The 72,089-nt window shown below is 27.7% G+C and overlaps 1 protein-coding gene across 3 annotated transcripts; it reads right to left on the bottom strand.

Moving 5' to 3' along the window:
- Positions 1-31,350: 31,350 nt before the first annotated feature.
- LOC127248601 (bifunctional purple acid phosphatase 26-like) lies at positions 31,351-71,438 on the bottom strand. 3 transcript variants are annotated; one of them, XM_051271036.1, is made up of 10 exons: positions 71,302-71,438; positions 70,938-71,142; positions 69,867-70,070; positions 35,753-35,864; positions 34,795-35,024; positions 33,378-33,516; positions 32,792-33,012; positions 31,911-32,017; positions 31,672-31,833; positions 31,351-31,591 (listed from the first exon to the last, which is right to left on the bottom strand). In XM_051271036.1, exons 2-10 carry the CDS (start codon positions 71,121-71,123, stop codon positions 31,549-31,551), a joined length of 1,404 nt encoding a protein of 467 aa, XP_051126993.1. In that variant the 5' UTR covers positions 71,124-71,142; positions 71,302-71,438; the 3' UTR covers positions 31,351-31,548. The 3 variants fall into 3 exon arrangements, with proteins under 3 accessions (XP_051126993.1, XP_051126994.1, XP_051126995.1); XM_051271037.1 differs by lacking the exons at positions 69,867-70,070; positions 70,938-71,142; positions 71,302-71,438 and adding exons at positions 36,448-36,651; positions 36,941-37,157; positions 37,316-37,461; XM_051271038.1 differs by lacking the exons at positions 31,351-31,591; positions 31,672-31,833; positions 31,911-32,017; ... (2 more) ...; positions 34,795-35,024; positions 35,753-35,864 and adding exons at positions 64,926-65,149; positions 65,242-65,403; positions 65,486-65,586; ... (2 more) ...; positions 68,833-69,062; positions 69,173-69,284.
- Positions 71,439-72,089: the final 651 nt, after the last annotated feature.

Here is a 72,089-nt window from a genome sequence, read left to right as displayed (position 1 = left end):
ATGAATTGACACATGAAAGACACAAGTGTTCTAAGGAACACTTTGTAAGTAAATGTAGCACAAGCAACAAGCAAACAAAGTCTACAAACTGAATCAACACAACTATATGAAGATGTATATCCCTCAACATCATGTAGCAGCTTTTTCTAGAATATTTGTACACCAAAAATTAAGAGAACACCAATGATAAAGTAACACAATTAGTCAAGTAACATGTGTGAAATAAATATAGTAGAATAGACCAATAAAATGGGATAGTGAGTAAAGATAGTATCTAGAGTGAAAGAACTCTAATTCGGAGACCGGATAATGACAGTGGCATAGAGGAGTGAAGCACTCGGAATAATCGTGTGCAAGTAGTGCGCAAGTGAGCATATTGTGTATGGAATATAAGTGCAAATCAAAGATGAGAAGTGCTTTGTGTGTGAAGGAAGGTGTGTGAACAATGGTAAAGATATCGGCGATGATTCTTGCACCATGACGAACAATCGGCGAGATAAGCTAGAACTCCCGAGAGAAAGACAGAATGAGATTGATATACAAACAATACATAAATATATATATATATGGGCTAGGCCTATTTTTTTTTTTTTAGTTATAAAAAACAAAAAAATACAAAATACATTAAACTCGTGCCAAAAGTAAATAAATATATATTTTTACGAAAGAAGTTTATGCTGTATATATATAGTATTATACATTTACCGAAAATTGTCACAACATAAAAATATGATTGGGTGACCAAATAAATACGAAATGTGATATCTCTTTAAGAAATATAGTAATAATAATTTTTTTTTAAAAAAAAAAAAAAACTGATAAACAAACTATCATGATCGACAATGAAGAATACACTATATTAACATTAAGTTTTAGAAAATTGAGGACACAAGTCTTTAAAAGTAGAGCCGTCAAAATGAGTTGAGCTCGTCGGGTTGGCCCGCCCCGCCTTACTTTTAAGAAGTGTTGGATTGTGATATTTTAAGCTTGTTAAAATGCGGGCCTAAATGGGCTAATCCACATGAGGCGCGGGTTGAGGGTGGGTTAGCCCGCGGGCCAAATAAATATAATAATTAGTATTCATACGTCTAACTAAATTTATTTTTTTATAATTTCTTACGATCACATTAAAAATTATAATAAAACTAATTAAATATTAATATCAGAATATATTTTAATTTTATATAAATTATAAATATGTCATTATAAATACAATTAATTTATAAATAACGTACAAAGAGTAAAAAATATCAAAATCACCTTGTACACTTTATTTAATAAATAACATATGATTCTTTTTAATCTACTTCTGAAAAGAAATATTTTAAGTTAAGACGAATAAAATAAAATTTATATTATCATTAGCTTAAATAAATTATAATATTGTCTACAACTTGTTTTTCTTCTCTAACTCCATTATCCATGTCAGTGTTATTTGTTTCGTTTTTTCATCATTTGTTTTGTTCGTCTTCTATTTTATTATTTTATAATTTTATAAATTTATAAAATTAATTATGATTTATTTTTAAAATCGAGTATTTCTTCTTATTATTATTTTTTAAATACACCAACTAATAATATTTAAAATTGAGAATTTTTATGTTATGTTATTTATTTTAAAATATTTATTATTTAAAATCTACAATAAAACTATGTTTAACTATTTTTAAATATTAATTACGAAAAACTTTAAAATATTAATATTCTTTTAATATTTTTAAAAAGCCCGTGGGCTAGCTCGCTTAGTTCGCCACCTGCCGATGGGTTGAGTTGGGTTGATGAAATTTTGATTCGCCCCGCCGCAGGTTGGCCCGCAAACAACCCGCTTATTTGTAGGTTAAGGTGAATTGTGGGTCAATCCACCCCACTAACCCGTTTTGTCAGGTCTACTTAAAAGGTTGCTAATTATTATCTTCATTATCGATATTATTATTAATTAATTGAATAATTCTTATAAACTCAAGTGTAAAAGAAAACGTTTACTTTACTTACAAGCAATAATTTAGGGTGTGTTTGTTTGAGGGTTTGGATTTTGAGTTGGGATTTGAACAGTAAAAATTTTGAATTTGCATAGTTGTATGATGTGATATAAATAGGTGTTGATGTAATGTTTTGAATATAAATTGATTTTTAGTATAATATAAAAAAATGAAAATAGGTGTTTGATTTGATGTTTTTTTGGGGAAAAAAATAGGATGAATAGTAAAAATACAGACAAATCCCTCAAACAAACACACCCTTAGAGTATTTTCAATTGAAATATTTAAATAGATATATTTCCTATATTAATTTTTAATCTTTTTGGACTGAATCATATACTCCCTCCGTTTTAAAAGATTTGTCTTTTTTTTTTTCATTTTCGTCCATTTCAAAACAATTGTCTTGTTTTTTTATTTAGTAGTCGTGGTCCTCACTTTATAACATAATTATTCCTACTTTTTCATACTACCCATAATTATTACTCTAACATACTCTTTAAAATCCTTCAAAAAGCAAGGGCATTTTAGTCATTTACATTATACTTTATATCCACTTTCAATTAAATACTATTATCTCTTAATTCCCGTACCAACTCTCAATAAGACACTTCTTTTGGGATTAAGTGAGTATAAAATTCAGTTAGAACCATATGTCAACTATTGGGTTGACAACAAAATTAATAGTTGAATTGATTTATATATATATATTTAAAAAATCATTTAAACCAATTTATTATTGAATAATACATATGTCCCATTTTTTAAAAAAAATAATAAAATCATTTGATTAATTTTTATTTAATTTATTCTATTTACTTCAACAAACATTATCAGTGGTGTATATTTTTGTATAAAGTTTAATGTATATATATATATCTATATATTTGGTTAGATTAATCATACCATTCCTTATTAATAAATATATGGGTAAACTGTTTTTTTAGTCCCGTAACTGGACCCCTTTATCATTTTAGTCCCGTAAGTGGAGTCTGTCGTAAACTAGTTCCATAAGTGAAAATTTTTCGCTATTTTAGTCCTCCGGCGTCGGAGACCGCGTGGCTCGCCGGAGGTGACGTGTCCGTCAGGTGTCCCGCCAGGTCAGCGACACCTAGCGGACACCTGGATTTATTTATTTTTTTAATTTTTTAATTAGACAAAATAAAAAAATACAAAAAAAAAAATTAAAATAAATTAAAAATAAGCTTTAAAAAAATGAAAAAAAAATTAAAAAAATCCACGTGTCCACGCAGACATCTCCGGCGCCGGAGGACTAAAACAGCGAAAATCTTTCACTTATGCCACTAGTTTGCGACATGCTCCACTCACAGGAGTATAGTGATAAGGGGTCCAGTTACGGGACTAACAAAAACAGTTTACCCTAAATATATTTATGCAACTTCACAGCACGTTTTAATTCTTAAATAAATATATATATATTTATATATACATACAGATGTCATATATAAGATTAATTCCAAGTGGGATGATTTGATATATGGTCCATACCACGTGAAGTTCACGTGGACAATGGGCTCGAATTGGACCCATTAACCATTTAATATATGTGGGCCCAGCCCGAACAATATCATAAATCTTTTTAATTATTGTTTCCCCATCAGTGCTTTGAACGCGGAAAGACTGAGATATTAAATAAATAAAATAAAATAAGTGAATATTCTAAAAAAAATTATTTATCCAAAAATGTGTGTCTGGATTGTGTTTTATAGGTTATTGTTTATATTATTTTTAAAATTAAATAATATGAATGTAATATTTTATATGGAAAACGAATAAAAAAGGAATAAAAAAAACTTGTGCAGTAAAAAGGAATAAAAAAAAAAAAAACAAATAAAAGGAATAAAAGTTTGTATTTGTTTGATAATAAAAGGGTGTGTTTCTTTTTACCTTTTGAATATCGATTGATAGTATCATATGTGATGTACTTAAAATTATTTATTTCTATAATTTTTTTAATAAATATATATTTTTTCTATTTCTATATTTATCGCAACATGTTATATCCTTGGAGTTGGACCGGTGCTTGGCCAACTCTCGTGTGTAGCTAAGCTGGTACTAGACCATTCAAGATTGAATAAAGATTAGATAGATTGAATAGACTACTCATGTCAATAATGTACATATTTCTTTTCGAGAGTCCACTAGAGAGAACTTTAAAGTTAAATACGACGAGTTTGGGTGTCACATAGTAACTATATTGCTAATGTGATTTCAGCCATGGCCGATAGATTATGATTTTGTGAATCAAAGAATACTCTCCATCTATATGTAGTGTTTTGGCACCCGAAAGACATGCCAAATACCCTTCTTTCTATTTCTATCTTCATCTCTACTAGGGTCTTTTGAGGCAACACTCCGTTCGTATAATTAAAATAATTTTATATTTTATAAATTATAAAATTTCAATTTGATTAAAGTGTATAATATTATTTCTTAAAAAATAAACAAAGTGAAATGAATAAAAATAAAAATAATAGACAAAAAATATGGGACAAGAGAGTAGCATTTTATTGATAAATTTTGACATTTTTGTCTTTTAACTCTTTAAACTTTATGCATAAACTTCTGCTTTGTGTCTTCATTTTTTTTTTTTTTTTTCCTTTTTTGATTCATTTATGTCTTTAGTCTTTTTTTTCTTATCCCTTAAATTTCTTCCTTTTGTTCCCAAAAATAAAAATTGACTATCATTAATTTTTTTATTATATGATTTCAATATAATAAATTGGGCGGCGGTTAAAACCAAATCAGCACCTTATTAATTTGACCAAATTAGCACATTTATTTGAAATAATTAGTCTTTTATCACAAGACAAATAGCATATGGTGTTATATAAATATGTTGTGTGAGTTAGTATTATGTTATACTGTATATTTTGATTATTGTGACGAGAACACAATATATTGTACTACATAAAATTATATAATATGCTCTATTATATATTGTAATAATATTTATTATGTGAGTTATATATTATAGTTGATGTATAATTTTCTTATTGTGCTGAAATAAGATTATATTATGTTATATGTAATTATATAATGTGTTGTAAAATATGTGCTATAAATTATTTTCAATGTATTATCAAAGATGTCCTATATATATTTTGTTTAAACACATGGTAATTTGATCAAATTATTATGATTCCGATTTGACTAAAACAACAAGTACGAAAGCGAATAAATTGATTCTAATTTTAGTTAAAAACAAAAAAGTATTTTATTATAATGATTTTCTTTTGGGGAATAATGGAGAACTAGACAATGAGACAGGAATATCTAGCAAAGGTCCAATATGTTTTGTGGGACAAAATCCAAAATAAATCAAATGGACCACTCTATATTTGTATAATTACTAAATCACTACAAGAAAAAATCATTTTTGTAACAAAACTTTTTTGTCTCTAAATCTATTTTTTCCGTTACTAATAACATTAGAGACGGAATTAGGAACGAAATTACGTTAGCTACGTGAACTTTAGGGACGGAATTCCGTTACAAATGTATTATTTTTTTTGTAGTGAATACAGTTGAGTCAATAATAATAATAATAATAATAATAATAATAATAATAATAATAATAATAAAGTGATAGAATTTAATTATGATATTAATTGAGAATAATTCTATATTAATTTAGTGATTATATAATAAAGTTTGATATATATTTTGATTTAGTAGATATTGAATAATAAATTATATAATAATATATGTTTGAGTGAATATTGGATAATAAATTAGTAATATTTGTGTTTATCCATTATATATATTGTAATAGTTTTGTAGTGAAAAAATATTGAAAAATAAAGTCTATTTTTCTCTTCTATTACTCCATATTTTGTTAGTTTTCTATCAGTGGTATCAGAGCCAAAGCCATGAACGACTGGATCCCTTTATTCGTGCCGGTTCTCTATGGAAAAATTTTAATCGATGTACCGTCCAAATGAGGGTGCTTTTCGATTTTCATGAATTACTGAATATTGTTGAAAAGGGTGTTCCAGCATTGCCGGAGGGTGCAACTGCTGCATAACAAACAACCAATCGAGAAAATAAGAAAAAAAAAAAAGCTCTATATCTTATTTATTAAGGTGTTATCGATGAAGTGTTCGAGAAAATTGCTGGAGCCACCACATCAAAGCAAGTATGGGATACATTGATGACGACATATAGAGGTGATGTGAAGATTACGAAAGTGCGGTTGCAAACATTGATACGACAATATGAGCTTCTGGAAATGGGACCATCGGAGTCGGTGGCGGAGTATGTAAGTCGTTTTTTGACTTTAACAAATCAAATGAAGACATGTGGAGATAATTTTAGTGAACAAGACAAGGTGGAGAAAATATTGCGAACTTTAACGGAAAAGTTCGAGCATATTGTCGTAGCTATTGAAGAGGCTCAGGATTTATCCACAATGACCGTTGACGAAGTATCGGGCAAATTACAAGCCCATGAGCAGCGTATGAATGAGAAAAAAATGGAGAAGCCAATTGAGCAAGCCTTCCAAGGTTCGGTGTCGCGTAATACCAAACATAGCGATGAAGCTACAAGTCGTGGCAATTCATGTGGAAGAGGACATGGCCGTGGTGGTCGCCATAACATACAATATCGACACAAAAAAGTTGGGGCAGGATGGAATAATTTTGATCATTCCAATCAAAGCCATCAAAGAGGTCAAAATTACAGAGATCGTGGTCGAGGGCGTGGTTGGAACAAATGAAGGTTTGACAAGTTACATGTTGAGTGTTATACTTGTCATAAATTCGGTCATTATTCTAATGAATGCAGATACAAAGGAATTGACCGAAAGGAGCATTATACGCAAGATTATAACGATCAAGATGATCATGGCCATGCTCTTTTGATGGTTACTTCCACCAATGAAGTGTCAAACTCTCATACATAGTTTCTAAATACCGGGTGTACAAATCACATGTGCGGTAGGTGCGAGCTTTTTGTTGAACTTGACGAATCAGTCCGATCCCAAGTAAAGTTTGCCGACGATAGCACAATACCGGTTATAGGGAAATGATGCATCCTTATTAAGCTAAGGAATGAAGATCACAGTTTCATATCGGAGGTCCTCTATGTGCCTTCTATGAAAAGTAATCTCCTAAGTACGGGCCAATTGTTGGAGAAAGGATATGAAATGCATTCTAAAGGGCGTGATTTGTCGATTCTCGACATAAAAGGTACACTTATTTTAAAGACCACTTTAACAAAGAATCGTATGTTTCATGTTGATATTCCTGGAGATGTGTATACATGTCTTAATGCAATAGTGAAAGATGAGTCTTAGTTATGGCATCTTCGCTTTGGCCATTTGAATTTTCAAAGCTTGAAAATACTTGCTCAAAGGAATTTGGTGAAAGGATTGCCAAAGATCGATCACCCTAATCAAGTGTGTGAAGCATGCATTTCAGGAAAGCAAGTAGGCAACCATTGAAGGCTGAAAATAATTGGCGGGCGAGTCACTTATTGGGTTTTGTTCACTCCGATGTTTGTGGCCCGATGAGTGTTGAATCTCATGGCAACAACAAGTACTTCTTGACATTTATTGACCATTTTTCTCGAAAGATTTGAGTTTATTTGCTACCTAAGAAATCTGCAGTGTTCACAAGCTTTATGAAATTTAAAGCTCATGTAGAAAAACAAAGTGGTTTTTCTATAAAAAGGTTGCGAACGGATGGTGGTGGTGAATATATATCTTCCGAGTTCTAGCGTTTCCTAGAGAATCATGGAATCGAGCTTTAGATAACTCCACTTTACACTCCTCAGCATAATGGAGTTGCGGAGTGGAAGAATAGAATCATCTTGGATATGTCAAGAAGCATGTTGAAAGCCAAAGGGTTGCCGAATTTCTTTTGGGGAGAAGTTGTCGCTTGTTCGGTGTATTTGTTGAATCGGTCTCCAACAAAAGCTATTTGTGACTTGACGCCGGTAGAAGCATGGTGCGGAATCAAACCTAAAGTTCAAAATTTGAGAGTATTTGGTTCCGTGGTCTACGTGCACATTCCGGAGGCCACTCGAACAAAGCTTGATGATCATGGAGAAAAGGTCATATGTGTGGGTTATGCGCATAGTGGATACAAAGTTTCTAACCCAACAACAAATAAAGTCATCATCAGTAGAAATGTCATTTTTTTCTTTTTTAGGATGAAACATAGAGTTGGAGTTTGCCTCAAACCACTCAAAGCCAACCTGTTGAATTATTTGAAGGCGCTTCGCTTCTCAAGGTGAAATTTACAGTATGACTGAAGAAACTACACAAGCCAATACTTCCAATGAAAGGCCGACACAAGCCAATACTTTCGACGAAAGGCCAAGGCGTCAGCGACAACTTCCAGTCACACTACGTGACTATGAAGTAACCTCTGATGATGTCATTTCTAATGATGGAGAAATTGTGCATATGGCTATGTATGCAGATTGCGAACACGCCTCGGTTGATGATGCAATGAAAAATACAAAATGGGTGAAAGTTATGGAGGAGGAATTGAGTTCCATCGAAAAAAATGATACTTGGGAGTTTGTGGATGCTCCATATGGTTGTAAACCCTTGAAAATGTGACAACCGGGTTGAATAGTTCCTTCCCCGAGTTAGACAATCAAATCAAATTGCTCCTCTTACATAGTAATTTTTTTGAATTGGATTTTTCTAGATTAGAATGCGATAGGCAATATTTCTTATGGGCGCACCTAGATTTATTTGCTTAATTAAAGGTAGTTAACGGTCGTACCTTAATTACCCACACTGTAAGAAAAAATTGGTTGTCAGAACTTGTTGATAACTATAACCAATTTATTGATACTTTAATAAGAACTAACTTTATTGAATTAATGATAAAAACACAAGTGTCATAACTGCATCATCCCTTGAGCCAGACATCCCCTTAATAGCTAGTTCTCCATTAATTTAATTGTTTTGTTATTTTATCTTCATTAGTTAATAAAATAAAATTCTCCCATTTTATTTACTGCAATAGAACACGAAAGAGTGAATCACACAATTCTTGTGGAGACGATCCCTTCCCCTGTATTATATTAAATTGTGATCACGAAATAGGTGAAATATTTGGTTGACCGTGTGATAGGTCACACATTAATATCAGATCAAAGCGGTCATCACTGCATTTATCGCAATGAGACCGATCAGTGGTCACAATATTAATATAACTTAAGATTCAATCAAGTGCGGATCCACAATATGGAAACGTCATGTAATGTGATCTGAACATCCCTATTTCCAACTTTTTCACCTTAACTTTAATTCAAAATAACTGAATATTTAATACTTAATACTAAAACTGAACACTTAACGTTACTAATCATCTCCCACTAAACCAAAATATCAATACATGATTTCACTCTCATACGGGCAACATGCTCACTATAGAATTTATATTGAAACCCTTTAGTAATTAAGCGGATCTCCAATTATGAAAGCTATACGAATATGTTCAATTGTTAATTCATGATGTGAAGCCACACAATTAAGAAAATGGTGATTATTATCATTAAAAAAGTACAAGTTCCAACCGATTTTGAATTTTGGAAGAGACAACTCTATATCTGAATGAACAATAATTACCGAATTTGTCCAAAACATAAATTAAAATTAAATTTATTCTAAAAGATAATACCACAAAAGGTCTCGTCCAAATCTAAATAATAACTAGTACTTAATAATAATCTAAAATTATTAATGACTTCAATTTTAACTTTTTTGTCGTCACCCATATAGATGAATATTTCAACATCAATTGATTTGTAAGTATATAAATAATCTTGGATAGACACACCAATGTGAGTTGTTTCACCAAAATACACCTCCGGGTGTGTCAGTACAAACCAAATTTAGGGGTTGTATTCATTTGAGATTTCATTGGATTTTTTTGGATTTTAAAAAGTCTATGGATTTATGTGGATTTAGAAAGTCGAGTTGGATAGATTTTATTAATTGATTTAGATGGATTCTTATAGATTTGATTGGATTTATTTATGGATTTATATGAATTTTGTAGAATTATAAAATAATTTTTTATTAATTTATATATTTATATAAAATTATGTAAACACAAATTTTACAAATATAATATATTTATTATATCTTATTATATTTTATAAAATATAGGTAATATTAATAAATAATATATAATTATTAATGATATATTAATATTGTAACATATATAATACTACTATTTGAATATTATATTTTAAATTTTATAATTTTGATTATATTATCATTCAATATATCAATTTATTTTTATAATTTATACTAGTTATTATTATTCTTATGTATATAAATTTTGTAAAAATATAAATATATAGATTAAAAAATGAATATATCACACACATTGATTATTTTTGTATTATATGCATAATTTCTTATATCTTAAAAAAATATCCATTCAAAATATTTCACAAAACAATCACACAAAAAATAAAAAACTACATTTACAATTTTGTATAAGAAATAAAATTAAAAAGTAAAAAGTAAATAAATATAACTAACGGTTCAACGAAGAAAATATATATATATTTAGTTAACTTTACCGACAATACAATGTATTCGATAATTATAAAAAAATAGTAATACATATTTATTATGATAATAGTAATTTTCAAATATTACATTTATAATATAATAATACATATTTTCAGAAAAAGTTGATAATAATTTATTAATATGATTTATTTTTAAATTATTAATTTTTATTAATTATTTAAAATAATATTAATAAATATTATCATATTTTTATCACTTATATATTATCAACAACAACCGGAAGAAGAAGAATAATAATAGCAATAATAATAATAATTTTAAAAATCCATCAAAATCTCTTGTTATCATGAGATTTTCTCATGTACAAATTTTTTATAATTGTCCATTAAAATCCAATGAAATTGACATACTTTAAAAGTCTATGGATTGTTGAATACCTCAAAAGACTTTTAAAAGTCTGCATTGAATACGTCAAGATTTTAAAGGACTTTTAAAAGTCTTGATTGAATACCTCCAGATTTTAAAAAACTTTTAAAGCTTGATTGAATACACCCAAATTTTAAAAGTCCAACAAAATTCTATAAAGTTGTGATTGAATACACCCCCCTTAATTTTAATGGAAGTGTATTAATTATCATTTTCACTTCCACTCTTTGGCATTCAAACTTTTAGGCATAATATCCCAAAAGATTTTTGGAATTCTTTTCTTAATGATCATTATACTTAGGTGTTGAACCCATCTCACTTCTCAAGCAACTGTTTTTTATGCAACCCAAATGAATCGGTATTGATTCTTTCCAATGTTTACATTTGTTCACATACCATGTTGGAACCAAAAAATATATATATATATTTATGAATAAGCATAACGAAGCTCAAGAATAATACATTTTCATATCAATGATCAATTTTTGGATCAATAACATTAATTACTAGCAGTCATCTTATTGCAATAATCATATACTGATAATAAGTATGTCAAACAGTAAATCACTATTTGGACTGATTCACTATTCACATAAGATAAAACCATACAATTATCTCATACATATTGTCGTAGATGTATATTTTATTCAGTCACTTACCAACTACCTTTGGGATGAAAAATAATCACATGAATCAAACTATACATAAACACTTACGTTATCAAGTAAAAATCTCATATAAAAGAGGTTACTTTTGCAACTTCAAATACTTGATTTTCATCGTCATAACGCAACAAACACTATTAGTGAATTTTCAATTTCCTTAAACCAAATTAGAATCGCATGCAATGCATATGAGTTTGATTATATAAAAAAATAAAGAATGTCTATAAACAACTGAATGAACATGTTTATAAGAAATTGAATGCTCTGTATGTGAATTTATAAAACAAACTAGCATCTCAAGTTATCGAACAACATCAACAATTGTCTTTTGAACAAATTACCGACTCGCCAGTGATAAACTTGTTTTAACAATTGAATATTGACAATAAAGTTGTGTGTCAAACAATACTCGTCTTTGGACAAATCTATTATTTACACACAAAATAACCAAATTATCATCATCATAGAGAAAACGTTTTAATATATAAACTAAACTGATCTACACAGCAGAGACTGCGTTAGAAACATAACTATTTCAACCAATTCATAAAATATATTATATTAATTTTTGCTAATTAAATTCATTTTAAAGAAACAAATATATATATATATAACAACAACAATTAATTTATGGACTCATTAGAATAATCTAAGTAATCGAAAAAAAATACTAAATGCAGCAAAATTACATATATAAAAATATGTCACCTAAAGATACTATAAATTTGATACAATAAATAATTATAGTCGAATATAAACAAATGATGGTAAAAAAAACACATGTTGTATCCCAAATTTAATTAAACTAGCAAACAAATCATAACGAATATTCGATTATTCAAATAATCAATCAATCATAAATAAATAAATATGGCATAACAAATTACCAATTAATTGAGCCTGATCCAATTTGACTCCATAAACAATTCAATAAAATAGATACATAAATGAATGAACAAATACATGCTGCACAAAAAATATCATATTGCAGTGCAGAACTATAGTATTCTATTGAATTCTATAGTTGAATCACATATTTCAATGCTATTAAACATCAATCGAAATATTTATCTAACTGTCACATATATTATTACAAATATATATGTTTATATATATATATATATATACATATTGTAACTGACCAAAAAAATTACAATATCTTAATTAATGTGGGGTTACATAAATGCATGCACATAGTTCAATTTGTATAATAATTGCATGAACTAAACAATTTAATGAATAATTCATCAAACATATAACGCATAATCATGCCTTTAGTTGGAACATTAGATTGAGAATGAATATTCCATTAAATCAAAAGCAAAATATTAAATCTAATTGCAGATACATTTTAACATACGCATATTAATTAACCAATTTTGCAATCATGAAATCGGATGCATATAAATTAGACTTCAATCAACAAAAATTTAATATGTATGCATAGACAATTCTAATTATAAATCGGCAATAAAAATAAATGCACTTGCAGGTGTGTACTCGCATGCATCTGATCTCAATGTACCAACATGTAAATTAATTGAGTTAGAGAAATAAATCCATGCATGTCTGACTAGAGAAGAACAAATGATAGAATCTTGTTCCATTTTATCCATCCAAATAATAATAATAAATAAATAAATAAATAAACTAATGCAACATGATCGATCCTTCTAATTCAAAATCAATTAGCTGTTTTCCATTAATGAATCACTTGACCTATTTAGGAATTAAAGTCGGTGTAAGCAAGAAACAATTTAGATCCATTGACGAATCAATATATATATATGTCGCCCCTTCTTGATTCGGACTAAGTCCAACGTATTAATTCATCTAACAAAATATCTCAAGAATTTAACACGGAAAAATTCTGATACCAATTATTGGAATTTATCCGAAATTATATTATAAACAGATGATCTATCATGTTGAAATAAGTACGATAAAAAATAAAGTTAATAATATAACATAATTCCGGTAGCGCAGTCGAATTTAGATCTACGGATTGATTAATGGAGCATTTTATGTTCTTCAAGCCTATGGGCTTTCACGAACAAAGCTCGCCCACTTTGGCGCACCGGCACTGTCGAACATACTCCTTTCTTAAGGAGCACTCCACCCTGGAATGTCCAGCCCCGCTTAGATATGTTCTTCCTTGTCGTGCCACTCTCAGCATGCTCCTCCCTGAAGAACTGCTCACCCGTCTGCTTCGTTCGTCACCACCGTCAAGGTCAGCTCTGATACCATTTGTTACGTGCCGAAAGCTGATACGTCCGGCACCCAGACCCAAACCCTTCTTGAGAAGCGCCCAAGCCCAAACCCTTCTTGAGAAAATCGCTAGGGTTTAGGGTTTCTGTCTACTTCACTATGATACGAAAAGTAATAGATATTACGCCTAAACTTGGGATCATAACTCTAATATATATCACTTAATTAATAAGTTACCTGTTAAGAAGTGGATATCAACTCGCGATGGGCCTAACAGGTTCTTGGGCTTGGCCTAACAGGTTCTTGGGCTCAAGCCCACTCTCTTCTCTTGGGCATTGCCCATATATATACATACAGATATACATATATAGATATATAAATAATCTGGTGCCCTAGGCAGAGGATCATCATCACCATCACTTCTTCCACACACTTCCAATTACACACACAATACACTCTCCGCCACCATCTCTCTCTCATACACTTTCATACACACACTTCTCACGATGCTTCTCACGATTACTCGAATCGCTACATTCCACTTTATCTCCTTCATGCCTTAATCGAACTCCGAATCGATATTCTTTCTACTTCATTTTACTGTCATCTTTTTTTTTTCTTCTACTCTATTTTCTCCGTTCTACATCATTTACACAGATGTGCTGCAGCTGATATTGAGATCTAATAGCTCATTCACTAATCATGGTGTAAAAGATTAAAGAAAGTACAGATGGTGGTTGTTCGTTACTTTAATCACCACAAATGGTTGTATAGTTGCTGTTTCCTTACTACTTGTTACTTGCTTGAGATTGTTATTGGTTAATAAGTATTCCTTTGTGAATACAGTGCTTTCCTTGGTTGATTAATGTGTTGTAGTTGATTTCAGATCCTTTGTGATCTCAGACGAGTTTCCTATTGTTCGTCTTTCTTGTACGCCAGTAATATTGAATAAATACTTGAATCGAGTGTAGCTATTGCTCACTCGAAACTATTTTTTGTTGTGCATTTGGAGTTCCTTCAAATTTTATCATGGTATCAGAGCTATACTAACACCTCTGTTTTTATTTCTCAGGTGTTGATCTCCGGTCCTCCTTTGTCTCTGTGGTAAGTAGAAGTACGAGAGTAAATCTCTACTTTCTTGAGTTTACTTGTGTTCTCCTTGTTCATAATGACTGAACTCACCAACAGTGGTTCTGGTATGTCCTCTAATCCTTTCCTTATTAGCTCAAACTACCTTGATCCTCTATATCTGCATCCATCAGATTCATCAAACACATCTCTAATCTCATGTGTGCTTACTGGATGTGAGAATTATGTTATATGGAATAAAGGTATGACGATTGCTTTGAAAGGAAAAAACAAACTCAATTTTGTAGAAGGTAGAGTTCCTGTACCTAATGATCCTGAGCTTGCTGAAAAATGGACTATGTGCGATGCTGTTCTTATGTCTTGGTTGCTTAATTATGTTGATAAGTCAATATATACTTCTCTTGTCTTTTGTACCAAAGCCTCGGATATATGGAGGCAACTTAAAAACACTTATGAAAAGAGCAGTAGCACCAACATATATGGAGTGTTAAAAGAAATAGCAAATTGTAAGCAAGGAAATGATAATGTGGACACCTACTGTACAAAGCTTAAACGATTATGGGATCATGCAGCTACCATTAAGGCAGTTGATCCTTGTGTCTGCACTGCTAAACCTTCTCTAGATAGATATGAGCAGACACAGCGTTTAGTTCAATTTCTCATGGGCTTAAGTGATAGATTTATGGTTGTTAGGAGCACTATACTTGCTATGAATCCACCTCCAACAGTTATGGAAGCTTTTAACACAGTAAGTCAGGAAGAATCTCACAAACAATTATGTGGTGAGACATCTACATCAAAAAATACATCAGTCTTTGTTACAAAACGAGTGATAAGGTCTAATGCTAAAAATCCTACTCTTAAGTGTTCACATTGTGGTCGTACCGGCCACTTGATTGAAAGGTGTTACCAGCTGATAGGTTATCCAGATAAAAAACAGACTTTCAAAGTTAATAAATCTATCACTACTGTTGCTAATGCCTCTTCAGATGAAAGTATGAACTCTGAACCTGTTAGGACCTCTTCAAAATTGTCTCTAACTTATGATGTTTGTGATGATTTGATCAAGTTGTTGGAAGAAAAGAAAGGATTGGTCTCATCTCAGTTTAATATGGCAAGTATGTCGGCTGCTCACTTATCTGGTTCTATTCCTGCTGGTGATTGGATCATAGATTCAGGGGCTACAGATCATATGGTAACAAATAAAAGTTTACTGTTTGATGTTAGACCTGTAAAAAATCGGCCAATACGTGTTACTCTTCCCACAGGAAAATATGCTACAGTAGTTGAGTCTGGAAAGATGTGTCTGAACAATAAAATCATGCTAGAAGATGTTTTAGTTGTTCCTGAGTTTACTTTAAACTTGCTGTCTGTTGGAAAACTTGTTGCTTTAGGTGCTGTGAGTGTAATTTTTTTAAAAGAGGCTTGTGTTATTCAAAGTACTATAGATGGAAGTGTTCTAAGCACTGCAAAGTACTATGGAGGCTTGTACAAACATCACAGTTCCCAAGCCTCTTTCATGACATCTTTTAGCTCCAACGCTGGAATAGCTAATTTTTTCACTTTGTGGCATCTTCACCTTGGACACCCCTCTTTGGAGGTGTCTGATATGCTCAAGCCAGATCTTGGCTTTCCTAACACTCAAGAACTAGTTTGTGACATTTGCCATATGGCAAAACAAACTAGAACTCCATTTCTCTTAAGCTCACATAAATCAAAAGGTCTGTTTGATGTTGTTCATGGAGATGTTTGGGGGCCATATCATATTGAAACCAGAGATGGTTTCAAATACCTTTTAACGCTTGTAGTGATTTTTCTCGTGCTACTTGGATCTTTCTCATGAAGAGTAAGTCTGACACCTTTATGTGCTTACAACAATTCCTTACACTGATAAAAAATCAGTTTGATAAAAATGTCAAGATCTTTAGGTCTGACAATGGAACTGAGTTTGTGAATTCTCACTTTGCTGATTTGTAGTAGTTCTGGCATAGTTCATCAAACTTCATGTACCTATAGCCCCCCAAAAAATGGTGTTGTTGAGCGTAAACATAGATATATTTTGAATGTTGCTAGAGCTCTCATGTTTCAAAGTCGGTGTCCTCCCAATTTCTGGGGAGATTGTGTCTTTGCTGCTGTTCATATGATAAATAAATTAGCTACTCCCACTCTTGATAAGTTGAGTCCCTTTCAGGTTGTCTATGGGCATAAGCCAGATTTGAAAAACTTTAAGGTGTTTAGATGTCTTTGCTATGTGACTAATCTGTGCTCTTCAGATAAGTTTCATCCAAGGGCGACTCGTTGTTGTTTTATTGGCTATGCTATAAATAAAAAAGGTTATAAAGTCCTTGATCTTCAAACATTCACAGTTTATGCCTCATGTGATGTTATCTTCCATGAATATGTGTTTCCTTTTCATTCTGTTGACTCCGCAGTTGGTTCAGATATATCCTTGTCTAAGTCTGGTCCCATCAATGTAGCCTATGATGATTTTTTTGATATCTGTGAAGGCAATCATTTGGAAACACCTTTGGATGAAGTTCAAGAACCCTACTTGAACCAACAACCAGGTGCTACAAATGATAGCAACACAAATGAAGTCTGTGAATTTGAACACATCACAGACACAACTCCTATGATATCTGAGGCACGCCTTAACAGACGTCAGTTCATCAGAAAGCGTTGTCCACCTACCTATTTACATGACTATCAAGTCTCAATAGGTAGTGCCTATGTTACATACCCTTTAAGTGTTGTATGTTGTCCCCCTCATATTCTGTCTTGTGAAAACCTTTGTCTGATGGGTAACCTAGACAAATTGGTTGAGCCTCAAACTGTCAAGGAAACCATTCTTGATCCCAAGTGGAAAGAGGCTATGGACCTTGAAATGAAAGCCCTTGTTGATAATAAAATTTGGGTCCTCACTGATCTGCCTCTCGATAGAAAGCCAATAGGTTGTAAGTGAGTGTTTAAAATTAAATATAACTCCAATGGAACAGTTGAGCGATACAAGGCTAGACTTGTTGCAAAAGGGTTCAGTCAAAAAGAAGGCATCGATTTTCATGAAACATTTTCTCCCATTGTTAAAATGCTTATTGTTCGTTGTGTACTCTCTGTTGCTATTAGTCAGGGTTGGGAAATTTTTCAATTAGATGTCAATAATGCTTTCTTGCATGGTGACCTCTATGAAACTATCTATATGGTTCCCCTTGAGGGATATTCAGAAATGTTCAAGGTAAATGTTGTCTCTTAAAAAAGTCTTTATATGGGCTGAAGCAAGCCCCAAGACAATGGAATGAGAAGTTGAAATCAGCCATGGCTGAATTCGGCTTCAAAGAATCACTCCATGATTACTCTCTGTTTGTCAAAATGGAAGACAATCTGATTGTTATAGCATTAGTGTATGTTGATGATATTCTTGTAATTGGAAATAATGTTGACAAAATTGTTAAATTCAAAAGGTTTCTGAATGATAAATTCAGAATTAAAGATCTAGGTACTGTCAACTATTTTTTGGGGATAGAAGCTTTCAGGTGTAATGAGGGAATTGTTTTTTCTCAACAAAAATATGCTCTTGAACTAATTTCTGAGTTTGGTTTGCTAGCTTGCAAGCCCTTATTAGTTCCCATGGAACAACATTTGAAGCTCGATGATTTAGTGAGTGAACATGATCATTTGCTGTCCGAACCTGTTATATACCAACAACTGGTTGGGAAGCTGATTTATCTCACTTTAACTAGGCCTGATATTGCTTTTTCTGTCCAAGTTTTGAGTCAATTTATGCACAGGCCTAAGGAGTCGCATATGCGTGCAGCCCTCAAAGTTTTGAAATATTTGAAAAGTTGTCCTGGGCAGGGATTGTTGTTCTCAAAGAATAACAAGTTACTTCTTAAGGCCTACTGTGACTCAGATTGGGCATCCTGTCCAATCTCAAGAAAATCAGTGACGGGGTTTTGTGTGTTTCTCGGAGACTCTTTAGTCTTTTTCAAGAGTAAAAAACAATCAACTATGTCACGCTCTTCAGCTGAGGCTGAATACAGGGCGATGGCACAAACCTGTACTGAAATAGCATGGATTATTGGCATCCTTCGAGACTTGTATATACCTCATGATTGTGCTTTAGAATTATTCTGTGATAACACTGCTGCTTTACAAATTGCTGCTAACCCAGTCTTTCCTAAGAGAACTAAGCATATCGAGATTGACTGTCACATGGTGAGGGATTACATCTCCAAAGGGATCATCTCAACACATTTTGTCTCATCCAATGACCAACGTGCTGATTTACTCACAAAAAGCCTGGACAGTAAGTCTATCTCTCATCTTTGTAAACTTAATAATCTGTTCAATTTGTTTCAGGTTGCTAATGACTGTCCTTCGCGTGAGGGGGGGGTGTTAAGAAGTGGATATCAACTCGCGATGGGCCTAACAGGTTCTTGGGCTCAAGCCCACTCTCTTCTCTTGGGCATTGCCTATATATATATACATACAGATATGCATATATAGATATATAAATAGTCTGGTGCCCTAGGCAGAGGATCATCACCACCATCACTTCTTCCACACACTTCCAATTACACACACAGTACACTCTCCGCCACCATCTCTCTCTCATACACTTTCATACACACACTTCTCACGATGCTTCTCGCGATTACTCGAATCGCTACATTCCACTTCATCTCCTTCATGCCTTAATCGATCTCTGAATCGATATTCTTTCTACTTCATTTTACTGTTATCTTTTCTTTTTTTCTTCTACTCTATTTTCTCCGTTCTACATCATTTACACAGATGTGCTGCAGCTGATATTGAGATCTAATAGCTCATTCACTACTCATGGTGTACAAGATTAAAGAAAGTACAGATGGTGGTTGTTCGTTACTTTAATCACCACAAATGGTTGTATAGTTGCTGTTTTCTTACTACATGTTACTTGCTTGAGATTGTTATTGGTTAATAAGTATTCCTTTGTGAATACAGTGCTTTCCTTGGTTGATTAATGTGTTGTAGTTGATTTCAGATCCTTTGTGATCTCAGACGAGTTTCCTATTGTTCGTCTTTCTTGTACGCCAGTAATATTGAATAAATACTTCAATCGAGTGTAGCCATTGCTCACTCGAAACTATTTTTTGTTGTGCATTTGGAGTTCCTTCAAATTTTATCATTACCGGGTTTCTGTATATAGAAGACCCACATTTATTAAATATATTTAAACCCAATAAATTTATAGATCACTTAATACAGACCTAATTTGACCGATAGCTCAAATATAATTACATTTAACCCACAATTTGATTTTTAATCCAACACTACATTAGCCGGAAAAGTTACTTATTACAATTAATTGAACTTCTTCATGTCTCGTGCATATTCATTGCACGATTCTCTATTATTGTTTATTATATATATATATAAGAGATCGTTGTGGGTTCATTTCACCAAATCTTTTTTATCAATTTTTTAAATATAAATAAATTTATTATGAATAAAATTAATTATGACGTTTATGATTGAAGGTTACTGAATATTAAAGACGTCGATTACGATTAATTAACTTCAGCATTAATGACGAATTTGATGACAACTCTCATTTGAAATGAGAGTGAACAGATGATCTTTTATAGACATTCAAATGAGAGTTGTCATCAAATTTTTCATTAATGCTGAAGTTAATTAATCGTAATCGACATCTTTAATATTCAGTAACCTTCAATCATAAATGTCAGAATTAATTTTATTCATAATGAATTTACTATGTATATAAAATATAAACAAAAAATTTACGATGTATTTATAGTTATATAAACATATAAAAAATCAAAAAATCAAAACTATAAGTTGAAAAAATTAATTATAAATTTAGTATATATTGTTCAATAATTATCTAACAATTTTTAATATAATTATTATAAAAAATATATGACATAATTAAATTATTTATACAAATTAGAACAAATACTAAAGTAAAATAGAAAATTTGTTTTAAAAACTAACATTTAATTTTTTTTAAAAAAATTAGAGATAATTATTTATCTTAATTTCTTATTACAAATTTAATAAATAAGCAAAAAGTAATATAATTCAATAATTTATTTTGGTATTGTTTTGTACTTTGTATAAATAATTTAATATACTCCGTTCCATAATTAAGTATCCGTTTGCTTTTTGCACGTAATTTTAGAAATATTAGTATTATATTGAGATATAGTAGAAATAAAGTAGAAATGACTAAAATAATCTTATTAGTATTGTGTGATATAAAAGTAATGACATTAGTGTAATATATTGTAAATTGTAAGGGTATTTCTAATGTTAGTAGACAGTACAGTTAGTAAAAAATAAAATGAATACTTTGTTATGGAACAGACTAAAATAGAAAAATAGATAGTTTATTATGAGACGGAGGGAGTAACTTTCTTTTGTATTATAAATATTTTCCGGTTATTTATTTTTCAAATAATTTCTATTTAATAATACCATTAAAATAAAATTGATTTTTTTTTTATAATATATATTATATTATTCATATTTTTATATTTATATTAAATTTTTTGATTTATTTTAAATAAAAACATAAATATTGATGATTTAATGAAATTTTTATAATTTTATTCAAAAATATTTGTGCATATATAAGTTTTCAATAAATCTATACTATTTTATTTTATTTTTCTTTATTTTTGATACTATTATTAAAATAAATTTATACTAAATATCCATAATTAATACACCATAATGAACATATTTAACAAAACTATAACTAACACAATCAATAAATAATTTTATATATAAAAGTTGATAAAAATTATTAAGAATATGATATCATAATGTATATATAGAATACTTATTATTCATTTTAAAATTAAATAATAGATTTTAATTTTAAAAATAAATTCATTATTATACATATATATTAATTACATAACTACTTGCTACATAAATTTTAATTTTTAATGTTTATGAGAAAATTATAGATGTGTTCTTTTAATAAAAATTTAACCGGAGGCATAAAAGAAAATTATAAAAATATTTGATGAATAAAAAGATAAAATATAAAAAGGTCATGCACGATTTCCCGCTAGTCTATATATTATGTATTTGAGATCAGTCTTTAATTCCTCAATTATGACATTTTTGAGATTTTTTTCATTTTTTTATTTCTTTTTGTTTTACATTTTTTATCATGATAGTAGGGTATTTAAAATCTATATACACTTTTTAAATTTTATAAAGTTTATTTTTAATTTTTTTTTTGTTGAAACTCGTGTTCTCATTTCTTTTGCATATTTTTCAACAAATTTTACTTTTATATTTATTTTGATTTAAGAAAAAGATGAAGATACAGAAGGATTAAAGATCATTAATTCTATAGATTATATTTTATAATTATTTTATTTGATCGGTATTGATTTTAGTGTCAATTCCGAAAGCATTCAATCTCATATTGTATTTATATTGTATAAATAATTTAATATGATATTTATTTATATTTTGCAAGATCTTATTTATTTTACAGTTATTTTTTTTCTTGGTAAACTTAATAATATTTGTAATTGATAATTTCTAAATTATTTAAATCTTATTTTCTATTCCTATATTAGTTTTTTTTCCATGAATTTTTTATCTTATCGTGTTTAAAAAGATATTGAATTTGATAAGTATTAAAATATACTCCCTCCCTCCGTCCCGACAAAGATGCAACATTTTGTTTGGACATGATGATTAATGTAGTATAAATTAGTTATTTAAATAGTGGGTATTATTATTTAATGATTAAAATAAATTTAAAATGTGTTTGAATATTTTAATATTATCCATCTCAATAAAATATATATACAATATGAATACTATTTTTTAGAGAATAAAATTTTATAAGACAAATAAAATAAATTATTTATTAATTTATCATTACCATAAATTATTTTTGTAAAAAAAATGGAGAGTTTTAAAGGTAAGTAAAATATTTGTTAATTGGAAAGACATATAGAAATAAAAGGTTTTGAAAGGGTCATACATGTAAAATATTAGAAATTTAATTAAATTGATTTATATTTCTCAAGTGTATTTAAGATTGATAAATTTATAGAAAAATGTCACAAAAAAAAAAGATCATATATGGGGCACGAATGATTGATTTGTATTTAATATATAAATTTATTGTTAACTTTTATCCATCACATATATCATATTCAATTAATATATATTTGAAAAAAAAAATTTTAAAAAAAATTAGTCAATTTTCAAAATTTTAAATGATTTTTTTTTTTATATAATATTTTGATTTATAAGTTAATGTCTAATTTTATTTTAAAAATAAATTTGAATAATTATAGTTGATATTTTAGTGATTATAAATATTAATTATTAAATTACATTATTTTTTTCTTATTTATTAAATTGATAATAAAAAATTAAGATAAATGATTATATATTATTTTTTAAAAATATAAAAAAATAAAACTCAGTTTTTAAAACAAATTATCTATTTTTCTTTAGTAGTTGTTCTAATTTGTATAAATAATTTAATTATGTCATATATTTTTTATATAATAATTATATTAAAAATTGTTACATAATTATTGTACAATATATACTAACTTTATAATTTATATTTTCAATTTATAATTATAATTTTTTTTATTTATTTTTATATTAATGTTAAGTTTTTCATATTATTGGACGAATTGACTATATTGATGTTCAAAATGTCTGAAATGCAACTAATTTTAGAAAGATTGTATGTTTATATAACTATAAATACAAGTCCAACCCCTTCACCACCAAGTCATCCCTTACAGGACTATTTTACAATGTTGTATCATATGATAGTTGGGTATTTATAATTTTTAAAATCTATATATTTGTTATAGTTTCTTTTATACTATTAGTTGATATATATACACATTTTAAATTTATAAAGTTTTTTTCTAATTTACTTTTTATTTTGTTGAAACTCATGTTCTCATCTCTTTTTCATATTCCTCAATGAATTTAATTTTATATTTATTTTAATTTGATTTAAGAAAAAGACAAAAATGAAGATATAGAAGGGGTGTAGGTTTATAATTTCGATTTTTTTCAAGTTTTAAAAAAAAAAGCATTAGTTCTATAGATTATATTTTTATAATTATTTTCATTTGATCTTTATATATTTTGGTGTCAAATTCTGAAGCATTCAAATCATATTGTATCATTATTATATGATTTTAATTTTTTTTTTATTTTACTATTTTGGAGAAGATATCTAATTACCGTATTTATTTTTATACTTTTTTATAGTGTATAAATAATTTAATATGATATTTATAAAGGGTAAACTGTTTTTTTAGTCCCGTAACTGGACCCCTTATCATTTTAGTCCCGTAAGTGGAGTCTGTCGCAAACTAGTCCCATAAGTAACAGATTTTCACTGTTTTAGTCCTCCGGCGCCGGAGACGCCCGCGTGGCTCGCCAGAGGTGACGTGTCCGCCAGGTGTCCCACCAGGTCAGCGACACCTGGCGGACACGTGGATTTATTTTTTTTTAATTTTTTAAATTTTTTTAAAAAACTTATTTTTATTTTATTTTTTATTTTATTTGTATTTTTTTATTTTTTTTTATTTGATCCAATTAAAAAAAATTAAAAAAATAAATAAATAAATAAATCCACGTGTCCGCCAGATGTCGCTGACCTGGCGGGACACCTGGCGGACACGTCTCCTCCGGTGGGCCACGCGGGCATCTCCGGCAGGACTAAAATAGCGAAAATTTTTCACTTATGAGACTAGTTTGAAACAGGCTCTACTTACGGGACTAAAATGATAAAAGGATCCAGTTACGGGACTAAAAAAAACAGTTTACCCTTGTTTATATTTTGCAAGATCTTATTTATTTTACAGTTTTTTTTGTTATAAACTTAATAATATTTATAATTGATAATTTCTAAATTATTTAAATCTTATTTTCTATTCTTATATTAACTTTTTTTTTCATGATTTTTTTTTTAATCTTTATTGCTTTCCAAAAAATATTGAATTCGATAAGTATTAAAATATACTCCATTCGTCCCGGCAAAGATGAAATATTTTGTTTGAGCAAGAGAATTTATATAGTATAAATTAGTTATTTAAATAGTGAATATTATTATTTAATGATTAAAGGTTTTTTTTTTTAATATGTGTTTGAATATTTTAAATATTATATATCTCAATAAAATATATATACAATATAAATATTACTTCCTCCGTCCCACGTACCGTGTCTGCTACACTATAGATACAGTATTTTAAGAGGGGTGTAAATAGTAGATAATTAAGAATATATTAGTGAAAATAATTATCCTATAATATGTATAATTATAAATTAATATTAAGATAACTAATTAGTTTAATTAAAATTAAAAATAAATTAATTAAAAATTTTAAAATGAGAATGAAGTGTATAATCATTTTCCAAAAAAGGAAAGTGACATGGTATGTGGGACGGACAGAGACGGTAACGTGGACATGATATGCGGGACGGAGGGAGTATATTTTAGAGAATACATTTTATTAATACAAATTAAAAAATTTATTTATTTATTTATCACTAACCTAAATTAGTTTTGTAAAAATATTGAGAGTTTTAAAGGTAAATAAAATATTTGTTAATTCAAGAGATAGAAATAAAAAGTTTTAAGTGAGTCATACATGTAAAATATTAAAACTTTAATTAAATTTATTTATATTTGTTAAATTAATTTAAGATTGATAAATTTATTAAAAATAGAAAAATTTTATATTTTGTGGAACGGACAAAAAAAAAAAACGAAAATGAGTCATTTGTGGTAGGACCAATGAAATATTAGTTTATTGATTTGTATTTAATATGTAAATTTATTGTTAATTCTTATTTATCATATATATCATATTCATTTAATATATATTTGAATAATTTTAAACAATTTTAGTCAATTTTCTAAATTTTAAACGATTTGTTTTTTTTTTAATATAATATTTTTATTTATAAGTTAATGTCTAATTTTATTTTAAAAAATGAATAATTGTAGTTGATATTTCAGTAATACTATTTATGGAATTAAATTACTTTTTGCTTATTTATTAAATTTGCAATACAAAATTAAGATAAATAATTATCCACAAATTTTTTTAAAAAATACTAAAAATAAGTTTTTAAAACAAATTCTCTATTTTATTTAAGTAGTTGTTCTGATGTGTATAAATAATTTAATTATGTCATATATAATAATTGTTTTAAAATTTTTTACATAATTATCTTACAGTATATACTTACTTTATAATTATTTTTTTCAACTTATCATTATAACTTTTTTATTTTTTATATGAATATTAAATTTTATCTATTATTGGATAAATTGACCATATTGATGTTCAAAATATCTGAAGTGAAACAAATTTTACAAAGATGGTATGTTATTGTTATATAATTATAGCACAACACATAGTTACTTTATACTTAATTTTTTCAATTTAAAATTTAAAATTTAAAATTTTAATTTTTAATTTTTATACGAATATTATGTTTTCCGTATTATTGGACGAATGAACCATATTGATATTCAAAATATCTGAAGTGAAACTAATTTTACAAAAATTGTATGTTTATATAACTATAAATACTTTGCAATTTTTTATTTTTATTTTATATAAAAAATTTTAATGTGGGTATGATGCTAATTTGACAATAAAAAACGATACTGTAAGCATGAATTTAAAATTGTCACACAAACAATCTTAATTTATCTTTCGATGTCAACTATTCTATTTTAAAAGTTTATAAAATCAGACATATTTTACACGTATGAATATATAATTGACACATTTATAGATTATGTTGACATATGTATAGTACTAACTATATCTTCATGGTCATGATAAAACAAATTGTCACATAGTAATCTTACTATTAATTGTTGATTAATTTTAAGAATATTTGTATCTTTCTACAAAATATTTGAACGTAATTCATTATCTTTTTAATATTATTTTAACAATTTATACAAATCGTGCAACGCACGGGTGCCAATACTAATGTATATATATAAGAGCTCAATGTTATGCAATCCTGCAATCTCAGAATTTTGAGAATTTTTTTTTTTTTTTTTTTTTTTTTTTTTTTTTTTACAGTTTTACAGAATTACAGTTATTACTCCATTATTTTCACTCATTTAGTATTATTAATAATTAACTCTTTTTATTATATAAATTTTTCATAAATTCTTTTATATTTAATTACTTTATTTTTTTATTAGATTATAATTCATAAATAAATAAATAAATTTTTTATAATAAAGATCCGATATCCTATATCTATTTTTTAAAATAATTTTATTTAAATTTCAAAAATTTAAAAAATTAATAAATTTTAGATTAATTTTACGCAATTATTTATGTATATTCGTTTTTTGAATTTTGTTTTTTTAATTTACTTCCTTTACTTTATTAAGTATTATATTTATATTTATATTCAATTATGTTTATTTAATTTACTTCATTTTTTATTAATTATTGTATCTATATTTATATGATTATATATTAATAAAGAAAATAAAATATGTTTATAAATTAATTTAATAAACAAAAAATACTGTTATACGATATAAGTGATAGAGGGGATACGGTTAAAGAAAATAGATATGGATGATGAGATGATACAATTTTCATTGGGATGATATAGTTTTCCATGATTAGAATATATATAGAAGAAAGAAGAAGCTAAAAAGACATGGAGAAGAATATGTGATAAAGAGCTGATGCAAAAGATGATATGTAGAAGACGACAATGAAAGAAATAAGAATATTATATTTTTCTAATAGTTTAACAATACTATATTTATTTATTTATTTTTGTAGGGATGAAGATGCATATTCTAATAATTTATTTTTTTTTTTTTAAATATTGATACTTTATTTTTGATATATTTATAATGTTTTTTTTTTTTCATAGAGGCATACAGAAGGAAGAAAAACGACAAGATGAAAATGCAGAAGATAATATGCAGGTAGATGACAGTGAAAGAAAAAAAATATCAAATGGAGTATCAAATAATAAGAATATTGTGTATACGTAATTTTTATTTTAGTTTTAAATATGTGTTGTTTTTCGTGTGTTAATTTATAATAGTTTTTCTTTCACAATACGGATAATTTTGTACTTATCGTTTTTTATTTTTTGTACAGATGGAGATGCAAAAGAAGATAACGTCAGATGAAAAATATATATATATATATCAAATAACAAGAATATTTATATGTATGTATTTTTTAATAATCTTCTAATATTTTTTAAAAATACTGATACTTTATTCTTTATGATTTTATAATGTTTTTCTTTTCAAAATTTTAAGGCATATAGAAGGACAAGATGAAAACAGAAGATGAGGATATGCAAATGAAAGTGGAAAAAACAAAAATATCAAATATCAAATAATAATAATATTATGTGTATGCAATTTTTTTTTTATTTTAGTTTTAAATGTGTGTTATTTTTTATGTGTTAATTTTCTAATAGTTTTTTCACAATTTTTAGATATACCGAAGAGAAAAAGAGGATACAATGCAGAAGATAATACAATGTAGAAGATGATATAGAGATCAAACTTGAACAATTATGTGGAGTTTTTTTTTTTTTTTTTATTTTAGTTTTAAGTTTATAAAATATTTTTTATTATATTGCTATTGATTTTTTATGTTTACTTTTATTATTTTTTGAGTAGATATCCATAATTATGAGTATTTGTTTCTTTTTTTTTTTTTTACTTTTATTTTTTCTTATTACTGAGTATAAATAATTTTATATGATTTTACTTTAGTCTATCTTATAAATATTTCAATTGTCACCGGTTCTGCAAAAACAGTTTATTTTTAATTCTAAAATATTCAAATCTTATTTTATCATTTTTCACCTTAATTTTTTAATATTACAATTTTCACTTTGTAATTATATAACTAATTTTATTCTTTTTTATATATTTTCTGAAAATTTTAATTATCATTTGTTCAATAGATAAAATTCAGCAGATAAATATTTTGGTTGATTGTTGATTTTATATATATATATATATATTATTATATTATAATTTTTATTAATTGCACCGCGGGTTAAGTGCGCTAGTTTTCTAAAAGATATACTCCCTCCGTCCCAGAAGAGATGTCTTATTGGGAGTGGACACGGGAATTAAGGTATAATAGTATTTAATTGGAAGCGGATATAAAATAGAAGGTAAAAGACTAAAATATCCTTACCTTTTTAATGAGTTTAAAAAGTATATTAGAGTAATAATTAGGGGTAGTTTGGAAAAGTAAGAATAATTTTGTTATAAAGTGGGGACCACAATTACTAAATAAGGAAACAAGACAATTGTTTTGGGATGAACGAAAATGAAAATACAAGACAACTCTATTGGCACGGAGGAAGTACAACATAGTAACAATTAACTAGGAAAAAATTTGCTTTAAAATTATCTTCCAATTCTTCGTAATGACAATTACCAATCAAATTTTGAAAATATTCAAAGAATTGAGTCGTAGTAATGTAAGTTCAAAAATATTGACGATTATAAACAAATATCATTTTTTTTTTTGTATTGAATAATCTTTTCAACTGATCATTATTTTAAAGATTATATTTCTTAAATATGTTATTTCATTCAATTAAAAAAATTATTTTCTTCCTCGAAATTATACACACACTTACTAATCATTCAAATGTTCTCATCATATAAAAATTCACAGCAAAAAGTAACATAATATTTGTGGTAATTCACACCAACAAATAATGCAAGATGACAGTTTTGAAAATTCTCCTCATAAGTTGTATAAAAAGATATCACATCTTCAAATATACCATTATCAACTTTCCTTTTTCCAAAATATATTAGTTATTGTATCATCCTCGTTAACTTGAATTAAGTGAAAAAAAAAAAAAAATTCAGATTTTTTATATGCATCTATTGTAAATATTCAAGTACTCTCACCGTATTTCTAATTGTTATAGCCTTAGTTTTTTTTTTTAACACAAATAATTTCTACAATGTTTGCAAGTAAATCCTAAATTACACGATCATCTGCTTGTTTGATAATATAATAATAAGATGTTCTTGAAGGAATACCTACACTCTATTCTATTTCAATTTCAATAGCATGAATTTTAGTTATTTTATTGTATGATCTAAATAAATAAATTTCATAACCTGCTCTAGATAAATAATGATTATTCTCTAGAATGAATTTCACAACCTCACTTTTTTTTTTTTTATTCAAATGTATTTTTATTTTTGCCAAGCACTCAAATATAGTTTCGGCATGTGAATTTTTCACATAAGCATCTAATTTATTGGGCTTTTGTTTTTTTTTTTTTTTCTAACACCAAACTCAATCGTTTTAGCATATGCAAAATAAAATGCTCCAGCCAAATTTTCATTACTAAATGTTATACCTATTTAAGGAATCTGTTATTTTGAGATGAATTTATGCCATGAATCATGAAAATACAAAATACAACGATTAAAATAGATATTAAAAAGATAAAATGTCTCATTTTTTTCTTCATTTGCATTTGGAAAATTTGTGCAATATTTTCTAACATGTGATACAATACTTAGAAGGCTTGTGTAAAAAAAAATGAACCAAGTAATCTAATTTTCATTATGGAAAAAAAAAACAAAAAAAAAAGAGCCCCCAGCCGCAGGTAGACAACCACGAACACTACCATAAAAATCAATATAAACTCCTACAAAAGAAATCATTTTTTTCCTGGAAGTCCTAGTAATTGATTTGAGATTTTATTTTTTACCTTTGTCGAATATGATTCAAAATATTTTCAGCCCCGTAGGAGTCAATTACAAGGAACAAAAATCAACAAGCATAGAGAATATAAATGAGAATAAAATAATACCCGAAGAAGATGAGGTAGACGTTGACTCCCTCACTCAAAAAATCTTCAATGGCAGCAAACAAGACAAGCAGCAGTCGGCAATGACAAAAATCTTTGATGACGGTGAACAAAAGAAGCAACGGAACGCGACTTATCAGATCAGAAAAAAATAAAAAATAAAAAATAAAAGAAGAAAGATTGGTATTTGCTAAAGAAAGACCAAAATGCAATCACAAATAAATCAAGACCAAGAAGTGCTTGAGTGATTAACAATTATTTTAGTGAAAGTATAATATATAGTAACTCAAATAAGTTGATTAAATAGATAGGATTCTTATTTCGTATCATATGTGCTTTATTTAATTGGATGGAACAAAGGGAATAGATAAAATAGAATATAGGATTTGAACCTGCAAAAAAATATAGGCAGTGTTGAGATATTTTAAATATTCAGATTTAGTAGATTTATATCTTATTTATAGATTAGATTACTTAGATTTGAGTCTATCGAGTCTATTTTGTATGACCTATATATAGGCTCCTTATTTTGACGATAACAAGACAATTTTATTATTTTCCTCCAAAATTTCGAACCCGCAGAATAAAAGATCTTAACCACATACATAATTTCATAAGCTACAGAATCGTTGAAATCAGATTAGATCATCCTTCAGACACTGAAAACTGATCTTTATTACAACACAACCAACATACTTACACACACACATATATATATATATATATCTATATAATATAAGTAGAAGAGAAGTTAAAGAGAAGTAGTTCAAGAGCTCTGCATATTTGAGACAGTTCCCTTCTCGATTGCCCTGACATCATATCGAACAAATGTTAAAACATTTATATTATCAAATGCTCTGCGCCATCTAAGGATTTTTATTAGACGAACCAGTATTGGTTGTGGAAGACGAATGAATCGGCTGGCACGCGCTTTCCATCGTCATTCCGATACCAATGGTATATGGCATGAGTCCTATTCTTTATCTCTAATGTAGAATGTCCATAGCTGGCTTCGCGGAACGCAGAATAATCCGGCTGAGGCTCTCTATACCTGTCGAAACCATAATAATTAATTAAACAGCATATTCGACTAGAGTGATAACTTCTGTGGATATTATTATATCTCACTTTGCAGCAAGACCCTCCTGGTTTCCTCCATCCCCAACCGTGATGTAAATCGGAGCTGATTTGTTCGGCGCAGGCTCGAAGGAATTCATCAATCCAGAGACACGGTGCTGAAAAATACATACCGAAAATACTTTCACTTTTTCGAAGTTAATAAACATTTTTATTATTGTCGGCTAAACTTATGAATATATAACTCATTATTTATAGTAAATAACTTTATCCACGGATAATTTGATTATCCCTACTTTAATAAATAATAATCACTAATTTTTCTGTTTAGCCCACTGTATTAGTATTGATTTTTTAATAATTTTTCGGTAATACCCACATTTTACTTTTTATCTATATACTTTTTATATTAAAATACAATTATTTTTTGGTAAATATGAACTCATACTACTAATAAAATTTCATATTATTTTTCACATAAAGGTCTGACTTTTTAAGGATTGGTTTTGGGTTGCAATATTTATCGAAATTATTTCTCCCAAAATAATCAAATTAAATATTTTTTTATATAATATATTACACAAAAAAAAAATATACAATTAAATTTTCGTTCAAAATATCAAATAATATTGTTTCAATTGAAAATTTCATTATTTTACACTCTAAAACATTCAATTTTTATATATGTTTTCAACATTATCTATTATATGAGATTATTATCCCTTAATCTATATACAAACAAATGAATGTATCTATTGTTAGTTAATAGTAAAAAAAAAATACAAAAATTAGTTGTTTAATTTTTTACTAAACATAGAAATCAGAATATTTTTAGATGATAGATAAAAAAGAAAAATGATCAAAAATTTAAGTGACAGAGGGAGTATATAATAATTGATTGAGAGAAGTGTGAGATAGGTAAGAAGGCGAACCGATCTTTCGTAGGCGTGCACATGGCCGGCGAAGACAACATCGACTTTATTTTCAACAAACCAGCTCTCGAACACAATTCTCATGCCTTCGGCTTCCATATAATGAGCCTCGTTGCTGCTGTAAAGCGGGGCGTGCATCAGAACAATAAGCCAAGGAGTCTTTTTCCGATCGACTTTTTTAAATTCTTCCATAAGCCATATCCATTGAGGAGTGTACCTCACTAAGTTCAACATTCGCAACAAAAAAACATCATAAGACAATACAATCAGGATCTTGTAGGATAAGATTAATTAGTAACATTAATGAAGTCGATAAAAGATTATGATTTGAAACACAAAAATTCATTGAGTAATGATAACATTTAAAATTTTAAACAGAATTCCAAATGGAACACTAAATTTTTTTAATAATAGCGTAATTATTAAATTATGAAATTGTTTTTAGGATTAAAATCACTACTGACACGTACCACCAATAAATTATGTGTGCATCCGCACCTTACTGCAGGTAACATTAGAAAAACAAATGTAGAAGAAAAAACGTACATGATAAAAAAACACAAAAGTGACAAAGCCGAAGAATTACCAAACGGCGAGTAGCTGGACAAGACGATGATATGCGCCGGTCCTCGCCTCACGGCATACCATAATGGACTACTGCTTTCGCTAGCAAGATGAGGCGTAGGGTATCGGTAGGCAAAATTTTTGAAAGTTACGACTTCTTTCTGAACATTCACAATCCAACAAAAAGAGAAAAAAAAAAAAAAGTCACGACATCAAAATTAAGTATGATCGAAATCATACACAATTTTAGAAAGCAATATTTGTTTATACGCTACCAGAAAAAGGGGAAATAGTCTGATCAATAATTTTCTAATCAATTATGATACTATTATATAATGATATAAATAATATATAAATCGATTTCTATCTTAATGGTTTCGAAAATTTCGAGACAATATTCTATATAATATTTTTTAGGGTAAACTGTTTTTTAGTCCGGAACTGGACCCCCTTATCATTTTAGTCCCGTAAGTGGAGCATGTCGCAAACTAGTCCCATAAGTGGAGAATATTCGCTGTTTTAGTCCTCCGGCGCCGGAGACGCCTGCGTGGCTCGCCGGAAGTGACGTGTCCGCCGGGTCAGCGACACCTGGCGGACACGTGGATTTTTTATTTCTTTTTTCATTTTTCTAAATTTTTTTAAAACTTATTTTTAATTTTATTTGTATTTTTTTTATTTTTTTATTTGGTCCAATTAAAAAAAAATGAAAAAAAATGAAAAAAATGAAAAAAAAAAGTCCATGTGTCCGCCAGGTGTCGCTGACCTGGCGGGACACGTGGCGGACATGTCACTTCCGGCGAGCCACACGGGCGTCTCCGGCGCCGGAGGACTAAAACAACGAAAATTTTTCACTTATGAGACTAGTTTGCGAACTTAAAGAATAGTCTATCCCAGTTTTTAAATTTAAAAAGTACAAAATGTTCTAGACGGATCCGTAGCTAATGAAAATAATTCAGAAAATTCAAATTTTAATTATATAGAATATTTTTAAATTTAAAAGACACGGAATATCTAAATTCATTCCATAACTATTGCTATAAGTTTGGAAAAATTAAAACTTTATTATATATAATATTTTTTAGCACAGAATATATATATATATATATAAAGTATTTCGAAACTTTGTTATATATAATATGTTTATTAACGTAAGACACAAAATGTCCAAGTCTGAGAAAATTGCAAAAAATATCTTACACTTACTTTTATTCTGTATTTATTTCATTGACAAAATATATACCACATGTTTAGAAAAACCGCTATTTATGTCATTTGCCCGCGCATGACAATCACGCGCGGCAAAATGATAGAAATAACGACTTTTAAACATATGGGATATATTTTGCGAGCGAGATAAATACATGACAAAAGTGATAATGAGGTATACGTGTGAGATATTTTTTGCAATTTTTCCGTCCAAGTCTATATATGTTCAATACCAGGTTTGGAAAGTATTCGATTTCGTGATTTCCAGCAGTCCAAATCCACGGCTGATACGCTGCGCTTTGCTCGGCCAAACGGCCCCAAGAATCCCAGCGAACGGCGATATCAAGTCCATCATCATACTGATCAGCATACGAAAGATCGCCTACAAACAACACTGTTTCTGCACCACTCTCTTTATAATGATTGAGGGTTTCGAGAGAATTAAAGGTTTGGCCAAGATCACCTACGGAAAAATAATTCGAACGGCATTCAATAATGTATGTCGTAAACTTCAGTAGATATATCGAAGACATGTTACGATCATAGGATGGATATTAATAAAGTTGGAAATAGGATATTAAATAAATTTCAATACATACACTTTTGCGCTATATGTTTTCTTTCGTAAAATCCTCTATATTTAGTTTATTACATACTTGACAATTATGATATAGAAAAATATGCACGAAATCTTCATTCGACTATAATTACCGGAGCTTAGTGTATTATATAGGAGTACACCCAAATATTTTATAGAATAACGTAAATTCCCTTGTAGATGCTAATATTTGATCGAAATAAATAATTATTGTAACTGTAACAAAAAAAAGACTCTCAGAAATTAACTTTATGACCAAAAATAAGAATAGCATATGTAAACAATTAAACTTTGAAAAGTTGAATTTTCTTTACAATAAGACTTGTTTTTACGAACAAATTATTCGTACTTACGAGGGTATTTAAGTATTTTTATAAAATCTTTGACTATACTTTTTTATAATACATACATAAACAACATGCGGGTTAAACGCTCCGTTAATTATAGACAAAAATAGAGATTTTGTGCAAATTTTTTTGTATCGTAACTAATAATTATACAATAAACTAAATATAGAGGATTTTGTGCAAAAAGCATAGAACATAGTGTTGTATTAAAATTTTCCCTAAATAATGAAAAAAAATAGTACTGACCAATAATCCCAAATTTGTAAGAAGCATCTGGATTAATTTCTGGAGGTGTTCGAAACGAAAATGTCCTCGAAGAATTTCCATCCCCAAGCAAGTAGTAATATTTTGAGTTGTACTGCACCATGTATGTATGTAATAAGTAATCAATTAACTAGTAATCGAAAATGACAATTAATTAATGTATAAAGGGTGGTACGAGGATGAATAATATTATTTTATCCGATTTAATTTTATATTTATTATTTGGATCCTAGTATTATCAAAATTATTCATTCTTTTACACATTTAGAATCATTTATAAAGAATTAAAGATAATATTTATGTTTAGTATATAAGTCATGATAATATCATAACTCGATTTTAAAATAGTGTTATCATTAGAAACAATAAAATGTACTATAAAATAAAGTTTAGTGGTATAATTTTTAATACGATTATGAAGGATATTTTAGGTGAAAAAAAAAATAATTCTATCATGAAATTAAATATATTTTACTTGTATTTACTATATAATCAAATAGATTAAATATTATATTAATTAATTTATTAATTATACATTGAAATAATCTTACCGACTGTAATTATATTCTTCAAACTAAACACATTCAAAATATATATATAGTTCATCAATGGATCCATCCATATATATATAAATATATTATTATTTTAACTGAAATACTAATTAATAATTAACTAACCTGGAGACCATCGAGTAAACAACGATGAATATATCCCGAAGTATAGTTGTAAAATTTGTACTTTCGCACGGTGTCTCCCTGTGCTGAGAATTCATACTTTTTCCGGGACAAGCCATATTTAACTGTATTGGATCCGGGCTCATCTGGTGTTATCCATGATATTATAACAGCCTTCCCATCGTAGTCTCCTTGAGTAATGTGCACCTGCAGTACCGATAACACGTCACAATGATCATCGATTCAGTAAAAAAAAAATCTCATTGTTTATAAAGATGAGATAACTCTTCTTATCACCAATTGATTTTTAGACGAAGCATCAACTCCCTTCTTAATATATATATATATAAAGCTAAGGAATACTTAACCAAAAAAAAAAAAAAAAGGATACTTAACAAATTGTCTTACTCTTTTTCGAAGGTTTTCCGATTAAAAAAAAAGGGGGGGGATACTTAACAAATTCATCGTGGGCTAGCTTATTTAACTACTAACTTACTTGTTGTGGAGCATTGTAGCCTCTAGGAGCGGCAAAAATTGGACTATCGAAAGGAATGTCGACAGAAGGCCACTCGTGGCGAATATACGAGCTAGTCACCCCAGCATTCGCCTTTCTTACAATACTTAAAATTATAATACACGGCAACAGCAAAAGCAAAAGCAATCGAGGACCCTCCGACATCGAGCCAACTACCTAGCCACCTGTAGCAACAAATCTATATATATATATATTTATTTATTTATTTATTGACTATATAATAATTAATAATATGCATCGCTTTAATTTTAATTTTTAGATAAGATAGGTCGTTAGAAATGAATACTTAGAATTAGAAGAGAATAAATGAAGTAAGGACCATAAGTACATACATACCTTAAAAAGAGCAATCCAATCAAAGGTATCTAATTCCTTCCCTACCGCCAACAACATATGTGTCTACTATATATAAACACAGATATGCGCAAGATAGCGGAGCCAATTACTATAATGATTGACGGAGCAAGTTAGAGAAATGTTTTCCAATTTATTTCCAATTTTGTTTCTTTCATTCACACCACACGATTCCTGCAATAATAATAATAAATTTTAAAAATAAATAAATAAAATAATAATAATAAATTTAAACTCAAATCATAACCAAACAAATACGATATTTCAACAATTACAGTGTTTTTTTTTTATCTATAATATTTTTTTTAAAAGAAATATCATATTCCCACCGTGCCTTTTTAAAGAGGTTTTTTAGAATTTTATAGTAAATTAATAAATAATACTCTCTTCGTGTCAAAAAAAAAAAAAAGGTGCAATATTTATTTTTAGCATTGATTTTTAAAAGGGATAAAGTGTGAGGTTAAAGTAGAGATTAAGTATAATTAATTATTTTTTATTTTGAAAATATTACAGGTATTTGAGACATAAAAAAAAAAAAATATTGCAAGGTGTTTGGAACATACCAAAAAAAAATGTTGCAAGGGTGTTTGGAACATATCAAAAAAAAATGTTGCATGGTATTTGGGACGGAGGGAGTAGTATTTTATTGAGGTTTTGATATTTTTATCTTTTAATTTTATGTATAAAGTAATTGTATGTGTAATAATATATTTATAATTTAAATAAAAATTGAATATTTTGATATTAGTATATGATTCCTTTTACTAAAAATATATAGATATACTTTTGAGTGAAATATTAAATATTTAAATAGTAAAAAGAGTAATTGAAGACGAATGAAATATTAAATATTTATTTTTACTAGCAATCTTATATAAAGTCTAGAATTCATTTATGATATTTTTAAAAGTTTTAGAATTTTAGAAATTTTGAAAAAAAATAAAAATATTTATATTAAAGTTTTATATTAGTGATTTATCATAAAATTTGTTGTTTTTTTTTTTTTTTTCCTATTTGGTCCTTTTTTGCTACATTACTCTAGTAATTATTTTAATATATCTATTTTTACTAAAAATTATAATTTTACTTATCTAAAAAGTAATTGAAATTATAATTCTTTTATAAAAAATATTTTATTTTTAAATATATTAGTTTATTTAATTTTAGGAAGAAAAAATATATAAATACTATTAATCTATATTTTCATCACAAAAATTTTATATTAAAAATCAATACAATACTTATATAATTATTTCAAATATTAAATTTAGTAGAATGATAAATTAATCAATATTTTTACATAAGTTTGTTTGTTTTGGCTATTTTGATTTTTTATTGAAACTTGAATGGTAAAACTTTTGAATTAGAGTAATATTATGATGTGATATAATTGAGGGTTAATATGATATTTTCAATTTAAAATTAATTTTTAGTATTCTCTCCATTCGACTATAAGGTTTACTAAATATTTTTTGTGTTAATGTAATTAATATTAAAAATATTTACATTTATATTATAAAATATTAATAAAAGTAATTTTGTTTTTTTTCTCCTCATTTGTATTTATATTTTGATATAATAATTAATATTTAAAAATTAATTAAAAAAATGTAAATCTCAGAGGTTGACAAAAAGAGTATAATATATATCTATAATATATATATAAATGTTTAATTTGATATTTTTAGGAAAAAATTTTTGTGACTAGTAGAATTTTGGAGAAATTTGATAAAAGAACACATCAATTTGTATGTATAAAGATTATAAAATAAAATTTATTTGTTTGATTTGTGTTTGAAACTCAGATCCAACATTATATAGCTAGCATGATTTCAAATAAAAATATGTTATTTCTTTCATAAATATTGTACTACTATCTCCGTCTCATGAGAAGAGTGCTGGATTTTTTGTGTATAAATATTTGAATATTAATTATTATATTAATACATATTACAAATTAAGATAAAAGAACAAAAATATAGTCTTTTATATTCCAAATAAAATGACATTTGTGGAGTAAATTATATAAATATAAAAATATTTTTAACATTAACACAAATGACAAATGTTGTCATTCTTATTGGACGAAGATAGCATCAAAATACTATTTAAACCAAAACTCAAATCAAATAATCAATTTCAAACCAAAATCAAACAAAATCTTCTTAAACAATTAATACAACTTTCTAATTAAATCAGGTAACAACTCACTAAATCAGGTAACAACTCATTATCAAAAATATTCATAATAGTATATCAACTATTTATTTTTTATTTAATTATATTACAATTTTCAAAAAATTTCAAATTTCTCGAACTCCTAAAAACCATATACTCTCTCCATCCCTAAGAAGGGTTCCAATTTTCATTTTTATTCGTCTCAAAATAAGTGTATAATTTTCTAATTTAGTAATTGTATTACTTACCTAACATAATAAATATTTTTTCAACTTACAATTTATTATACAAATGTCATTAACTTTATATTAAACAATATTAATAGAAGTATTTTTGTCTTTTTTTTTTATTACAATCCAATATAATACTAATATTAAAACATCTACATAATATAAAAAAAAAAATAAAATTTGTAACTATGTATATATAAGACTGATGAAGTATATTATCTAGCCAACTAACGATATGTATGGCGTAGAATTAGACCACGTGACGTTCACGTGGGGACCATAGACTTTAATTGGGCCCGAACAATATCATTTCAATTAATTTTCCCCATCAGTGGTTTAGAAACGTGCTAAAATTGAGAGTTTTATTTATATACCAATAAAAATTATTTATGATACTATCTATTTATAACATAAAATTTAAAAATATATATTTAATAATTTAAAAATATATATTATATTAAATATTAGTTTTATTATTAGTTTTCAAAAATTATAAAATTTGAAAGTCATATATTAAACAAATATTTGATAGTATTTTCATTTGGTTATTATGTACAGTTTTTTTTTTTTTTTTTTTAGTACTACTGTATTATTATTTTTTATTATTTTTGATAAAACGACACCAGATTTAGAATTGTATTAATAGAAAGAGATTATTCTAGAAAAACAAAAATTGTTTTTCAAGCATTTATCAAATTTGTTTGATAATGTAAGAGTTTATAAAAATAGAATAATAGAATATATTTGTTTGGTGTTTGAATTTTGAACAGTAAAATTTTGAAATTTGAATAATATAAATAAGTATTGAAGTAACATTTAAATGAAAATTTGATTTTAGTTTAATATAAAAAAAAATAAAAAATGAATACTTCTTCCGTCCTGGTGCAAGATTGCCGTTTATTTTTTGCACGTATATTTCTTAATATTAGTGTTATAATAGGTTGTAGTAAAAATACGAAAATACCCTTATTAGTATTGTATAATATAAAACTAATGTCATTTATGTTATATAGTGTAAGTTGGAATGATATTTATTATGTTAGGTAGGTAGTACAATTACTAAATTAGAAAATGATAATCTTGTTTCGAGACGAACGAAAATAGAAAATGACAACCTTTCAATTGGACGGAATGAGTATTTCATCAAATATTTTTTGACAAAAAAATGTAGATAGTAAAATCCATCCAAAATCCTAACCAAACACACAATTTCATTGAAAATAAAATCCTAATTTATTGAGATTAGAAAAATAAAAATCACATTAGTATATAAAATACCGTCACAATAAGATATGTCACACTAAGCGATCATAAGTTTACCTTACAGTATCATATCATTTTTTACTAGACAAAAGTCCAATATATTTTGTTTGATAGTAAAATAGCAGTAGTCGAAACAAATACTGAAAAGAACAAACTACAATAAATTTTCAAATCAAATAAAAAATGGACCACTTTATTTTCGTATAATTACAAAATGCATAGGAGTTGATTTGCTAAGTTGTGTTGTGTCCACTATTTATTTATAATAATATACTTTCACCGTCTCAATTCCAAATACTCTTTTTATCATTTGTGTTTCTCCCACTTTAAAGTATTTATTTCTTATTTTTTTAAAAAAAATAATCATACGTTAATATGAAAATACCTTTAATTTTTACTTAAATTACAATATACTATTCCCTCGGTCCTATTGAAAGGTTACCATTTTCTATTTTCGTCCGTCTCAAAACAAGGTTACTATTTCCTAATTTAGTAATTGTACTACCTACCTAACATAATAAATACCCTTTCAACTTACATTATATTATACAAATATCATTACTTTTATATTATACCATGCTAATAGGGGTATTTTTGTCTTTTTTGCTAAAATCCAATATAATACTAATATTCAAAAATCTACGTGTAAAAAACAAATATCACAATTCCAATGGGACGGAGAAAGTATTACACGTACAATTATTTTATACATATAAAATCAAAATACAAAAATATCAAAAACTCTTACAAATTTTCTTTTAATCTATTACAAAATTCCAAATGACCTCATTAAATTAATACGGGGAATATTTGTTTCCGGAAAAACACTCATATTATATATATATGATTTAATAAAATATTCATACAATTTTATTTTTATTTTAAATTTTTATTTAGAACATAATATTTCCTCCGTTCCAATTTTATGCATTCTTTTTATCATTTTTTTCCTCGCTCAAATTTATTTATTTATTTATTACTATAATAAAAGTAAATCGTATATAAATACTAAAATAGTTTTAATTTTTACACAAATATTTTTTTCTTTTGCACTTGAGATAGTAAAAATATCAAAATTTTCTTACATACTTTCAATAATTAATAGAATATTATTTTTTTAATTTACTACAAAAAGCAAATAAGTACATTGAATTGTGATAAAATATTATTTTAATTATTTTTTAAAAGATGAAATTTTAAAATAAAAGTTTAAAAAATATTTATTTATTTTCTATATTGAATATAACAAATCTTGAATTAGTCTGAAAACAATTATTAAATCAATTATAAATTAATACGTGCAATTAAATTACTTTAATAATTCAAATACAATTAATACAACAAAAAATAAATGGTAATAATAAAGTTTTAATCGAAACAAATACTTTACATAAAATTCCCCCAAAATATTTATTTCCCTCTACTTTTACTAATTTTCAATCTTTCATCCATATTTTCTTTTTTTATTATCCCATAAAAAAATTAGTTATATTAAATATATTTAACATATATCAATATAATTTAATTTTTAATTTTTTATACGCCAACTCAAAACCTCTTTATTTCTATTAAAATTCTAATTTTGTATAAAATTAATTTTAAGTTAAATTATAAGTAAATAAATATATTTTTCTTATTTATTTGTATCGCATAAAATTTTATTATTTACAAAATGATATCTATATTGTATATATTTTATTGAATAATATAATCCTAAAAATATTTAAAATACCAAGAATACTACTCGTAAAATAATATCATAACTTATTATTAATAACTTACTAATCTACACTACCTAAAATACTCTATCCCTAATAAAAGGGTTATCTCTCGCGGGACGGAGGAAGTACTAAATAAAGGAAGGTGAAGTTCCGTAAGGATTGACCAGTGGTGTGAGGATGGACTCATAATCGTAAGATCATGGATATAAATCTTCAACTCCTCCGAATTTTACGTGCCACGCATAGTTTGCTCGAAAATAGCAGTTGTGGTTCCCGCGTCGTTAAAAAAAAATGAAGATATAATTTGAATTTAATTATTGGTAATGATAAATATAATATGGTGTATGATTTTATTAATTTTTTTTTTTGAGAAAAATAAAATCTAAGTTTCACTATTCTCTAATTTCTATATTATAAAATATCAAATTAAATATCTATTTTTTTATTGTATACTCCATCCATCCGTTAATAATGTGTTTATTTATCTTTTGCGTCATTGTATTTAATATAAAAAATATCTTTATATTTGTATAATTTTTTTTGTACAAATGTCATTATATTAGTATTATAAGACACTAATAAAAGTATTTTTGTAGTTTTCTCTTAATTTGTAATATATTTTGATATAATAATTAATATTCAAAGATCAACGTCCAAAACATAAATGAATACTTAAGTACAGAACGAGAGTATTACATTTAAAATTTAAATTAATATTCAAATTATCAATTCAATATTTATTTATATTAGCATCAAATAATGATTCCAATTCTAAAATTTATTATTCAAAATCAAGTCCAACTTTCAAACTTATAACAAAAAAAAAAAGAAAAAAAAAGCCTCTAATGATATGAATATAAGTAATTTAATAAAATATAATTAAATTTTAAATTTAATTTATAATTTATTAAGTATTACCTTATAAAAATGATTAGTTTAGTGAGACAATTAAGAAAAAAAACAATGACTAACTAATCTCGTGAGATGTAGAGACTAACAAATCAATCACATTTTTTTAATTTTTTTTAATCTTTTTTTATTTTATTTTTAAAGTACGTCAAAATACAAATAAACAAATAAGATCTTAAAAAACTACATTGGTTTTAAATAATTAATAGTCTTGTGGTGTGAGAATGAATTTGTAATGGTGAAATCATAAATTCAAATTGTTGGGGTGCAAAACCAAATTCGACATCGAAAGTTGTGAAGAAAATTCCACACCATCTTATAAATTCTAAGTGAACTCACTAGTATGAGGCATTTGGGAGAATATTCAAAAACAAAATTCGCGCGGACTCAGCTCAAAACGGATAATATCATACCAGTGTTGAATTGACCTAGTGCCAAAACAAATTAAATTAAATTTTGTGTTCCAACAATTTAGAGACTAGTTGTGTTCCAATGTCAAAATAATAATACTCCCCCCCGTCCCGGTGCAAGGTTGTCATTTACTTTTTGCACGTAAATTTTTGAATATTAGTATTATAATTGGTTGTAGTGAAAAAAACGAAAATACCCTTATTAGTATTGTGTAATATAAAAGTAATGACATTTGTGTAATATAGTATAAGTTGGAAGGGTATTTATTATGTTAGTTAGGTAGTACAATTACTAAGTTAGGAAACGGTAACATTATTTTGGGACGGACGAAAATAGAAAATGGGGAGTAATTATAATAATAAGACAAAAACTTTTATTTTTCTTTTTATTGGTTAAAATGTTAAATGAATTTCTATACATATTAATAATAATGAACTTGATTATTTTTGGGCCAAATTTATATCATACTCCCTCCGTCTCAGATACCATATCCACGTTGCCGTTTCTGTCCGTCCCACATACTATGTCACTTTCCTTTTTTGGAAAATGATTACACACTTTAATCTCATTTTAAATTTTTTAATTTTTTTTTTAATTTTAATTAAACTAATTAGTTGTCTTAATCTTAATTTGTAATTATTTATAATATATGATAATTATTTTCACTAATACATTTTTAATTATCTACTAATTACATCCCTCCTAAAATATTATGTCTATAACAGACACTGTATCTGGGACGGAGCGAATATTAATTACTCCATATCGTTTATATTGAAGGGTGTATAACGCACCACGATACTATTTTTATAATTTTAAATTTTAAATTTTCTAATTATTTATTGGTTCATATTTTATGTTGGATCCATCTATATATATTATGTAGACAATTTTTTGGACTAAATAAAATATATATATTCTTCTGTTTAATTATAGTTGACAACTTTTATTAGATATATTTAAAGAATTAATATTTAATTAGTTAATAATAGTGAATGATAATATTATTTTATTAATTTTATGTAATTAATAATATTAATAGTTTTTAAATAAATTAATATATAATTAAAAAAATTATATGTACTTAAATATTTTAAAAATTATATAACAATAACAAATATATGCAATATGTATATCATTTTGTAGATAATAAAATTTTCTATAATATAAGTAAATAAAAAAAAAATACTCCATCTGTCCATTTTGAAAAGGGTCTTTTAGGGTTTTGTAGTAGATTAAAAAATAATATTATTTTATTAATCAGTGAAAATATGTAAAAGATTTTTTTGACATTTTTGTCCTTTCACTTTATGTAAAAAATAAGTGTATGTATAATGATATGTTTGTAATTTAAATAAAAATTTAAAGTACTTTAATATTAAAGTATGATTACTTTTACTAAAAAGAAAAAAAAAAAGAAATACTTAGAGTAAGATCGGTAAAAATGATAAAAGAAATATACCTTTAATTGGGACGGAAGGAGTAATACTTTCATTTATTTATAATTAACACAAAATAATTTTCTAAAATAGATGGAATTTTAAATGTAGATAAAAATATTTATTTTTTAAGAGAGATAAAATTAAAGAGGCTATGAGTAGGTTCTGTTATATGTTATGTAATTAACTAAGTTGATATATATATTTGTTAAATATATTTTAATTTATTAAATTTTATTTAAAATAAAAAAAATATCAATGGTTATAAAATAAACGAAAATAGAAATAGTGTCGCGAATGGAATAAAAAAAACCCAAAATTAAATCCAAAAAAAAATATATTAAAAAAATAAAAATGGTGCTGCCTTAAGGAGGTGCAGCCATCCCCAACACGGAATAAAAGAAAATTACTCGCTCCGTCCCACGTAATTTGTTCCTATTTTTTATTTTTGTCCGTCCCATATAACTTGTCTTTTTTATTTTTAAAAATATAATTATGCACTTTAATCGCATTTTAAACTTTAAATTTTATAATTTTCTTAATTTTAATTAAATTATTTATTTATCTTAATCTTAATCTATAATTATTTTTACTAAATAATAATTATTTTTACTAATACACTTATTAATTACTTACTAATTATACTTTACCTAAATTCCCGAGTCTACAGTAATACACCCATATTACATGGGACGGAAGGAGTAACACATGCCGCCGATCTACACATGAGTGAAATTAAAGGTACTAAACTATTCGGTATATTTTAAGGTGGAATATCGCAAATTACAATATAATTTTTTTTTATACCGATATTGTACTAATTTTTCTGTATATCTTAATGATTTTTTTTGATATACTAGTATACTATAAAATTATCGATATATTGAGAAACAAGAATAATTTAAAATATTAACCGTGATCATAATTATAAATAACACTATAAATATAAGAAATTTTATTCAATTTTGATATTTAGTTATTTTATTTTATTTGATATATAGGTATATACCATAATATATATGTGTACTGAACATTGGCATAAATAATTATCGTAATATACACAGTGAACTTCGATATAGTAACGATATACCGCGATAAGTAAAATTTTATACCGTTATCATATCGAAAATCAACGGTGCATAATCGAACCGCCCGACTAAACATACCACAATTTGAGGTAAACCAAAAATATGGTATTTTCGTTATTTTTTCTAATATGGTATTGCCATAATACTTTATTCTCGGTATTTTTTTATTACCCCTAGGGATTTCTATTTAGTGAATATTAAGAATATCTCATCTTTTTCTTTTTTTTTTTTCTTTTTTTTTTAACCGATACACATAAATTATTTCAAATTCTATTTAAAATTTTAATTTAATAGGATTGTAAATAATTGTTTTAAATTTAACTTAACTTTGAATTTAAATTAAGATATAGATTTTGTGATAAATGACTTATGATTTGGTTAATTCATATTCTTTGTTTGTTTTTTTTTTTTTTATTACTGTAAATTTTGTTTTTAAATGGTATATTATTTGAAATTTTTTCTAACTGTGAACTAGCAATATAATAAAAACAATGATAATAATAATAAAAATAATTTTTTCCGTTCTAATTAAATATACTATGTAGTATTAATACTAAAATGACTATTTTATTTTTTTATTAATAGCTAATTAATATTAGTTTTATGATATAATTAAATGTATTTTAAGAAAAATTAATAATCTTATACAATAATTATTAAAGTAAATAGTATATTATTTTATCATGTAATTATATAATTGTTGATGTATTTTTTCAACAAAAATAAAGTAAAATTCAAAGATATAGAAAATATCCTTAAACTTGATTAATTAGTGCCTGAGATTAGGAATCTCTAAACACTGTAACGTACAGAAACTAAACTGGAAATTAAAAGACTGAAATTTAAAGTGGTGATCCCCAAATGATGATTGAAGATACCTTGCCAAATGATGATCCAAATCCTTAAATATTCTTTGAAGAAAACGTTCAGAACCGTCGCATTGTTTCACCAACCGTTCCCACCAGTTACAGAACTCAGAACTGCCTCTTTGATTGACACATGTCTTTAACCGCCTCGCCAACCGCATAACCCAACGACCGACCAACCGACCAATCTAGATACATAATTGGTCGCCAGATCAAAAGACTCACTGGTCGCCCCATCAAACGACCACTATTTGGTCTCTTCAATCGTCTGACCTATCAACAGACCTTTCTTCGCCCGACTTCCTTTTTCGACCGACCCCCATAGCAGCCAACCTTTGTATCAACCGACCCATTTATCCGACTGCGGATAATCTGACCTGCTTGCCCGACCGCGGACCATCTGACTTGCTTATCTGATTGAGAACCAACCGACTGAGAACCCACCGACTGACTCTGGATACCTTATTATTATTATTATTATTATTATTTTTTGTGCGTAACAACATGCCTCCTCCTCAAGACTCCTAAGCATCATTTCTTATGATGTTTTAGGAGTTAGTAGGTTAGCATCCGAGGCTACGTCAGCCTCAGATCCGACCTCCATCCTTTGAGGCTACGTTGGACCCGACCTCCATTTATCGCGGACTGGTGCTGGCCTGGACGTTGGTCGATCTTGCACTACCATTGTATTCAGACTCCCGTCCGACTTATTCCTCCTTTCGGCCACTGTTGTTCTGTCATTCTTTTGCTCGCCTGAAAAGTTATGGTCGGCGACCTGACCCGTGTCCGTCCATTCGGCGGGGTCCTCCTGACCTGTATCCGTCCATTCGGCGGGGTCCTCCTGACCTGTATCCGTCCAGGTTACGTAGTCCTCCCGATTTTTGTCCGTCCAGTCGACGTGGTCTTCCCGATCTGTATTCGTCCAGTCGGCGTGGTCCTCCCGACCTTTGTCCATCCAGTCGGTGTGGTTGTCCCGACTACGGTCCGTCCATTCGGTGTGGTCCTCCCGACCATGGTCCGTCCAGTCGGTGTGGTCTTCCCGACCATGGTCCGTCCAGGCGTCGTGATCCTGCCGACCTGTCTCCGTCCATTCGGTCGTCCCTGGTCGGGCCTGTCCTCCTGTTTGGTCCTGTTTCCAGTCTGTCTGACTGGGTATATGCTCAGGAATGGCGTTGTCCGTTTGGGGGCATGACATTTCTGGCGGTGCAGGAACCGAATTCAACATGAATTTTGATTGCTCCATCAAGTTTTGCATTGCGTCATGTATTGCCTGCAGATTTGCTATCTGCTGGTCGTACATTTGCCGAAAACATGCTGTAAAACCTGCTGTCAATTCGGCCCGTAGTTGGGAAGCTTCTTCTGCCGTGATAAAGCCAACGGCTGTACTGTGGAATTGAAAATTTGCCATATGGATCAGCAATTTTCTCCCACTGTGGTCGCCAATTTGTTGATGTAATTTTTCAACAAAAATAAAGTAAAATTCAAAGATATAGAAAATATCCTTAAACTTGATTAATTAGTGCCTGAGATTAGGAATCTCTAAACACTGTAACGTACAGAAACTAAACTGGAAAATAAAAGACTGAAATTTAAAGTGGTGATCCCCAAATCTGACTTTGCTTTGTTGAAGTTGATTGAAGATGCCTTGCCAAATGATGATCCAAATCCTTAAATATTCCCTGAGAAACCGTACTGAAAACCGTCACCCGAACGGTTACAACGTCTCCTTCTCAACCGTCTTCCAACCTTTCTTATGCTGACACGTGTCCCCAGCAGACCAAAATTCCCTACATTTCACTCCTTGAGCCGACCACAGACCTTCCGCTCTTTTGGCCCGACTTCGTCCTTCATCCGACCTACTTCTTCGCCCGACCCCACTTGGGCCGACCTCCATATCAACCGCCCCCTGTCTTTGATCAAAGGCCTCCGTGTTTGTCCGACTCCTCCTTCTATCCGACCTACAGTTTACCCGACCTGCGGATATCCCATCTCAACGACTTTCCGTCTCGAGGACCTCCCGACTTGAAAACCTTCCGACTCATCGTCTTTCCGTCTTGCGGACCTCCCGACCGGAAGACCTTCCGACTTGAGGTCATTCCGTCTTGCGGATCTCCCGACCTGAAGACCGTCCGACTTGAGGTCTTTCATCTTGAGGGCCTCCCGACCTGAAGACCTTCCGACTTGAGGTCTTTCCGTCTTGCGGACCTCTCGACCTGAAGACCTTCCGACTTGAGGTCTTTCATCTTGAGGGCCTCCCGACCTGAAGACCTTCCGACTTGAATTTTTTCTTAGAAATAAATAAATAAATTTATTTTCCTTGATTTCCTCACGGTGTCCTTCAGCCAGTTCAATCAACCCTATTGCCAGGCCCATTCCTCGTTTTACCTTGGGCTTTTAACCTAATTCTAAATTTCGTACGTAACAGGTACCAAAATTTTTTGTATGATATTTTACCGTACTGTTATTGTACAAATATTTTGATATACCGAATTTATGGATAAAAAATTACCGAATTACGAAAATAACATGCATACTCGTACAAAGAAAATACCAAAAAAATTTGAATTTTTGGCACGATATGACTGTTTTTTTGTATGGTAACGATATACAATTATATACTTTCAGTATATATAGGGAAAAAAATGGTCTTGTTGTATATGCCGAATATTCAATACAATATCGATTTTTAGTTTTAATAAACTAAAGAATTTGATACATTATCAATATAATTCAATGTTTTTGGTATATTATCCCGAACCATCTCTAACTGAACTGCATATATGGTATTAAATATAATATTTTATGTCGAAATACCAAAATTAAAAATAATTTAATAATTTTGCATGATAAAGTAAGTTTTATTATTTTTTTGAACTACTAGAAAAACATAGTATTATCGCAGAAAATTTGTCGCGAAATAATGAATTGTTACAACTTTTACCATAAAATTAAAAGAAAATTGTATGTAATTTAATTGTCGCGGAGTTCCGCAACAATATTTGTTATTTTTCTAATTTTTCGCGGAAGTCGACAACAAACAAGAATTTAATTTATTGTCTCCAAATTTATCGCGGTTTTCCGCGACAATAATTTCAAATAAAAAAATAGTTTATATATTACAACACATTTATTTTTAATTTTCATTTTTTATAATTAATCCTATAAAATTGTTGCGATTGTCCGCGACAATATTTTTATTTTTACTTTAAATTTTGTTGCACCCTTCCGCGACAATATTTTTATTTTTTATTTTAACTTTTTAATCAAAAAATACAATAAATTAAATTTCATAAATATTGATACATTATTTAAGTAAAAATATCTTTAATTTTTTTTTTTTGCATAATGAAAAAATACATTTTATTGACTACAAAAGTACAAACATAATTACATAATATTATTAATAAGTATTTTATTAATTAGTAATATTATTATTTCAATTGGTAAAAATATATAATTATTATTTTAATAAGTATGTATAAAATGTATTTCGTAATTGCATATTTTTTTCTATAAGAAAATTTTGTGTGTGTGTGTGTGTTTTTTTTTTTTTTTTTTTATATATTATTATTTTCTTTTAATCCAAAACATAAATTTAACCCTAACTGAGAACGTCCCCAAATTCATCCCTGCGCATCTCAATTCCAAAATTTATCCCGTTCAAATCAATTGTCTCTCTCGCTTCTCTTCATTCTCATTCTGTCAATCACTCTTCTGCATCCCCAATCCGCCTTCCTCTTCCTCTTGAGCCGTGAAGTCTCAGTCCAAAAGCCACCACCACCTCTCCCAGTTGTTCATCCCCACCTTATCGATACCCACAATCTTCTTCCAAGCCGCCGCCTTCTGTCGTTCATTACCTCGCCCTTGACTTTCTGATGCACACCAACTCGTCATGCAGCGCCACGCTCTTATTTTGGTATGTTTATACAAAAAGTTTTTATTTACACAGCTTGGCTTGAATAGAAATCGAGGCACAAAACGGTCTTGCAGTGCCTTTGGTGTTTTTTGTATGTATGATTTGCTTTTTTATCTATGATTTATTTGTGCAATGAATTGTTTGGCTTTCAAAGAAAGAAAGTTCTGATTTATTCTGCGCTATATTTTTACAAGAAGTTTTAATTTGTTTTATTAGTGTCTTTGTTGGATTTGACCATATTATGTTTGTTTAATGTAAATTTATAATTTTTTTTTACTTGTGCCTTTGTTGAGATATTTTAGATATTCAGTTTTAAATTTAGTAAATTTATATTTAGATTTGATTTTAAAATTAGATTAAGTAGATTTGAGTAGTCTGTTTTGTGTTGCATATATATATATATATATAGGTTCCTTATTTTTTTTTATAATTAATAAGACAATTTCATTATTTTCCCTCAAAATTTCTTACATGGTATCAGAGCTTATTTTTCTCATGTCGTAGATATAGCCTACCAATCCGCGTTTCTCCGGGTACATTCAACCTGGATTGTACCCGAAGGTCGTGTGATTTTGAGATAATGCCTTCGCAAATATGTCTTTTTGCAAATTTGTCTTGTCTGCGATATGTCATCTGTCCGCTTACTATCTGTTCCTGCTTGCAATATGAAATTTGTCTGCGATCTGTCTGCTATCTACCATATGTCCATTGTCTGTCTATTGTCTGCATGCGTGCGATTTGCCATCTGCCGTTGCCTGTCTGTTGCCTGCGTGCGATCTGCCATCTTTCGTTGCTTGTTTGTTGCATGGAATCTGTCTATGATCTGACATATGTCCGCTACTTGTTTGTTGTCTGTGTGCGATCTGTTTGGTGTTGCGATCTATCTGTTTTCGGCTCCAGTGGAGTCATCTCGTTTTCTACTCCGGTGGAGTCCTGTCATTTTCGATTTCGGTGGAGAGTCATCTCGTTTTCGGCTCCGGTGGAGAGTCATCTCATTTTCGGCTCCGGTCACTACAAGAAAAAATCATTTTTGTAACAAAACTTTTTTGTCTCTAAATCTATTTTTTTCCGTTACTAATGACATTAGAGACAGAATTAGGAATGAAATTACGTTAGCTACGTGAACTTTAGAGACGGAATTCCGTTACAAATATATTATTTTTTTGTAGTGGATGGAGTCATCTCACTTTTTCCCCCGGGATAGAAAGTCATCTCGTTTCCAGCTCCGATGGAGAGTCATCTATTAATTTTATTTGTGTTTTTGTTTTGCATTTATATTATCAATAAGACAATTTCATTATTTTTCCCCAAAATTTCTAACAGACTTGATTGTTTAATTTGTTTTGTTCTGCCATTTTGTTAAGTTTTGATTTGGTCTTCCTTTATCATTTGGTAAGTTATAGGCCTATTTTTTTGGCTTTTCTTTACTTCCAATCTCTGCAGTGCTAATACTATGCACTCTCGTTTTAATTCTAAAAGTTAAATTTGTGAATGTAATCAATATAAGTATAGTTATTTTTTATTCATAATTATATAATAAATTAGTTGCTTAATGTAGATTCAAAATATGCATATAAATAAGTGTAATTGACTCCGCCCATATACTTACAATTTTTAATATATATATATATGTATATATATTTATTTTAGCAGATAGATTTGTTTAATTTGTTTTGTTATGCTGTTTTGGTAAGTTTTGATTTGGTTTGCTGATATAATTTAATTTTATTATTGTATTAGAGAGAATACAAATTATATCAATGGATAATCAACCAATTTTATTTATAATATCATCAATTGGATATAGAATGACGAGTAATAATCTCAAAGAAAATCAAAGTGGTGATGGGGAATTACTAATGATAGGAAATTGATTACATCGAGTACTTTTGAGTAAGTTTTTAAATTATGTTGTAGTTTATGTAATATTATTATTAAAAAAAAATTATAATTACATATTTAAAGCATAAATTCTAACAAAATATACTATTTATTTTCTTATAGTTCAATTCCAAGTTTGATTGGAAAATATCAAATATATTTCGATCAAATTTTCTTGAACCATGGATTTTTATGAAGCAAGTACCTAATAGCCAACGAGACAAATGGTTTGAAATATTTAAGGTATATGTAATATTGAGTTTGTTTTATTAATTATTTTATTACTTAATTGATTTTAACTATTAAATTTCAATAGTATTTTATAGGTAGGAATCTCAGTATGAATATGAGATTCGTGATTTATTTTAAATAAAGTTAGTGAATTATTAAGGAAAAATTTAGGTTACGCTCGAAAAAACAATGTTTGTCCAAAATAGATTTCTCTTGAGATTTAGGATAAAATGAAGGAACAATGGAGTTCTAAGGAATTTCAAGATATGGTTGAAAGAAATAAAGAAAATAGGAAAAACAATCTGGCAACAGATGCAAATCAATACCGTGGGGGCTCGATCTGTTGGTTGTGTTCAAAAGATTATGGTACAATTTAATTAAATATAGTTTATAAATATAAATTGCCGTATTTTATATATGTTTGACAAAAATTCTAATGATATTTTTCTTGTAGACCGACAACTTAGGACGCACCCCAACATAAATAGAACTTTATCGTGTGTGTTTTAGTAAAAAGAATGAAATACCTATTCAAGATGTTGCAGCTCTCGAGGTATAATTTATTTAGAATATATATTTTTCTATATTGAATGATAGAATATAACTATCAGAAAATTTTTATTTCTTAGGCTGAGTTACAAAAATTTTCTAAAAGTAATTCTACCTCTGAATCCGATCCAAAAAAACTCGTAAATGCATTTGGTGGTTTCAACACAAAAGGTCGTGTCCCAGGACTTGGTTCAAGAGGTAAGATGGCAAAGGTTCAAATTCGTCCTTCGTGTTCACAACATGTTAAATTTGTTCCTTATGCAAGTGTTTCAATAGAAGAACATCTCAAAATTAAGGAAAAATTGCGAACAACTAATAAAAAATTGGTCAAGTTTGCCTTTTGTTTTGTTTTGTTTTTTTTTTAATATTATTAATATATTTTATTTTAAACTTCTAAATTGAAAAAAAATATAAGCTTTTCTTTTTTTTTTTTTTTTTTTTTGTATGTGCAGGTGATGAAGTTTCTTAATACACGTTTTCAAAACTTTAATAATTCTATTCCTCAAGAACCAGAGCCATATTATCCCCAAATGGCAACTCCATTTGATTGTTATCGAATGTGTCGATAGGGAAGTGGAAGTGGGAGTGGGAGTGGAAGTGCAAGTCGGACAGGTGGAGCGAGTGGAAATGGACGATATTATGGCAACGAAGAGGATGATCAATATGAAGAAGACAATGATGAAACTATTCCACCTATGCAATATTATTAAAATTTTTGTATAATATAACTATGTTTTGTCCTTTGATGTATTTTAGCTTGACATTAAAATATTTATAAATATGATTTTATTTTATTTTTATTTTCTTAAAAATATAACTAAAATTAATTTTGAAATTTAAAAATATTTATATGAATATTTATTTTTATTAATTAATATTAATATTAAATAAAAAAAGAAAAATTATGGTTTGATTTTTTGTTGCAGATGATTGCGAAAAATTTGGTATTTAAGGTATTTGGTAATTGTCGCGGAAGTCTTCCGCGACAATTTTTAATTAAATGAACATTAATTGTGTTGTTGCAATCTTTCGCGACAATTTTTATTTAATGTAATTTGTTGCAAACTTCCAGCTACAATAACAAATAGTCACAACCAATCTAGTGCGGAATCAATTCTGTTTCATTTTTGCAACAATTCATCAAATTTGTTGCAGAACTATATATATTCTGCAGCAAATTATTCCGCAACAATATGGTATTTTTAAAGAAAAAAAAATTCAAAATCAAATATCATTTTTAATTAATTTTTTCAGCCATAAAATTCCAAATTAAACATCAATTTTTTTATATCACATTAAAAACTAATTTAAATTTTTTAAATATTGTCCGGCTTTAGGAGTCTCATTTATTTTTTGCATGTTAATATTTGAATATTCATTATTATATCAAAATGTAGTACAAATTAATAAAAAATTGGAAAAATACTTTCATTAGTGTATTATCATACTAATAGAAACACATTTGTATAAAAAATTAAACAAATATAAGAATATTTTTAATATTAAGTACAATAACGCAAAAGGTAAATATGACCCTTAGAGGCGGACGAAGGAAATATTACATGAATACCTATTTATATCATATTAAATATTTATTTTTTTATTATTTAAAATTATAGCTCAACTTCTAAATTTACGACTAAATAAATAATAAAACTAAAAATATTAGTGAGTTAATAAAATATAGCTAATTTTTTTAAAAAAATTTAAAGTATTAATTATTAATTATTACTATAATGGGAAAATTGACTAATTTCATGGGAAGACTAAAAGAAAGTGGACTAATCTGGTGGGACGAAGGCAGTATTATATATTATAATCCTATCCCACAAAGTAACTATACCCTTAGGGGCAGTTTGGTTCAAGGATTCGATGGGATTCAATGGGATTTCGATTTTAAAATCCTATGAAATCCATGTTTGGTTAAGAAAAAGAAGGTGGAATTTAAAATGATGGGATTTGAAAAAGGGGTCTAAAATCCTACAAATAAGGGATTTTTTTGTAACGGGGATACCCCTGTCACTTTTAAATCCCATTCTTGAAATTTTAATTTTTACATTTATATCCTCTTATAAAAAAAAATAATAGTATTATATTTATATAAAAAACTAAATAATTTTAACATTAATTATTATTTGAATTATATACTTAATTAAATTTATATTATTTTTTATTGTACAATATTTTTTAAATAAATTAATAAATTCATTGTTTAAATTATTATTTATTATAAATTTTATTTGAATTATAAAATTATAGGAACGACCATAAGTCGGGTTCAATCGGAACTGATATTCATCCCAAATATATATTGTTAAATCCGAGATTCAAATTGGATCCGATTATACTAGATCCGACCGAGACTATACCCGGTAAGATTTGATGGATCCGAAAAATCCATTTTTTTACGATTCTTAAATTTTAATTTAAAATTATACATGTACCGGATCCAATGTATATTAAAATTTATGTACTTTATTAGAAAAATATTATAATAAAATAATGAATACGTTAAACTCAAAAAATATTTTTAATATAATTATATTATTCAAATCATTTTTTGATATGTATGGTTGATATATTATTATTATATTACCTTGATCATGATCTGGATCCAGGTCTAATACTCAAATAATTGAACTCAACTTCAAATAAATAGGTCGGGCTCGGTCGGGTCTCGAGTTTACGCGAATCTATTCTCATCCTATAAAATTATTGATATCTTTTCAATTTATATTAATAATGAATTAGAGGTTTAATTTGTCAATATAAATAAAATTCATAAGAGGACAATTAAGTCATTTAGAATATAAAAAATCCAAATCCACGAAATATAAATCCCACCATATTTTACCAACCAAACATAATATGGGATTCCAAATCCTAAATATAATAAATCCCATTATATATAAATCATACTGTAAAATCTCAATCCCACCAAAAAAAGTCCATGAACCAAACAGCCCCTTAGGTGGGTTTTCTTTGCATGATTTAGGGTAAATAATTTATTTTATCCACGCTAATCACATATTTACTATCCATTATTATAGCTCGTAATTAAGTACAGTCCGTCATAATAGTAGCATAATTATAAATTATTAATCCTCTTCTTTTAAATATAATTATAAATAATTATAATTATAATATTAATGTTGAAAGGACTATTTTGTCTTTTATTAATAGTTAATTTAGTCTTAATTTTTCATATAATCAAGAATATTTTAGAAAAAATTATATTCTTATTATACAATAATCATTAAAGTAAATATTATATTATTTTATCATATAATTATATAACTCATTAAAATAATACTATGTAATATAATCCTATCTCATAAAATGAATATACCCTTAGGTATGTTTACTTTAAATGATTAAATTATAATACGTAGGACTATTTCAACGAATTATATACTCATGAGATTAATTAATATCGCTCTGTTCTCCTACCACCATTTTTCAATTGTAATTTCCAAAATTATAATAATAAACACAATATTTTATACAAAAGTCAAAAAATCAGAATATTTATTATAAAAAGTCATTACAAAAGTAAAAAAAAAATTAAATATTCAACCTAAAATAATATATTTCATATTTTTTTATACAACTCCCATGCTACACACCAAAAATTATTTCAGCAAAAAATGTTTCTATTTTTTTTTTTTTATATATATATTTATTATGATAGAGTTTACTTTGATTCATTAAACATTGGATCAAATTAGATTATGTATAAAAATTTCAAAAAAAAAAAAAAAATTACATTTCAAAAATTCAAATAAAAATACATTTCAAATAAATATTTAAAAATTATTATGATATTTATGTAAAATGATTCTAAATGTCTAAAGAGTTAGATAAATTTAGAGATTTATTATGTGAAATTAAATAATACTACGGGAGAGATTGTACTAATAATCCTACAAAATGCTACTATTATGTCAGGCCCGTAGTTATCTCAGACTCCAATACATTAAAGTAAATATGGGATTAGGGAGTGTGACTTGTAACGGGATTAGGGCGGATAAAATAATATTATCCACCTTAATCTTGTGTAGTAAACTTGTAACGGGTCAGATGGTTCTTCCTCGAACACCCTTCCGTCGGCCTAGCAATTCGTCAACATTCATGAGAAATTCGCTAGTACAGTCTCGTACACAACTCCACTCTAAGCAAGAAAGCAAAAACACCACAAGATGTATCTGACAAAGTAGAGTGTATATTAGCTCTCTGAAAAGTGAAGTACAATTGAAGAGTTCTCCCCTATATATAGACATTCTAACGGCCCGGGCCTAACACAAGGCAAAGCATATCCATACTCGGGTAGACTCTATTAATACAAGATATGGATAAAGGTAGCTATATGAAGAAATACGGATAAACTATGTTTAATGGATAGACACTAACTCGATCAACGGGTGATCTCGATACTTCTAGAATATTCCAAAATGTTCTAAAGGATTCCGAAACCTTCCGGGAGATTCTGGAACTTCTCAAGGCATATCCGCTAGCCTCTCTACTTTGTCGCGTTGTCGGCCGCTCCTCGGCGTCCCCTCGGTAAGTCGCAGTGCACTCCTAGGTGTTCCTCGGCCAAAGCTTCGGTCTGGGACATTCTCTCCCACCTGAGCTAGCATTGTCCTCATCTATTATAGATGAATTCTTTTTATTTTTCTTCAATTTATTTAGGTTTGAATTCTCACAAAAAAATATTAATACTTTGCAATTTTTTATTAATTATTTTAAACATCCTTGAGTCCATTTCTTACTATTTCATTTCTTTATTTTTATTTTTAGTTTTGGCTACTATTGTAACATGTTGATTTTATATATTACATAGATCCTTATATCGTATTTTCGACAACACTTTTGAATCCAAGTTATACATATTCTAAGATGTCATTGTATTATAAAATTTTTCAACTTTTGCTTTTCTTGTCCATTTCAATATATATGAATTTGGAATCTTAATAATATTACGTATATTAAAAAAAAATTAAAGTATGAAAATACAATATTTCACAAAACTTAAATTCTACAATTACAATTGTATCGTACTATTCAAAGAATCAAAGTTGACAACATGATATTTTGATTTTCTAAAAGATGTAAGATGGTAAATTGAAACACCTTTAATCACACTAAAAAATATAAAAGCTACAATATTAAGTTGTGTACAATTTCTTTTGAAACAATTTAATTACTTCCATAGTATAAATACTTGTTGCATGTTTTAACAATTAAGTAGGAAAATATTTGATTTAAAATTAGCTTACAATTCTTCGTAATGACGATTATTAATAAAAATTTGAAAATATTCAAGGAAATGAGTCGTAGTGATGTCAGCACAAAATATTGACGAACATAAAACAATGCACATTTTTTTTTTTCTTATTGAATAATCTTTTCAATTAATCATTATTTTGAAAACTATATTTCTCAAACATGTTATTCCATTCAACTAAAAAATTATTTTCTTTTTCATAATCAAACACACATCTACTAACCATTCAAATTATGCAGTAGTTTTATCATATGAAAATTGACAACAAAAAATAACAGTTTATTTGTGGTGATTCACACCAACAAACAATGCAAATGGACAATTAAGAGAATTATTCCTATAAGTTGTATAAAAAGATATTACATCTACAAATCCAACATAATCAACTTTCCTTCTTTCATTGTCTAAAATATATCGGTTATTGCATCATTCTCATCAACATCATGAATTGAGTGAAAAAATCGGATCTTTCACATGCATCTCTTGTAAATAATATATATTCAAGTACTCTCACCACATTTCCAATTTTCATATCCTTTGTTCTTTTTTAATGCAAATAATTACTATAATGTTGGAAAGTAAATCCTAAATTATAATTACCAAATGCTTGTTTGATTATATAATAATAAGCGTTTTTGGTGGAATACTTACTCTATTTGATATTCAATTTCAATAGCATGAGTAATTTTCTTGTATGATCTAAACAAGTGAGTTATCTGCTTTAGATAAATAATGATTAGCTTTGAAATAAATTTCACAACATCATATTTTTTTGTATTCAAATGTATTTTCATTTTTGCCAAGCACTCAAATCTAGTTTCACCATGTGAATTTTTCACATAAGCATCTTGTTTATCTGGTTTTTGTTTACCTTGAGCACAACAACAAAACACTACTAGAAAAAATATGATTTTTCCGCGGAAACTATATGATTCTGTAACAAATTTAATCAATTGTAAGGTTACAACAATTTGTTGCGACAATATTGAATAGCATTAATGACAATTTGTTGCGGAAGATTGTAACCTTCCGCAGCAATATTGAATAGCATTAATGACACTTTGTTGCGGAATTGGTGCAACCTTTCACAACAAAACATCAAATCAAATTATAAAATTATAGCAGCATTTCATAATTTTTTTTAATTTTAATGTAAATAATAAAATTAAATATTTTTTAAATAGTAAAATAAAAAATTATTCAAATTAATTTTAATATCAAGACAAATACATTACAAGGAAAAAAATATATTGTACAAAAATTTTAATAACACCGAGTAGGCGGAATAGTTTTGATAATTATTGTTGTTTTTCATATTCATCTTTCTCTACGTTGCCGTAATATTGTCCACTTTGACTCGCTTCACCGGTCCGACTCTCACTCCCTCTATTCTCTCGACGCATTTGATAAGGATCGGATGGACTAGCCATTTGTGGATAATATGATTCTGGATCGTGAATAATAGGATTATTGAAAATTTCAAAATGCATACGATTAAATTTCATCACCTACAAATAAAAATAAAAATCCTCCTACAATCTAAAGTTTAAAATAAAATTTATCAATAATATTTTTTAAAATTAAAATAGACAAACATGATCTAATCTTGATTAGTTGCTCGTAATTCTTCCTTAATTTTCAAATGCTTATCCATTGAAACATTTGATAAAAAGATGAAGGTGCGACATAATATTAAAGAGACCACAACATAATTTAAAAACTCACTCAAAAGTACTCGTTGCAATCCATGTTCTATCATCAGTAATTCTTTCATCGCCATTTTGATTTTCTTTGCGATCATTACTCGTCATTCCACCTCCAACTGATGATATCAGAAATATGGGTAATGGGTAATTGATTATCCATAGATATAATTTAGATTCTCTACAATACAAAAGTAGAAATGATTATACGTTTTTTCATCTAAAAAAAAAAATCATATCCATAATAACAATAAAACACAAACAAAACACACACTGGATATCTCGTAGTTCCCCACAATTTATATACGTTCTTTCAATCTCTGTATTTTTTATTCATGTCGTTTTAGACAGTAAAATTATTGAGAGGCCTACTCCTCGACCATGGGCAAGCAAAGTCATGTGATACAGAGTACCATTGTTAGTGCTACATGGTAATCACCAGAATCATCCAAGCATATCAAAATTGGGGAAAACTCAAAATCATCCAAGCATATATGAATGAAATTGGATATGATGCAATGATGCATAATAATTTACTCATATCTAGAACTTCAATTACTCCTATTTAAGTCAAAACATCCAAATTTATGAATTTCAATACATTAGCTCAGTTTCACAGATATGGAGCACGTAAAGCTAAATCATGTATTCATTAAAAATCACCTAAAGTAGATAACGAGCATTAAGCATTGTAATGTGGTTGCATTTGTAACCAATAATAATAGTAAAAAAAAAGTTAAATCACCATAATCTACATTCTCAGCATATATATGAAAAACTGTAAAGGTATTTTATATAATGCCGTGTGTTCCCACCTTCCACAATAAGAAGTATATGTAGAAATAGTGTTCATATTTTGTAAAGATAATAAATAAATAATTATTGTAAAGTAAAAAAGAAAAAAAGAAAAAAAAAAAGCATATAGATGAATATATCGTTAACGCAAAAGGTTGGAACCGAAAGAGGAGTGACTCGCTGGACGGCCGAGATGTCCGTCGGGCAATCGTTGGAGACGCGCGTCCGTTGGACAGAAGAGGAGAGGGAAAGGCACCAGCCGTTTTCGGGGTTCCGCATCGCGGCTGAAGAGGAAGATGAAGGCGGCAGCTGTTGGAGTCAATTGGGTGCGGATGAGGAAGAGTCATGAGTTTATGATGAAGGGTGAGGGATGAATTTTGCTCAATTTGAGGGTCTAATTCGAGGTGGAAATAAGTCGGACAAGGGTTTTGGCTAAATAAGCTTGGCATGTTTTAAAGACATGTAGCCTAAGCCTACCTGAAAAAGAAATATTTTAAAAGTCTAAGCCGACCTGGCCTACAAGTCTGTTTAAAAAGACTATATGATAATTTTTTTTTACAAATTTAGTATTAAAAATAAAAAATAAAATAGATAAAATCTTTTAATATATATATAAAGTTAAGAATTCTATTTTTATAATAAATTTATAATAATATTATTAGAAGATATAAAATTATTCTTAATAAATACTAATAAAAAAGAGAGTTTTACAAAAATAAAAATACTAATAAATAAGTCGGTCTTCTAATTAATTTTTTTTTTAAAAAAAAAAAAAATCTAAATCTACTTTATTTAAATATAAAGAATTTTTTTAAAAAAAATAAAATTTGACCTGTCATTTTTAATATATAAATTAGGTCAGATCAAACCTTATGTAAGCTAGGCTGTAGACGAGCTACAGGGCTGGTCTATTCCTATCCTTAGCGTCTATGGATGAAGAAGAGATAAAGGTGTCAGCACAGAAAATTTTGCAAATGTGGGAGATGAATTTTGTAAGATTTGGAGGCGGGGATTAGCGCTCCTCATCCATTAGGGCTAATTGATTTGGATAATAATAATAATAATAATAATAATAATAATAAGAAAGAAAAAAGCAAAATGCTTTATAATGCAGAAATTTTAAAAGGGATACTTTTAATTTAAATTATTATATTTTTACTTAACCAATAAATTAATATTTATAATATGTAATTCATTGTTATTTTTTTCAATAAAAAATTTAAAAAATAAATAATTGATTAAAGTCATAATATTAAAAAATAACTCATACATAAATCAATCATCGGAGTTGTTGAAATATTTTAGATATTCAGTTTTAGATTTAGTAGATTTATATTTAGATATGATCTTATTCATATATTAGATTACTTCTATCGAGTCTATTTTGTATTGCCTATATATATAGGCTCTTTTATTTTGATGATCAACAAGACAGTCTCATTATTTTCCCCCAAAATTTCTAACACGAGTGATATTCATAGTCAATATCATCATTTACAAAAATCATCTAACTACCAACTAGTTTGAATGGCTCATTTGTATCAATCTAGACCGGCATTTCTCGGACTTGGTTAGACTAAAAAATAGATTCATTACATTGTATTTCAATAATATTTCGTGGTCGAGTTCGCACAACAGCTTACCGACGAGACCACTCAACAATTGAATTCGGGTAATTCACATAAAATACATGTCTAGCTTGTTGTTCAAATATATAGTACTTCTTGACCTGGAGAACTTGCCAAAAAATTAACATCAACTATATTGTAAGTCATATATCCTTATTTCATGAGTCAGATCTGCCAAACTTGGCTAATTAAGTTCATGCACTCTAATTATTATTAATTTAATTTTCTTTTTTATTAAAAATTAAAATATTTCTTTTTAAAGTTAGATTAGAATGATAAATTTATAATTTCTTTAAATTAACATTTAAATGATAATACTTCAAAACTATCAAATAATTTAGTAAAAAATAATTATATTTAATGTTATAAAAGTTTATCTCGACTTGCGAACATCCACAACAAAATATAAAAAATATATAAAATCTTAAAAATTATTAATAATTTTTAGTTAAGAAATTAGAAAAATATATGGTTTTCTTAATATATATATTTTTTGGAACAATGTCTTATTCAAAAAATTCATAATAATTAAAATAAAAATATTGTAGCAGAAAATCACAACAATATATAAGCCGTATTTTATTAAAATTATTGTCGCGAACAATTGCAACAATACAGCCGAATAATTTTTTTATTTAAAACTGTTGTCACATAAAGTTGCAACAAATTTGAAAACAATAAATTTGACAAATAGAAAAAAATAATCATGGTAACAAAGATTGTGGCGGAAGTCGGCGACAATTAAATTATATATAATTTTTATTAAATTTTCATTAAAAGTTGTGACAATAGATTGTGTCGGGACAAAAACATATTTTTCTAATAGCCAAATATTCTATCAACAAGTTTGTCATTTTCTATTGTGTTGGGTGTTTTTTGTAATACCAAATGCAACTTTTTTAGTATAGGCATAATCAAATCCTCAGCCAAATTCTTATTATCAAATTTCATAAATATTTGAGGAAGCCGTTCTTTTGAAATGAATTTATACAATGAATCATAAAAATAAAAAAATAAAATAATTATAGATATTAAAAAGATCAAATGTCTGATTTTTTTATTTTTTTTGTTATTTGCATTCGGAAGATTTGTGGCAATATTATCTAATAACATGTGATACAATTGTAAAAAGTCCCGTATGAAAAAAAACAAAAAAAAAATGAATCAATTAATTTAATTTTTTTTCAATATTGAAAAAAAATTATTGGAAGTCCCGGTAAACTGTAATTAATTTGAGACTTCTTTTTTTTTTTTTTTTTTTTTTTTTTACTTTTTTCTGCCCTGTGAGAGTCTATTAGAAGAATAGAAATCAACCGAACATATAGAATCTAAGTGAGAATAAAATGATAACTGAGGAAGATGAAGTAAACGTCGACTCTAGCACGGGAAAAATCTTCGACGACAGCGAACAATAGAGACAACAATGAAAATCTTTAATATATGGTATGTTTGTTTTTTGTTTTATAATAGGTGGCTTTATCTGAATGGAACAAAAGAAAATAGAGAAAATGAGAATAGATAATTTGAAACACGTCAAAAAATATAGGCAGAAGATAAAGGTTTAACGACATATAAATTCATCGGCTCCGGAATCGTTGAAATCAGATTAGATCAGCCTCCAGACACTGAAAACTGATCTTTATTACAACACAACCAACATACTTATATACATAAGTAGAAGAGAAGTAGTTCAAGAGCTCTGGATATTAGTTCTCTTCATTCCCCTGCATCAAATCGAACAAATGTCAAATATTTATATTATCAAATGCTCCGCGCCATCTAAGGATTTTTATTGTTAATAATTTCGCAGGCGAACCAGTATTGGTTGCGGAGGACAACTGAATCGGCTGGCACGCAATTTCCATCATCATTCCGATACCAATGGTATATGGCATGAGTCCTATCCTTTATCTCTAATGTAGCATGTCCAAAGCTGGCTTCACGGAACGCAGAATAATCCGGCTGAGGCTCTCTATACCTGTCGAAATTATGACAATTAATTAATTAAATAGCATATTTCGACAAGACTGATAACTTCTGTGTATAATATTATATCTCACACTGCAGCAAGGCCTTCCCGGTTTCCTCCATCCCCGACCGTGATGTAAACCGGAGCTTCTTTGTTCCACTCGGTGGCATTCATCCCTCCCGAGATACGGTGCTGAAAAATACATACCAAAAACACTTTCACTTCTTCGAGGTTAATAAACACATACTTCCTGATAATTTTTTAGTTTGAATTTGGTATTAAAATAATGTTTGATTGGATGCTTTGTTAAAGAAAAAAATATATATATACTTTTTTGAAAAACACGGAGTATAAATAATAACATTTGAAAGACTTTCGATAAAGAAACACTGGCAAAAGTACAAATGTCTTTAAAGAAATAAATATTCCAAACTATTACAAAAATTCTACTATTTTTTAATTAATTTGTGTGTCAAAAGTAAATATTCATCTTAGAAGTAAATGGAGGAAAGTGATTTTTTTTTTCATTTAATATATTACCCAAAAATTAAAATTTTCATTCAAATTACTCCCTTTGTTCACCAAATCTTTTTTCATCAGTCCCTTAAATTTATCTTATTACTATATTTGTAAAAGTAAAAAAATTCATATTTAATTATTATCCTTCATTCAACATTTCTTTACAATAAATACCACACTTCTTACTATCTTTCATTATTCACTAAATTTCTAAAAATATCTTGAGTTACTTTTTTACTTTTTTTACTTTTTGAATAAAATATTTATTTTTTTTAAACACTGTGCCTAGCCCAAATAGGCTAAATATTGCGGACGGATGAAGTATTAGATAATATTATTTAGATTGAAAATTTTATTATTTTCAAAACACAAACTCAATTCAAAACCTAAAAGAAATACACCTTGAAATATTCAATTTTGATATATGTTATCACATTATTATACAAATTAGGTGAGACCCTGATAACTTAAGGTATTTTAGCCTTTATACGTTGTCCACATTATCTATCATACGAGATTATTATTCCTTAATCGACATACAGACAAATGAATGCATCTATTCTTATTAGTGAACGGAGAAAATATATATAGATTGAGAGAAGTATGAGGTAGGTAAGAAGGCAAACCGATCTTTCGTAAGCATGAACATGGCCGGCGAAGACAACATCGACTTTATTTTCAATAAACCAGCTCTCAAACTCAAGTCTCATGCCTTCTGCTTCCATATAATGAGCCTCGTTGCTGCTGTAAATCGGGGCGTGCACCACAACAATAAGCCAAGGAGTCTTTTCCCGATCGACTCTTTCCAGTTCTTGAAAAAGCCATATCCATTGAGGAGTGTATTTCACTAGGTTCAACATTCACAGCAAAAAAAGACATCATAAGACAATACAATCAGGATCTTGTAGGATAAGATTAATTAGTACTATTAAGGTGTGTTTTCTTTAAACGATTGGATTATAATCTTAGAATGATTTTGATGGGGTATTTAATCAATAGACTAGTTAGTATAATGTTTAGAGAAAATTATATTGGATTTACTTTATTTGATTATATGATATGATGATTTTTATACCCAAAATGTCATTCATAATTTCATTTAAATTATATAAAAAAAAATTTCTTTTTTAATATATAACAATATATTAAAATTTATTTATGATATTATTATGACATATATATAATTTGATATAATATTTTTTATTTTTTTATTAAATATATTTAAATTTATCTCAAATTTATAAATTAGTTTCAGAAATATATTATATTTTATTCTTATTGTTGAAGGAAGGTACTTTAGACATTTTATTAAGTAATATTAAATAATACTAGGAGGGAAGGATTAGATTAATATCCTCCAAATTTATATTATTGTATCGAGTTTGTAGTTATATCTGACCGTAATACATTAAAGTAAAAATAATATTAAATCGGATAAAATAATATTATTCAATCTCAAGTAGTAAAAGCACCCTTAATGAAGTCAATATATATATATGATATGTAACACAACTCTACACTCTTTTACCGTATAATTTTCAATAAAAATATATTATTTTTTTTATAAAATATTATATAAAACTACTATTTTAACAACAAAAAATCAAGCTCACACTTCATTTCAAATCAATTTCAAATCACAACCCAACAGACAATTCTAATTAATAAATAGATTGAGCTATTATTATTATTGGCTTTGAGTAATTACCGTAGGCAGAATAATTTTTTTACTAGTGTCACTATATTTAAATTTAATATTATTTGTGTATATTTATATTTTTAAAATGTAAACTTAGTCATTTTAGTTAGATTACACTTTAATTAATTGAGTAATGATAATATTTTAAATTTTAAATAGAGTAGTAATTTAATTTAATTAATTAGTTAACAATGACACTTTAAATTTTAAATGAGACACTGAATTTTTTTTTAATGAAAACATAGTTAATTAAATCATAAAATTGTTTTTATAATTAAATTTATTGTTGGCACGCGTCACCAATGACATATGTGACCATCTGCCCCTGATTATAGGTAAACATTAAAAATAAATAAAAAAAAATGTACAACTATAGACATCGATGATTTACAAACATAAAAGTGACAAAGCCGAAGAATTACCAAACGGCGAGTAGGTGGACAAGACGATGATATGTGCCGGTCCTCGCCTCACGGCATACCAGAACGGACTACTACTTTGGCTAGCAAGATATGGCGTAGGGTATCGGTAGAGATAATTTTTGAACGTCACGGATTCGTTCTGAAGATTCACAAGACAAAAAAAATAATTCAAAACGTCGAAAGTATGATTGAAATCCTAAGAAATTTAAAAATGCAATAATTATTTATACACTATTAGAAAAATATGAAATAGCCTCATAAATAGTTTTATAATCAATTCCGATACTATTATAAAATAATTTAAATAACATAAATCGATTACATGTTAATAGTTTCAAAATTTCCGAAATCATATCTATATAATAATTTTTAAATTTAAGAAGTACAAAATGTTCAAGACAGATCCGTGGCTACTGAAAATTGATCAGAAAATTCAAAATTTTATTATATATTATATTTTTAAAATTTAAAAAACACAGAATGTCCGAGTAGATTCCATAAGTATTATTATAAATTTGGAAAAATCCGAAACTTTCTTATATGTACTACTTTTAGCACAGAATAATGTGTTTGTTAAGTGAGATTGTTGAAAATGAAATTTTTTTATGTGAGATATAGAAAATTATGTAGGGAATATAAAAATAATGAATGTCCATAGTGTATCAAATTTTTAGAAAAAAAAAACTTGTGGAAAAAAATTATAGAAAGAACAAACCCATAATATTCCGAAATTTTATTATATATAATATTTTTATATATAAACAACACAGAATGTCCAAGTCTATATATATTCATTACCAGGTATGGAAAGTATTCGATTTCGTGATTTCCAACAGTCCAAATCCATGGCTGATACGCTGCGCTTTGCTCGGCCAAACGGCCAAAAGAATCCCAACGAACGCCGATATCACGTCCATCGTAATACGTATCTGCGTACGAAAAATCGCCTACAAACAACACTGTTTCTGCACCACTCTTTTTATAATGTTGGAGGGTTGAGAGAGAATCAAAGGTTTGGCCAAGATCACCTACGTACGGATCAAATAATTCGGACAAAAATATTCAAAAACTAAAAATGTATGTAACAACATTGGAAATAGGATATGAAATAATGAAATAATTATATATTAATACTGACCAATAATCCCAAATTTGTAAGAAGCATCTGGATTAATTTCTGGAGGTGTTCGAAACGAAAATGTCCTCGAAGAATTTCCATCCCCAAGCAAGTAGTAATATTTTGAGTTGTACTGCACCATGTATGTATGTAATAAGTAATCAATTAACTAGTAATCGAAAATGACAATTAATTAATGTATAAAGGGTGGTACGAGGATGAATAATATTATTTTATCCGATTTAATTTTATATTTATTATTTGGATCCTAGTATTATCAAAATTATTCATTCTTTTACACATTTAGAATCATTTATAAAGAATTAAAGATAATATTTATGTTTAGTATATAAGTCATGATAATATCATAACTCGATTTTAAAATAGTGTTATCATTAGAAACAATAAAATGTACTATAAAATAAAGTTTAGTGGTATAATTTTTAATACGATTATGAAGGATATTTTAGGTGAAAAAAAAATAATTCTATCATGAAATTAAATATATTTTACTTGTATTTACTATATAATCAAATAGATTAAATATTATATTAATTAATTTATTAATTATACATTGAAATAATCTTACCGACTGTAATTATATTCTTCAAACTAAACACATTCAAAATATATATATAGTTCATCAATGGATCCATCCATATATATATAAATATATTATTATTTTAACTGAAATACTAATTAATAATTAACTAACCTGGAGACCATCGAGTAAACAACGATGAATATATCCCGAAGTATAGTTGTAAAATTTGTACTTTTGCACGGTGTCTCCCTGTGCTGAGAATTCATACTTTTTTCGGGACAAGCCATATTTAACTGTATTGGATCCGGGCTCATCCGGTGTTATCCATGAGATTATAACAGCTTTTCCATCGTAATCTCCTTGTATAATGTGCACCTGCAGCACCGACAACACAATAATCATCGATTTTTGTAAAGAAAAACTCTTTGTTTATAAAGATGAATAACAATTTCTCTTATCACCATATAATATGAGATGCGCTAGTGGGATAATTAACAAAGTAGTAATAAGAAAAATTGTCTTTTACTCCTTATATATATACACCAAGGGACACGGATGTCAAATGGGGCGGGTTAGCCCCGGACCCGCTCTTAATGGGGCGGGTTCGAGTCTAAATAATATATTTTGGGGTGGGTTGTGGATTTAAAATTTTAAATCCGGTCGGGTTCGGGGCGGGTTACGGATTTTACTAAAAACCCGCCTCAATTCGGACTCGGACCCGAACTCGGATATTTTTTAAAATTATTATAACTAATATATATATATATATACATTTATATAATAAAAATATATTATTTATTTACTTAAATAATTTTAGATATAAAATTCAATTAGTCACCTGCTCTAAATAATTTTTTAAAATTATTATACCTAATATACGTATATTTATATAATAAAAATATATTATTTATTTATTTATTTATTTTATTTTTATGGATCAATATTTGATTGTTTTTAGATTTTTTTTTGGCGCTTTTAATGCTATTTGTTTTAGTATTCGATTGTTAAAAAAATATTTATTATTATATATTTTTTAAAAAAACGGATTTGTCGGATTGGCCCCAAACCCGGAGCGGGGCGAATCCTGAGGCCGGGTGGAAGCGAGGCGAGGCGGGTCTCGGAGCCTAATATTTTCTAGCGGGGCGGGTCTCGGGGCCTGCAGAACCCGCCCCGTTGACATCCCTTCTCAAGGGAGACACTTAACAAATTCATCGTTGGCTAGATAATTAACTACCAACTTACTTGTTGTGGGGCATTGTAGCCTTTAGGTGGGGCTAAAATTGGATCGTTGAGAGGAATGTCGTCGGAAGGCCACTCCCCGCGAATATATGAGCTAGTCACACCCGCATTCGTCTTTCTTACAGTAATACTTGAACTTATAATACATAATAAAAGCAAAAGCAGTTGTAATCGAGGACTTTCCGACATGAGTTCGCTATCAAATTACCTAAAGCAACAAATATGTATATATATATATATATATTGGTTAGCTTTATAATCTTCGGTTTTTTAAATTTAAATTTAAATTTTTAAATAAGACGATGATCATTGAAATCAATTCTAAGAATTAGAAGAGAATCAGTAAAAATAAGGACCATAAATATACCTTAAAAGTGCAATCCAATCAAAGCTATAGCTAATTCCCTCCAAGGAACAATAAAACACCCCTCACCCCCAGCAACATATATATAAATACAGATATGCGCAAGATAGCGGAGCCAATTAGTATAATGTCAACTTGACGGAGCAAGTTAGAGGAATGTTAACAATAATAATAATAATAATAATAATTCCACGAGAGCTTTAGATGGATGTGTTATTTTAAATTAATCTTACCATTGTGTACGAACCATAATTTTCAATAAAAATAAATAAATAATAACGTATTATATAAACTAAAATTTAAATAAAAAATCAGAGAAATGTCATATTTTTTAAAAATTATGGTATTTTTTATATTTATAATAATTTTTAAAATATTGAAATAAATATTTATTTTTACAAATAAATACCCCTTTCTATTTATTAAAGTCAAATAAGAAACCGGATAAAAAAAAACCCCTTTCTATTTATTAAATTATTTATAAATAACTAATTCTTTTTTTAATATTATATTAAATATTTATTTTTTATATTTATAATTATATTTAATATTGAATTTACTAAAAAAAAATAGAAAAGGGTCATTTGTAGCTGACGGAAAGAGTATATTTTATACATAGTTTTTTTAATATTAAAGTAAATAAATTGTGTCAAGATATTTTGAGTATATGTGAATGAAGTCTTACTTTCTATATTAAATATTTTTTATATTCCATTAAATTTGTCCATTTTTTTTTTATTTTTGTTAGTTTATATAATTTTTTATTTTTTAAAAAATATAATTATACACTT

The sequence above is a fragment of the Andrographis paniculata genome, unplaced genomic scaffold, assembly GCF_009805555.1.
Source record: "Andrographis paniculata isolate CXL003 unplaced genomic scaffold, ASM980555v1 Contig34END, whole genome shotgun sequence".
Classification (NCBI taxonomy): Eukaryota; Viridiplantae; Streptophyta; class Magnoliopsida; order Lamiales; family Acanthaceae; genus Andrographis; species Andrographis paniculata.
Note: the sequence above shows the minus strand (reverse complement) of the source record. Positions and strands in the feature narration are given on the sequence as shown.

Bases quoted from the DNA above. Each gene is read 5' to 3' on its own strand.
- LOC127248601 (XM_051271036.1), bottom strand. From the start codon at position 71,123: ATGTCGGAAAGTCCTCGATTACAACTGCTTTTGCTTTTATTATGTATT. The intron at 33,517-34,794 runs GTATTGAACATA...GTGAATGTTCAG, and splicing joins TCGAATACTTTCCAAACCTG to AAAGAAGTCGTAACTTTCAA. The intron at 32,018-32,791 runs GTTCGCCTTCTT...TGTATTTTTCAG, and splicing joins TGCACGCCTACGAAAGATCG to CACCGTGTCTCTGGATTGAT.